The sequence below is a fragment of the Antechinus flavipes genome, chromosome 5, assembly GCF_016432865.1.
Source record: "Antechinus flavipes isolate AdamAnt ecotype Samford, QLD, Australia chromosome 5, AdamAnt_v2, whole genome shotgun sequence".
NCBI classification, from domain to species: Eukaryota; Metazoa; Chordata; class Mammalia; order Dasyuromorphia; family Dasyuridae; genus Antechinus; species Antechinus flavipes.
Window position 1 is genome coordinate 75,091,768 of NC_067402.1, and position 72,089 is coordinate 75,163,856.

Here is a 72,089-nt window from a genome sequence, read left to right on the forward strand (position 1 = left end):
CTGTCAAAAAATGGAATAGAAGATAGTGAACTTCCATTCATAGAAATCCTTTAACTTAGCCTTAGCTAACCACTAAAATAACAACTCACTAGGGAACATTACAGGCAAGATTGATGATTTAGGTAAAGGTTGAATTGTGTAATTTAAAGGTATGGGAGACAGAATCAAAAAGTAAAAAGAACTTAAATTTTTAATTTTACTTTTTATGCTGAATTTAACAGACACCAAATAATATGACCATTTCCATAAGTAAAACAAAGTAGAAAAAGAGAGTTTCTTCTGCAGTAATGAATCAATATCATATAGAGCAAGACTTCTTAAACTTTTCCCACTTGTAACACCTTGTCACCCAAGAATTTTTATATGACTTTGGGTAAATAGATATATAAAATAGATTTACAAGTTAATCATTTACTAGTATTAAATCATAAATTTATTTTAAAACAAATCTTTGGAATGCCTATAATTGTGTCATTTATTAAAGACAAAAGCAAATTTGCATACTAATAGGATGGATATGTTTATTTTTTAACTTAAAGAATTAAATCTGGATGGTACCTTTTGTTGTTTCCAAATTTTTCATAACCCTTACATTCAGTTACACCATCCCATATGGAGTTGCAACCCAGTTTTGATATGCAAGTTACTTCTTCCCAACTTTACAACAATTTAAGTATGTTATTTTTTAATCTAAATAATTTGTATATCCTACTGACCTTTCTGTTCTCTTCTGTTCATTTTATCAAATGCTTCAACGACTCTCTTCTTATTTTTTAAAATTTTGGTAACCCTATTGCTAGTCATTCTACCCATCACAATTTATATCACAATTGGGAGAAAGAAAAATTGAACCCTTGTATCAAATACAAGTGAAGCAAAAGAAATACATATATTAGCCATGATCCAAAATACATGTCTAATTTCATACCTTACATTTATCACCTCAGTTTTTGAAGATAAGTAATATGGTTCATCAACATTCCTTCAGAAATACTGTTCATACATTGCATTCATCAGAATTCTTTTTTAGTTGTTTTTTTCTTACCCAGTTGTCATCAAATAATTTATTTTTTCAATTCCATTCACTTTACTATGCACAAATTCAAATAAGTTGTCTTAAGTTTGTCTTGAAGTCATCCCTTTCATCATTTTGCTTTTACAACACAATAATATTCTTTCTATAACCAAATTATCTTTTTTTATTATTTTTTATTACAGCTTTTTATTTTTCAAAATATATGCATAATTTTGCAACATTAGCCCTTGTAAAACCTTGTGTTCCAGTCCTCCCCCCTTCTCCCGCCTCTTCCTCTAGATGGCAAGTAGTCTAATATATGTTAAACCTGGTAGAAATATATTAAATCCAATATATGTATATACATGTATACATATATAGATACACATACAATTATCTTGCTGTACAAGAAAAATCAAATTAAACCAGAAAAAATGATAAATAAAATAAAATACAAGCAAACAATGACAAAAAGAATGAACATGTAGATGGTTCTTTTCATCATAAGACCATTGGACTCATTGTTGAAGAGAGACACATCCATCAGAATTGATCATCGTATAATATTGCTGTTGTTGTGTACAATGGTGCCTTATTTTCTTTAGAAATAAATGGCCCTGTGTAAGGCTAAATGCCTTTTTTTTTTGAATAGCTGAGTGCAAAAATAATGAAAAACTAACTCCAAAAAGAATGAAAGAAATAAAAGCTTTTAAGTCCAGATACTAAATGGATAGCTAGATATATACATACATATATGCATATGTACATACATAGAAGATCTAGATACAAATGTATCTATGGAAAGTATATTCTTTATGTATTTGAAAATTTAGACTTCCCAAGAAATCTAGGAAAGAACAGGATTTCAAACAAAAAAAAAAATTAGGAAAATATACTAGAATGCTACTATATAAGAAAATCCAATAATTCTCAGACTTCAACCCATTAATCAATAAGTATCTATTGTGTACAAGGTACTATGTTATATCCTGAAGAAATTAAGAAATAATTGAAAAAGTGCCTGCTGTAAAGAAGGTCATGATTTTATTGAGATGGCAAGGAGATTTAGGTAGACCAAATGTACATATTTCAATAAATACAAAATAGATATAAGGTCATTTTGAAAGGAAGCAAGGCACTAGCAGTTGAAGATATAATGAAGAGCTTCATGGAGAGTTATCCTTTGAAGTAAATCTTAAAAAATACTAGGGTTCTAAGTGACAGAAGTCTAGAGGTTATAAAGTTCTGATGTGACATGGGAAATCAACCAATTATAATACCATGCATAAAAAATTATAAGGTGAAGAGTTTGAATGGTTCATAGAAGATGTAAAGAAGAGACATGTATAATAAGGTTGGGGGAAAAGATAGTTGGAGCATGAATTATTAAGAGGTACCAAAGCACTTTATATTTGGAGTTACTGGAGTTAATTGAAGAGGGGAATGATGTGGTCTGTGCATTAAGAAAATCATTTGGGCAGCAATGGAGGATGGACTGAAGAGGGAAAGACTTGAAGTAATAGGATTAATTCTAAGATGATTGTAATAGTTTAAACAAGAGATAATATGGGTATATACTGTACTAGTAGCTTTGTGAATGGCAAGAAAGCAAGAGGTGTGATTTCCTGACTGAATGTGTGGGATGAGAGTGAGGAGTCAAGACTTGTGAACTGAGAGACTAAAAGGATGTTTTTGTATAATTCAGTCATGTCTAATTCTTCATGACCCTATGGACCATCACATGTTAATATTGTCCAGGTGGGGTTTCTTGACAAAGATACTGTAATGGTGCTTCCTTCTCAGGTGAATTAAGGTAAACAGGTTAAGTGACTTAGCCAGAGTGAGGCAACAGGTAAGCATCTAAGGCCAGATTTGAGCTTCCTGTATCGAGGCACAACACTTTATCTAGTGTAGGACAGTAGTATCCTAAACTGAAATAGGGAAGACCAATAAAGGGGGGAAAGAGAGAAAGAGATAATAAACTCTGATTCGAACATATTAAGTGAAAGGATGCCCAATCAGAAATGTTTGTTAACTATTGGTTCCTAGAAGATAAATTCAAGGGAAAAAAATGCATAAGCAGAAATTTGTCATGGAAATTCAAAAAGAATCTTCATTAAATATGGTGGTCTCACCTGGAAATCTACATTGTAGTATCACTTTCCTATTTCCTCAATAGAATATAAGCTCTTTGAAGGAAAGAATCATCATACTTCTCTATTCGTGCCCAATATCTAGCTCAGTGCCTGGCACATAAAAAAAAAAAACACTTACTGTTTGTTGACTCATTCATTCATTCATTCATTCATTCATAGCAGAGATGCATTTAGGATAATTCATAGTAATCAGTGAATTTTCCTGAGCCACAAAAATACCGAAATTGGTGCTGAAAACATTCTCTATTTCATAGCAATTTTTTTAAAAAAGCAAGTATTTGAGAAAAAGGTTATTTATATACTGATAGTTTAAAAACTGTCATTTTCCTGGAAGTATTCTTACATGAAAATATACTTAATTTATTTCCATATGCATACTTACCTATGAATTTTTAATCAATAATTTAATAGATGTTTTATTCACTTCCATTCTGTTGTTTAATCCTTAAAAGTTTTCATGACAAAAACATACAACTGTGCAAATAACATTTCATTAAAGTATTCTTAGGAAACTAGTTAGACTATTTACAATAATAACATGTATTGAGGTAGAAACTGATAGTAGTGTCATTCATATTTTAAAAAATAGAGCTTCTCACCTATCATTGCCTTATATAACATGCCGTTTCCCCCTGATTTTGTAAATTTTCTTGCCTTGCTTCATTTCCTTTTACTCTTGTTTTACCTCTGTCCCTTGTGTTGATAGACAGCTGGACCTGCAATTTAGTTGGGCAGGTGCCATTCGCACCCTACAAAAGATAAATCCATTGACTGAGCCTTTTTCCACAAGGCCACTTCATGAATAATAAGCCAACATTTCAGTTTTCTATTCATGAAATTGTTTGGTGATTAGCAAAATCTGTTTGAGATGTAACAACAAATGAATATACCCCCCAAAATCAATCTGATTTACAATATAATTCATATGCTAGATAGGCTCTGAGGATAAATTGTTTTTCCTACTTTCCTTATTCTGCAAGGTTATTAAGAAATAGCATTTAAAGAAAAAAAATTGCTAGGGAGAGAAAATTCACTCAGTGTAAGTAATATGATGATATTTCAATTGACTAATTCAAATACCTTGAGATGGAATTAAATTAGGGCTCAGTTCACCGAGTGTCAGGCCTGGAGTCAACAAAACTCATCTTCCTAATTTTTAATCTAGTGTCAGACATTTCTTAGCCGGTAGACCATGGACAAGTCACTTAACCCTATTTGCCTCAATGCCTCATCTATAAAATGAATTTGAGGAAATAGCAAAACCAATCTAATTTCTTTGCCAGAAAAACCCTTCACTGAGTCAGACAAACCTACATAGCAACAAGCTAGGCCCCTCTCATTCTTTCCATCCAACAAGCAGATTATATGAGCTCCACAGGTTGGCTTTGGAAACATCATATCTTCAAGTCTATTAAATATAAATAATGTGAAACGGTTGCATTATTTGAACTTGCACTGCATATTTCCATTGGGCTAGAATCAATTGTCACATTATACATAATTATGACTTTCAAATATGAGACCATCCCATGCTATTCATTGCAATAATTGGGACCTGCCTATTAAAGGAGAATATCATGATGGGTTTATATTGAATTGGAGGATTCATCAAAATCCCTTATCTTTCTCTACCCTGCCCAAGAAGTCCTTAAATATTTAAACACAAAGGATCATTTCAAGACATTCTTGAATGCAAAAACATTCTGCAAAAATGTCAATTCTCTAGTTTTATGAAAAATCAGAATGTTTTATTTTTACTTCCACATTAAGTAATCAACCACATTACCCTAGATTGATGGAATAGCAATGATTGCTTATATTTCCAGATAGCATACATTCCTTACTCTCTTACCTGGGCTGTGATTAATCAGCTTTTTCTTGTTGTTTGTTTCTTCTTGTTCTTCTTCTTTAGTCCTTTTAATCATGTGTGACTCTTCATGACCTCATTTGTGGTTTTCTTAGAAAAGATACCGAAGTGGTTTACCATTTCTTTCTCCACTTCATTTTACTGATGAGGAAACTGAGGCAAATGAAGTTAAATGACCTGTCCATGGTCCCACAAAAAAGTTAATTGTCCTTGGCCATATTTTGAATGCTTGATGAGTCTTCCTGATTCCAAGTCCAGTGCTCTATCTTATACTGTGCTTTCTATCTGCTCCATTTAATCAACTAAAAGTAGTTAAAGATGAGATTGAAAGAAAGAATTAAAAGAGAAAGAGAAGACAGATGCTATTCTCTGCAGTCATAATGTAGAACTCCAAAAATATTCCCATGGCTAGGATATTTTAAAAGAACTGTTGATTCTCACCTGATGAAGCTTTATCATTTGGAGAAGACTTCCAACTGTGAGCTTCACAGTCACATAACATGAGGATGCTAAGCAGTGTTCTGTACAATATTTTTAGTATGAAGCATAATGCAAAAATCTAAAGAGAGGTGATATGACTCGTGCCCCACAGAGCCTCATTAAAATGAGATGTTTCTCTACAGAGAGTAAGCCAGTGAGCAATGTTTAAATTACTTAATCAGGCTCCCAAATAGCAGCCCCACCAGAAATAAAAATTTTAAAACAAGTCTTTCCTTTCATAGACCTGTAGTTGGCAGTAAGAAGGTGAAATCTAGGAACAGTACTGGCCCAGGAATAAAGAGAATCTGAGTTCAAATGTGGTCTCAAACACTTTTAGTGGCTTCAAACAGTCAGTGTGTCACACTTAGCAAGTCACTTAACCCTGTTTGAAGAAAGAAAAAGAAAGAAAGAAAGAAAGAAAGAAAGAAAGAAAAGAAAGAAAGAAAGAAAGAAAGAAAGAAAGAAAGAAAGAAAAGAAAGAAGAAAGAAAGAAGGAAGGAAGGAAGAAGGAAGGAAGGAAGGAAGGAAGGAAGGAAGGAAGGAAGGAGGAAGGAAGGAAGGAAGGAAGGAAGGAAGGAAGGAAGGAAGGAAGGAAGGAAGGAAGGGAGGGAAGAAGGGAGGGAGGGAAGGAGGGAGGGAGAGAGGGAAGAAGGAAGAGAGGAAGGAAGGAAGAAGGAAGGAAGAAGGAAGGGAGAAGGAAGGGAGAAGGAAGGGAGGAAGGAAGGGAGGAGGGAAGGGAGGAAGGAAGGGAGAGAGGAAGGGAGGGAGGGAGGAAGGGAGGGAGGAAGGGAGGAGGAAGGGAGGAGGAAGGGAGGAAGGAAGGGAGGGAGGGAGAAAGGGAGAGAGAAAGAAAAAGAGAGTGAGAGGAAGGAAGGAAGAGAGGGAGAGAGGGAAGAAGGGAGGGAGAGATGAGGGAGGGAGGGAGGGAAGAAAGGAGGAAGGGAGAAAGGGAGAGAGGAAGGAAGGGGGAAGACAGGGAAGGCGGGAGGGAGAAAAGGAGGGAGGTATAAAGGGAGGGATAAAGGAAGGGAAAGAGGAAGGGAGGAAAGAAGGAAGAGAGGAAGGAAAGAAGGAAGAAACAAAAAAACAAAGAAAGAATCTAAATGATTTTTAAATGTACCAGGATCAAAGAGAACGGACTTAAAGCTAACCAGATTTGAAATTTGTAGTATTTTAATTCAAGAGCAATCAGGTTTCTATTCAGACAGAGGATAGAGATTGCTTAGAATTATGTACTCTTTTGAACAAACTGATATCAGCTTAATAAGAGCACACTGTATTATGGGGCTTTGAAAATTAATTCTACCTTCCATAGGTCAAATACTATCACTTTGGATAGGAAAAGCCAGAATTCTAAGAATGAGGCTAGTTGGGACTGACAAAAGCATGCTTCAGGAATTGACACACAGGGAAATTTGCAATAAACCAATGTCCATTTCTCATGAAATTTAATATCCTAAAGCAATTTTTCATTGTTAAAAGGCTCTTCTCTGAACATTCTTTGGCCAAGTAAATTGTTAAAACACTAAATAAATAGAAAAAAATACCCAATGATGAATGGCGATGTTCTATTTCCTGTGTTTGAAATATGCAATCTTTGACTAATTGTGGATATGGGTGAGTTATGAACCTCTCACAATTAAGTGTCTTCTTCCTATACAAGGGACAGATTGGGTTACTTATTCCAGATATATAATAGTGGAATGGCAAAGAAATAAGTCATTCAGATATGCTGTGCCAAAGTTTGGGCGATTAAAAAAAAAAAGGAGTGGGGAAGAATAAAAATGAGCCTAACATCAGAGTAAGTCACTCGATATCAATGTGGCGCAATAACTAGAATGCTAGAACTGGAATTAGGAAGGTCACAATTAAAATTCCACCTCTGACATTTGCTGCCTATGTGATCTTAAATAAGTTTGTCCTGGAAAAGGTTCATTGAATTATGATTTCTTAATTTGAAATTCAAAATAATAATAATACCTATTGTAACTACAACAATACATTATGTTGATTTTTCAAAGGAGATGATATGTGTAAAATGCTTTTCAAATTTCAAAGAACTATACATATGAGTTGTTATGATAATATTATTGTGTCCACAAATGGAAAATAACTTACCAAACTGATGAAGTCCAGTTGCCAAAATATACCCTCAAATTCTCTCCCATTTAATTCTACTTTAAAAGACTTCTCACTCTCAGTTTTAAGACCTCAGTCCATCTGCCAACAGTGTCTGCTTTCTTTTTGAATTCTATTCAATTGTTTTTGTTTGTTATTTCCTTTTTAAACTTCTTAGGTAACTGGCAGATAGATACACAACCAATCAGCTGAACTGTGCAGTTGGAAATTTCATATTAATGCAGCACCAGTCCTAGTGGTCTATCTTAGTTACATCTAGCTAGCTAATAAGTGGTTTGCCTCACTACATTGCTAAGGTTGGTTTAATTCTGACCAAATCCCTTGATTTGGGACTGATCCAGTCCTAAGAGGTTTGGCAGTGAAGAAGGTGGAGAGGGTGGGATTCCTGAAGAGGAATGCTGAGATTAATCAGATTCTGAGCAAGTGCTTCTTGATAATTAGAGCTGTTTAGGAGAACTGAAGATACCTCTGACTATTCCCTGCCTGAATCAGATTCCCAGTCACATCAAGAATCAAGCCAAAAATCCTAATAATCATTTAATGAATTAATTTTTTTCAAAACCAGCTAACTCTCCCTAGTGTCGCCCAGCCAAGAATATTTGAAAATTACTTTCAATAAAAGGTGGGAGGGTTTTAAGATTATAGGATTTAGAGCTTTGTGGATGATATAATCCAACCCCTTCATTTTTCAGATAAAGTGAGACAGAGAGTCCAGCCTTCGTCTACAGATATTAGAAGAAAGCCCAAGGGCAGTCTGATCCCTTTTCAATTTGACCTCTGATCATCTGGAATAGTAAGATTAAATCAAGAGTCTATTAACCATGGAGCAAGTTGAGCTAGGTTCTTCCTTCTGGGAACTTTTCTTCTCCTTTCCCAAAGTCTGTGTTCATGCAGCGCACTGCCAACTCTAGGATCATTTCTACATCAAAATCAAATTTTAAATTTTTCAATGCTAAATCTTCTCAAGATGAGAACAGCAGATTCAGCAACTTCAGGATGACATCTACATACCTTTTATGTAATTATTCTATCTTTCTACTTCTTTCACTTCAATTTCCACCATGTTTTATATCCATGACCCTGCTCTCTACTCACATGGTCACTACACTAGTGTAGTGACTCATATCCCATCTAGACTATTGCAAAAGCCTCCTGGTTATCCTCTCAGTTTCTGGTCTCTTCCTCTCTCCAATACATTCTCCACATAAGGCCAAAATAAATTTCCTATAGAAAAAAATTTAATTATGTCACTTCCCTGCTCAAGAATTCCTAGAAGTTTCCTCTTTCCACTAACGCAAAATGCCAACTTAGTTTATCATTTAAGAGTCCTCCATTTTATCGTTTTATTTTTGCCTATTCGTTTTCTTTGTGTACTGTGAATTCTAGTTTAAAATGGCCTCCTATCCTCCTACTTTAGACTTTTATAATTTATATAGAGAGAATATACCCACTTGACCTCCTTAGAATCCCATTTTCTTCAAGGCTCAGATCAAGAGTTTGCTATAAGGCTGCTAGATTGTACAGTGATTATGGACTTGGAGTCAGAAAGATCTGGATTTAAATCTTGCCTGAGGTATTTGCTGGCAATGTGATTCTTGGCAAACCACTTAATTCCTCTGATGTCTCAGTTTCCTCATCTGTAAAAGGGACATTACCATAATAACTACCTTACCAGAGATGTGAAGATCAAAAGAGAGAACATATGTAAAGTATTCTGCAACTCTTCAAATACTCTATAAATCCTAGTTATCATTATTAGTATTATTATAAAGAAGTTAAGCAGCATTGAGACTTGTCCATAGTCACGAAACTCATAGGTATATTTGTGAATTTGAACCCAGATCTTTTTTTTTTTAATTTTAAATTTTTATTTAATAATTACTTTATATTGACAGAATCCATGTCAGGGTAATTTTTTTACAACATTATCCCTTGCACTCATTTCTGTTCCGATTTTTCCCCTCCCTCCCTCCACCCCCTCCCCTAGATGGCAAGCAGTCCTATATATGTTGGATATGTTGCAGTATATCCTAGATACAATATATGTTTGCAGAACCGAACAGTTCTCTTGTTGCACAGGGAGAATTGAATTCAGAAGGTATAAATAACCCAGGAAGAAAAACAAAAATGCAGATAGTTCACATTCGTTTCCCAGTGTTCTTTCTTTGGGTGTAGCTGCTTCTGTCCGTCATTTTATCAATTGAAACTCAGGTCTCTTTGTCAAAGAAATCCACTTCCATCAAAATATGTCCTCATACAATATCGTTGTTGAAGTGTATAATGATCTCCTGGTTCTGCTCATTTCACTTAGCATCAGTTCATGTAAGTCTCGCCAGTCCTCTCTGTATTCATCCTGCTGGTCATTTCTTACAGAACAATAATATTCCATAACATTCATATACCACAATTTACCCAGCCATTCTCCAATTGATGGGCATCCATTCATTTTCCAGTTTCTAGCCACTACAAACAGGGCTGCCACAAACATTTTGGCACATACAGGTCCCTTTCCCTTTTTTAGTATCTCTTTGGGGTATATGCCCAATAGAAACACTGCTGGGTCAAAGGGTATGCACAATTTGATAATTTTTTGGGCATAATTCCAGATTGCTCTCCAAAATGGTTGGATTCGTTCACAACTCCACCAACAATGCATCAGTGTCCCAGTTTTCCCGCATCCCCTCCAACATTCATCATTATTTTTTCCTGTCATCTTAGCCAATCTGACAGGTGTATAGTGATACCTCAGAGTTGTCTTAATTTGCATTTCTCTGATCAAAAGTGATTTGGAACACTCTTTCATATGAGTGGTAATAGTTTCAATTTCATCCTCTGAAAATTGTCTGTTCATATCCTTTGACCATTTATCAATTGGAGAATGGCTTGATCTCTTATAAATTTGAGTCAGTTCTCTATATATTTTGGAAATGAGGCCTTTATCAGAACCTTTAACTGTGAAGATGTTTTCCCAGTTTGTTGCTTCCCTTCTAATCTTGTTTGCATTAGTTTTGTTTGTACAAAGGCTTTTTAATTTGAAGTAATCAAAATTTTCTATTTTGTGATCAGTAATGGTCTCTAGTTCATCTTTGGTCACAAATTTCTTTCTCCTCCACAAGTCTGAGAGATAAACTATTCTATGTTCCTCTAATTTATTTATAATCTCATTCTTTATGCCTAGGTCATGGACCCATTTTGATCTTATCTTGGTATATGGTGTTAAGTGTGGGTCCATGCCTAATTTCTGCCATACTAATTTCCAATTATCCCAGCAGTTTTTATCAAATAATGAATTCTTATCCCAGAAGTTAGGGTCTTTGGGTTTGTCAAACACTAGATTGCTATAGTTGATTATTCTGTCTTGTGAATCTAACCTTTTCCACTGATCAACTAATCTATTTCTTAGCCAATACCAAATGCTTTTGGTGACTGCTTCTTTATAATATAATTTTAGATCAGGTACAGCTAGGCCACCTTTATTTGAGGTTTTTTTTCATTAATTCCCTTGAGATTCTTGACTTTTTATTGTTCCATATGAATTTTGTTGTTATTTTTTCTAGATCATTAAAATATTTTCTTGGAAGTCTGATTGGTATAGCACTAAATAAATAGATTAGTTTAGGGAGTATTGTCATCTTTATTATGTTCATTCGGCCAATCCAAGAGTACTTAATATTTTTCCAATTATTTAAGTCTGACTTTATTTGTGTGGAGACTTTTTTATAATTTTGCTCATATAATTCCTGACTTTCCTTTGGTAGATAGATTCCCAAATATTTTATAGTATCGACAGTTATTCTGAATGGAATTTCTCATTGAACCCAGATCTTCTAATCTTAATTCCAAAATTGCCTTCATTTTATCCTGTTAGGAATCATGTCATATTTGATCATCTGGCTAAGGTACAATGTTATATAGGTGTTTAATAAATAAACATAAAAAGTCCATAACTAACAAGATCTGTTACTTCTATCCTTGAAAATATTGCTTAATAGCCTTTTCTCTGTATATCCTTTTTGATTATTTTCCCAGAAGGGGAAGAGAGGAGAATGGTTCCAAAGCTCTGACTTCATTAATTACTTTAATTAATTAATTACATTAATTACATTCATTAATTACTTCAATTAAAGAAATTCCATCTAGTAAAGCTATTCTGAAATGTATATAGTCAGATGCTTTGGTTAAGTGACTTGTCCAGGATAATACATTTAATATATACTCAAACTAAATTTAAACTAATGTCTTAATAACTATTCAGATTACCTTCATCCCTAATTAGTTTGGGAAATTCAATCCATGTTTCTTCAGCTTGCATTTCTTAGGTGTCTACTATGATAGGAGACAATATGTTAAGCACTAGAAATTCACAATAAAAAAATAAAAATAAAACTGTTTCTGACATCAAGGTACTAACATTCTGATAGGGCTACAAATTGGCTAATTCTATTGCAGTACTTAAATTTGTATTTCCATGGCTCTTTGGGATGCATCCAAGAGCTTAATTAAATCGTAAATTGTCAGGAGAACAACAATTGTCTTTATATAGTAGCAGAACTAGAGACCTTCTCAACACTTGACAAAATTTGGGTTGAATTGAGTTAATAGCCACATACCCTCTCCAAAATGCTTCTTCTGTCTATGCCTCAGTAAATCTGACCCAGAAAGCCAGGAATTTAAAAAGAGAGACATACTAGGATAATGCCTTAATCCTCTGTTGATGAACAGCCCATTCAACAATTCCAACCCCAACTGCTATCTCATTACCTTATAGGCCTGGGATATCTCATGTAAAAATATACATTCCAAAAATCATTCTATTTCCATTATCAAAATTTTAAAACTTATTTTTATTGCTTAGTCTGAGGAAAGAAACTCTTTATTTCTGCTCTCCATTGAGGATGATGGCAGGGAGAGATTAAAAAAAAAAGAGGATAACAAAAAGTTTAATGTGAAAATTTTTTAAAATAAGCATTTATAATACTTATATAGAACAGTAGAAACTTCCAATAAATAAATATCATACATGCAAAATAAGCCAAATAAATCCCTCTTTTTCTGGAATTCTTAGGACTTCATTAATTCTAACCCTCATTTATTAAACCCTGTTTATTAATCCAATGTAACTGAATCTCTTCTGTGTGCATTTTTATCAGCTCTTTATTATTCACAAGATGGGCTTCCCCTCTGAACTATCAAAATTTAAATTATTTATATTTGCCAAGTTCATTCTACATTTTGCAAACCTGTCAACAGAGTATTGACTGAATTTGTGAGGTATTATTGGTGCAGCTTCCAAATGTGATCTTTATTGGTTTATTTGATTGTCCAGGGATTGTGATTCCCACAGTATTGTTTAAGGAAAAGCACACATTTTGCCACAGATACTTGTAACCACTGGGCCCTTAAAAGAGAAAGCTGATGAATTCTCAGCTCAGCTTTTATTTGCCACAGTTTTTGTTTTTGACTCAGTAATAATACATATGAGTAAAATGAGTATTCAAGTAGGGCAACAGTATATGCAAAGTAAATAAGCATGTAATGTCACTCCAGAAAGATTTCTCAGAATATTAGTCAGGGGAACCAAATAAGGAGAAGAGCTTCAAGTTTGGAAACCAACTCATCCTGGGGTCAGGAGATGGTTCCTACCAACTGTGCAGTTCTAAAAATCAATTAAATAAACCTGAGTTCCCAGTGAGCCAGGCATGGCATAATGAGGGGCGCCATCCTAAGTGATGTTTTGGTTTCAAGCAGAGCGTACAAACATTCACACACAGAGACAATGGGATAGTTTCTGAAGTGCCTTAAAAATAGCTCTGGTTATGCTTTTTCAGTTCCTGACTATTTGGGATTTATGGTTATCATCAAGACAAAGAGAAGAAGAACACATCAGAGTGAAAGACAAAAATTAAATTGTTGGGTCAGAAGGTCTGTGCTGAATTGTGTGTGTTTATGTACAAGCTTCAAAAATGAAAAAAAGTTCATAAGAAATGAAGAGAAAATAAAGGAAATAAGAAAATACTTTGCCCACTTGTATGCTAAGGAACTTGAAAATTTAAATTAAATGGGTGAATATTTACAAAAATTACATAATACTAGATTAACATAATAAGAATGGAGAATTTAAATAATTCAGTCTCTGGATAAGAAATTAAGCAATCCATAAATAAATTTATTTCCTTCCCCAAAAGAACAAGGTAGATTATAAGTATATAAGTTAATTCTATTAAATATACATGGGAAAATTGCAAAGAACTTCTTTCTGGAAGAATCTCAGAGAAATTGGGAATCTGTCTGCCAAGGGAAAGTCAGGAACAATATGAGAAAAACTACAAAACACTTTCCACACAAATAAAGTCAGATCTAAACAATTGGAAAAATATTGAGTGCTCTTGGATAGGTCAAACAAATATAATAAAGATTACAATACTACCTAAATTATTTATTTATTTAATCTATTTATTTAATGCTATATAAATCAGACTTCCAAGAAACTATTTTAATGACCTAGAAAAAATAACAACAAAACTCATCTGGAAGAACAAAAGGTCAAGAATTTTAAGGGAACTAATGAAAAAAAAATCAAATGAAGGTGACTTAGCTGTACCTGATCTAAAACTATATTATAAAGCAGCAGTCACCAAAACCATTTGGTATTGGCTAAGAAATAGACTAGTTAATCAGTGGAATAGGTTAGGTTCATAGGACAAAATAGTCAATAACTATAGCAATCTAGTGTTTGACAAACCCCAAGACCCCAACTTTTGGGATAAGAATTCACCATTTGACAAAAACGGCTGAGAAAATTGGAAATTAGTATGGCAAAAAGTAGGCATTGACCCACACTTAACACTGTACACCAAGATAAGGTGAAAATGGGTTCACGATCTAAGCAAAAGAATGAGATTATAGATAAATTAGAAGAACATAGGATAGTTTACCTCTCAGACCTGTGGAAGAGGAAGGAATTTGTGACCAAGAAGAACTAGAGACCATTATTGATCACAAAATAGAAAATTTTGATTATATCAAATTGAAAAGCTTTTGTACAAACAAAATAATGCAGACAAGATTATAAGGGAAATAATAAACTGGGAAAACATTTTACAGTCAAAGGTTCTGATAAAGGCCTCATTTCCAAAATATATAGAGAATTGACTCTAATTTATAAGAAATCAAGCCATTCTCCAATTGATAAATGGTCAAAGGATATGAACAGACAATTTTAAGATGATGAAATTAAAACTATTACCACTCATATGAAAGTGTTCCAAATCATTATTGATCAGAGAAATGCAAATTAAGACAACTCTGAGATTCCACTACACACCTGTCAGATTGGCTAAGATGACAGGAAAAAATAATGATGAATGTTGGAGGGGATGCGGGAAAACTGGGACACTGATGCATTGTTGGTGGAGTTGTGAACGAATCTAACCATTCTGGAGAGTAATCTGGAACTATGCTCAAAAAATTATCAAACTGTGCTTACCCTTTGATCCAGCAGTGCTACTACTGGACTTATACCTCAAAGAGATACTAAAGAAGGAAAAGGGACCTATATGTGCAAAAATGTTTGTGGCAGCCCTTTTCTTAGTGGCTAGAAACTGGAAACTGAAAGGATGCCCATCAATTAGAGAATGGCTTAATAAATTGTGGTATATAAATGTTATAAAATATTATTGTTCTGTAAGAAATGACCAGCAGGATGAATACAGAGAGTCTTGGAGAGACTTACATGAATTGATGCTAAATGAAATGATCATTATACACTTCAAAAACAATACTATAAGAGGATCAATTCTGATGGACATGGACCTCTTCAACAATGAGAGGATCCAAATCAGTTCCAATTGATTCATGATGAACGGAACCAGCTACACCCACCGAAAAAACACTGGGAAATGAGTATGGACCACAACATAACATTTACACTCTTTCTATTATTTTTTGCTTGCATTTTTGTTTTTCTTTCCAGGTTATTTTTTACCTTCTTTCTAAATCCAATTTTTTTTGTGTGCAGCAAGATAACTGTATAAATATCTATACATATATTGTATTTAACATATACTTTACCATATTTAACATGTATGGAACTACCCTGCAAGGATCAATATTGAAAAATTACCCACACATATGTTCTGCCAATAAAGAGCTATAATAATAATAATTAAAAAAAGAATTTCAGAGAAAGTCTAATCTTCCAAGAAAAAAGAAATGTTGTATTGGAAAGATCATTGAACTCAGAATCCTAGGACATACACTTAAATTTGGGCTCTGAAGCTCTAATTTTTGTAAGTCACATGATATCCCCAAACTCAGATTTAACTTTATCCTTTAAAAAAGGATAATGCCCTTGGAATCATGATCTGTGTTTAAGTATTCCTTTGACATATACTACTTGTGTGACCATGGGCTAATTAGTGAAAATTTCTATATCTATTTCTTATATTAATACAGTCATAAGTCCTGACTTGATAACCATAAAAGTAATCATTGTTATGCATATTTTATAAGGAAATATTGGAAACATCATCCCATACCATTGTAGTTGCAATAATGTAGCACTCACCAAAGTGGTCAAAATTATACCCAGAGAATTGGTGGTTCATAGAACAAATCAAAGTAAAAAGAGATAATTTCATGAAGGAAAATGTCAACAGTGAAATTATATGAAAACTGGTATGCAGCCAAAATAGTCCTTAGGGTAAAATTTATTTCTCTTGACATTTTCATCAACAAAAAAGAAAGAACAAATCAATGACTTGGACATACAACTAAAAAAATAAAGAACTAGAAGAGCAATAAATAAATAAAAACTGACTAAATGCCAAAATAGCACTTCTGAAAATCAAAGAAGATATTGGTAAAAATTAAAAGCAGAAAGAACTAGATGAGTGAAGAGTAATAACTAGGAAATGGTGAAAGTATCTAATAACAGGAAGAAACCAATAGCTAATTTGATTTTTTTTTTTTTTTGGAAGAGGAGAAGCAAAAGGAATATTCTGGCAAGATGTAGGAGTAGGTCAGAATTTTCAAGCTCTCCAGGTTTCCCCCACAGAAACCAGAAGATCCAAAGAAAGACCACACGATATGGATTAGTCAATGTGAAGTATAAACATCTCCAGGCTAGTTCTATAGAAACAGCAAGCAGGAAGCCCTGGGTTAGCTGGGTCCTATAGCAGTCCAAACCACAGGCATTTTCACCTCCTGGACAGTATAGATTTTAGTACAGAAAGAGTGAGGGAACCTAGGCCGACAAATCCTGCTGTGCTGCTTAGATGTGCCCCTGATGAGAAGGAACCAGCACACCTGGTGAGTGTAGAAGCAGTAGGACAGGGATGTTGCTGGCTGCAAGAACTTGCCAGTGGCCGGGTGGGGGGGAGGGGGGAACTTTTGATTTGGAGTCCCAGATCAGAAGGGAGAGCTGAAATGAAGGCAACAGCACCCCTCCTCACTCCGGATTAGAGGTACTTAGATTAATAGTTTTCATTTTTAAAAAAGGAAGAAAGGAAGGAAGGAAGGAAGGAAGGAAGGAAGGAAGGAAGGAAGGAAGGAAGGAAGGAAGGAAGGAGGAAGGAAGGAAGGAAGGAAGGAAGGAAGGAAGGAAGGAAGGAAGGAAGGAAGGAAGGAAAGAAGGAAGGAAGGAAGGAAGGAAGGAAGGAGAGAGGGAGGGAGGGAGGGAGGAAGGAAGGAAGGAAGGAAGGAGAGAAGGAAGGAAGGAAAAAGGGAGGGAGAGAGGAAAGGATAACAAGCAACGAAGAAGGAACCCAACCATAGAAATTTATTGTGGAAATAGGGAAGACTGGGGTTCATCTTCAGAGGAGGATAGTGAAATTAAAGAAGGCTTTTCTACCCCAGAAAGCTATGTTAATGTTAATTGATTACCTGCTCAGAAAGAATTTATAGAAGAACTCAAAAAAACTTCAAAAATCAAATGAGACAAATTGAGGGAAAAAAATAAGAATGATCCAACCCCCCTTCCAAAAAAAAAAAAAAAAGATTATGGTGGGGAAAGTTAACTAATTAGAAAAGGAAATACAATTTAAAAGAAAAAAAATAACTCTCTGAAAATTAGAACTGGGTAAGGGGAAGTCATTATAACTATAAGAGACAAAAAATATACATACATATATGTATATATATATAATATGAAAAAGAACAAAATGTGAAACATTAAATAAATAACAGATCTGGAGAACAAATCAAGAAGAGAAAATATAAAAAATAACCAGACTACTTAAAAGCTGTGACAAAAAAAAGAACCTTGACACAATAATACAAAAAAAAAATCAAAGAAAATTTCCTGGGAGGGCAAAGTAGAAAAAGAAAAAAATCCACCAATCACCACTCAAAGAAATCATACATGGAACACACAAAGGAATATTATTGCCAAATTTCAAAATCCTAAGATCAAAGAAAAAAACTACAGGAAATAAAAAATTCAATTATGCTGGAGCTAAAATTAGAATTGTATAGGATTTATCAGTACCTACAATAAAAGAACACAGGTCCTAGAATAGTGTACTTCTATAGAGAACATATGTGTGTGTGTGTGTGTGTGTGTTTATACACACACACACACACACACACACACACACACATATAAGCAATCAAAAGGAGTAGACCTGCAGCCAAAAATATCATATCCAGCAAAATTAATTATAATATTGAATTAAAAAAGGAAATTCAACAAAGTTACAGGTTTTCAGCACTTTGGCTCAACCAAAACTTAACTTAAGAGAAAATATAACATAAAAGAGCCAAATTCAAGGATTAATTTCAGGGGACTTTTAAACATGGACAAATTGTTTATTTTTTTTAACATGGAAATGTATACCCAATGCTTAAGACTGATATCAATAATTGGGTAGTTCAAAAGAAAGATTGGGGGAGATTTAAGTATGCATGAGTCTAAAAAACAAAACTGTCCAGGAAAAGCTTAAAAATAATAATTATGTTCGAAGAATGAAATACAGAGGAAGAACTGATGCAGAGACATTAGAGAGGGGAAGAGGGCTGATAATTCTGAAAATCTATTCAAATCAGCAATGAATTAAATAGGGAATAATGCACACACACATGCACACATACATGTATACACATGCCATGAAAGGCATAGCACCCTCCAAAATTTTTTTAAAAATAAGGGGAGAGAGATAGGATAAAGTAGAATATAGAAAGGTGTGTAGATTTATGGCAATGGGACTAGATGTGTAGATTAATGGGAAAGGGATAAAAAGAAAACAAAAGAGTAGGAGAGAAAATAAGGGAATAACAAGGTAAATTAAGGAGTAGAATAGAAGTAGAAGAGTTAGCAAGGTTAGGAAGTAACAAACACTACAACAAGAATCACGAGTAGAATTTATTAGGGAAAAAAGTAGGGCTAATGAAAAAAAGAAGACAAAACTTCCAATATCAAAAATGAAAAAAAGAGTTCATAAAAATAGAGAATAAAGGCAATTATTAGAAGAGACTTTGCCCAATTGTATGTTGACAAACCTGACGATTTAAATGAAATGGATGAATATTTACAAAAATATAATACAAGATTAACAGAAAAAGAAATAGAAAATTTAAATAATCAAATCTAAGGAAAAGAAATTAAACATTCCATAAATGAACTTCTCCCCCTCTCCAAAAGTGATAAGATGATGGATTTTTAAGTGAATTCTATCTATCCAAAGAACAAGTAATTCCATTATTATACAAACTACTCCAAAAATAAAGGTTATAAACAAACTACTTCTATAATACAAACATAATCTTTTTAACATCTTATTGAAGTCAGTTATTTGTATATCCTTATGTAAGGGAACAGGGACAGAAACTTTCTCTTTCTTCTTCCCAGAAAACCATCCCATGTAAGAAGGGGTATTTTTAAGACAAAAAAAGGAAAGAATCAGTACAACCAACAATATATTGGGAAAGTTTGAAAACACATTCAGTGTACATCACCTATGAATATCCCACTGCTGGAAAGGAATGGATTGGGAATGTTTTCTCATATTTCTTTTTTTCAAGTCATGCATATTCTTTATAATTTTGCATTCATTTTTAATTTTGTATGATTGTTTTGTGTCTTTAAATTGTTGTAGACATTGAGGATATTTTTTTGGCCATGATTAAATCATTCTACATCAATTCATGGACTCTGTTACATAACATATTTTGCATAAATACTCTCTACTTAATTTTTTTTGCAAGGCAATTGGGGTGAAGTGGCTTGTCCAGGGTCATATAGTTAGGAAATGTTAAAGTGTTTGAGGCTGAATTTGAACTCAGGTTCTCCTGATTCTAGGACCACTCTGTCATCCAGCTGTCCCAATACTCTATATTTATTACAAACATCATTTCTTATAGCACAGTTATATTCCATTACATTCAGGTATCACAGTTTATTTAGTGATTTCCCATCCATTTTGAGCATCTGATTCCAATCCTTTGGTATCATGAGAAATGATGTGATTTAAAAAAAATGGTTTTTAGGGAAGATTTTCCTCTTTTTAATGACCTCTACGGACTATGAGCATAGTAATGGAATCTCTGGATAAAATAGAGATAATAATAGTACCTGCCTTCTCTTTATTTAAGAGAAGAGTCATTTCTTGATGCATGCTCAAAAGCAAACCCTTTGGAAGTTTCCACTTCTTGCCTGAAATGTTGACTGAACATGAAAGTGTTAAGAGGACATAAAGAGCAAAAGTTGGGAAGGAACTAGATAAAACTATTGTTCACAATTACAAGGACCAAACACTGACACACTAAAATTTAAGTAATAAGTTTTTAATTGATAGCATCATTGAATTACATGGAACAAAAAAAATGAACATATAAAATTAGTTGGAAATGAAAAGACTATGAGAATAGATGAAACCATGTATATTTTCTATCATTCTCCCTAGTAATAGAGTGGTCCCAAAGTCAGTCAGTCAGTCACCCAATAAGCAGTTATTAAACACCAATTGTGATGCTGTGCTTAGCATTGGGTAAACAGAAAGATGTAAAGCACAGTCCTTGCCCTCAAGGAGCTCAACACACTTTCAGTGAGCTTATAAAAGGTGAATTCATATCCATATTTGAGCATTATTCACTTTTTATCCATGTGTATAATAATTCACTAAATATTAAGCAAAAAAGATAATAATCATCCCTGGAACATTTCTAAGTGTTCTCCATTGTACACATGAAAAAATGAAATAATAACAATGATAATAATGATAGTAATATTTATACTGCTCACTTCATGGAGTAGTAAAGAAATTGCTTTGTAGAACTTAAAGTGCATATGATCAATGACAACTAAACTATTATTCTTTCTCATTAACAATAATAATAGCTAGCAATTTTGTAGTGTTTTGAGATTTGCAAAGCACTTTGCCATTATTAGCTAATTTTATCTTCATAATAATTCTGGAAGGTAGATTCTATTATTTTCCTTTTACAAATGAAGAAACTGAGACAGACAGCAGCTAAGTAACTTCCTCAGGATCACACAGCTTAGAAGTGTCTGAGGTCATATTTGAAGTCAGTTCTTTCCCTCTCCAGATCTAGCACTCCATTCACTGCACCACTTGGTTGTCTCTTTTCCTTGCATATTGCCTCTAATTCTTCAGGGAATCCTTTCCCAAAATGCAAATAATAATATTAATAAACTGGAGCAGCTAAGTGACAAAGTAGATAGAATACCAGACCTGGAGTCAGGAAAATCTGAGTTCAAATCTGTCCTGAGACACTGTCTAGCTGGTTGCTTTTCCTCTTCCCCCCCACCAAAAAAAATAAGTAAATTTAAAAACTATTTTTTTCAATTCCTGCCCTTTTTATTCAATAAAGGGAATGGTTTTTAATTTCCATAAGGCTGAGAAGGAACCGCCCCCCCAAAAAAGTTGAAGGCAGTAAGGCATCATGCAAATATTCCTTGACTAGCAGCTGTGAAGACCCAGCTTCAAATTATACTTTTGATACTTACTGACATTGTGATCCTGAGCAAGTTACTTAAATTCTCTTATCCTCATGTACAAAATGAAGGGCTTAGGCTACATGCTCTCTGAAGTTTTGTCCTGCACTCAATTTATGATCTTCTCTGAGTGTATTATGTTGGGAATGTTTGTTTCTTCTTTTCAAAAGGAAACAAGAAAGGTCTAAGAGGAATTTTATCTAATTATTAAGGGATTGTAGAACTCTAGAAATATTTTGAAAGAAGAAAATCATTGACCACGCCAGCACTTATCCTGTCCCTTCTGTTTCATTCAATGGAAAAAAAAATAGCTTTATTTCTTAAATACTTGTTCTAGAAGTAGACTAGATAGATATCCACAAAAAGTAAAATGTTTATTTTTGTATTTGTGTGTGTGTGTGTGTGTATTTCTTCCTAAGATTGCCATAATCAAGTACAAGATGCCTATTCCAAAACTGGGAATTTTCATTGGCTAATTCAATGACATTAATGCTGGAAGGCATCCTAGTCAATACTTCCAGGAGTGCTGTCACAGCTGGGCAGTTTGGCAGTTTCCATATAGAAGAGAATTTTTAGAAAATTCAAAAGTGATAAAGTGACTATCCAGCTCTACCTCCCTTGAATTCTCATCAGTTATATTTAAGAGGTTCTTTGGGTCATTCCTCATTAGAACAGCTGATGTTCATAATTTCATCAAGAAATTAGCAAAACAACTTTATGAACAGATTTAAAATTTCTTTAAGTTAGATCCTGAAGCTATTTTCCTATAAGCCTCACATGGAAACACAGAGTCAAAGAATTTCAGTTAGCAGGGGATAATTCCTACTGGGGTCAGTAGTAGTTGCTCCCAATTACTCAGACAGAATTTGAACTTCCAGATTTTTTGTCACAAAATAGGAGATACATCAAATACCTAAATAAAAAAAATTACAATCCCCTAGATATCTGATTTGCACCACTAGGGCATCATTACTGATTTCAGCAATAAGTAAACTGGGGAATGGAGCCAAATGCTTTTCTCTCACTTCCTTTGTACCATTAAAAATGCATGAATCCTGATTCAGATAATACATATTGAAAACTACTTCTTTCAGGGATGGGGAAATGTTTCCCTTAACAAATGTACCTTTTATTGAGGCTGCCAACTTCATCACTTGTGGGTTACCTTCCAAAGAACTCTCAATGAGGGTGAGTACTATATTGCCCATGGACTCTGGGTGCCTCTCTCAGGTCAATCCTATTCTTTGGGTTTGTTTGGCATTTCTTGAGTGTGCTGGACTGTCTTTAGTATCCTTTCTGATAGCAGTGCCTAGATCATCATTTCTGGATTCAGTCACTGAGATCTATAGAGGAGATTCACAGAAGGCTTAATACTGGCATGAGCTGGACATGTAAGCATGCAGAATCTCTGATATTGGAGCTGTTACAATGGTTCCTAATGTGTTTGTTTTTTCAACTTTACTTATGTATTTTGTTTTTATACCAAATTAATTTTCCACTCTATTCCATTTCTTCACCACTGTTCCCAAACCTCCTTTAAGACAAATAGGTCAGCAAAATCAACCCACATAGTGTTCTCATCTGATAGTCTATCTGATATTACATATTCCTTGTCCCCAAATTTTATGAAATCATAGATTGAAAATAAAAGAGTTTTCAGTTTCAATTGATCAATGATGGACAGAAGCAGCTACACCCAAAGAAAGAACACTGAAAGTAAACTGTTTGCATTTTTGTTTTTCTTCCCGGGTTATTTATACCTTCTGAATCCAATTCTTCCTGCGCAACAAGAAAACTATTCGGTTCTGCACACATATATTGTATCCAGGATATACTGCAACATATCTAACATATATAGGACTGCTTGCCATCTGGGGGAGGGGGTGGAGGGAGGGAGGGGAAAAATCGGAACAGAAGTGAGTGCAAGGGATAATGCTGTAAAAAATTACCCAGGCATGGGTTTTTTCAATAAAAAGTTATAATTATTTAAAAAAAGAAAGAAAAAAGAGATTCATTTTCCTCCTGATGGTTCACATTATTCACATGAATAAAAATGTTTATAAGAAAAAAAAGAAAATAAAAGAGTTTAAATAATTTAGTCCAACCCCAACAGAGAAAACTAAGGCTTAGAAAGGTATAGTGTTTGCCAAGGCAATACAAAAGGTGGTAGTAGTGGAATTTGAAATCAGGTCTTCCAGTTCTTCAGCTGGCATTCTTTCTGTTATTCTCAACAAAAAAAGAAAGTAAGTTTCATCATCTGTTCTCTGAGACCAAGACTGGCTATTGTATTTAATCTGAGGCCAGCTACCTTTTAAAATAGATTTTGTTTACATCATAGTCATTGTTGATGGTTTTTTTCTGATTAAACTTTATTCTCTCTGAAATATCTCAGACAAGCTTTTCTATATTTCTTTGAATTTTTCGTTTTTTAATTTCTCATGGAGTAATAAAATATTGTTATCTAGATCTTGTCTTCCTTTCCACCATTGTACTCATAGGATTTCTGCACCAGTTCATCTCTTTCAACTGAACCCTCACCATCTATGTCATCTTTTCCATTAACAATATAAGCTCCTTGAGAGTAAGGATTACCTTGCTTTTTAAAAATTCATGTGCTTAATTATTGGTGGAGTGGGTGAAATGATCCAGACATTCTGGAGAACAATTTGGAACTATACCCAAATGGCTAATAAACTGTACATAGTCTTTTATCAGGCAGTGAAACTACTGATACCAAATCCCAAAGAGATCATAAAAGAGGAAAAAGGGTCCCATGTGCAAAAATGTTTGTAAAAGCCCCCTTTTTTAGCAGCAAGGAATTAGAAATTGCACATATATTAGGGGATGATTGAATAAATTATGGTATATAAATTTAATGGAATATTATTGTTATATCAGAAATAATGAGCAGAAATAACCAGAAAAGTTTGGAAAGACTTACATGAACTGGTGCTGAGTGAAGAGCAGAATCAGGAGAAAATTTTACACAGCAACAGCAAGATTATGTGATGATTAATTATGATGGACTTGGCTCTTCTCAGCAATGCAGTCATCCAAGACAATTACAGTAACTTGAGTGGAAAATGACATCCACATCCTGAATGTAGGTTGAAATACAGTATTTTAGCAATTTTTGTTTGTTTGTATTTTCTTTCTCATGATTTTTCCCTGTTGGTCTGATTTTTCTTATATAACACAACAAATATAGAAATATGTTTAAGAGGATTGCATATGTTTAACCTATTTCAGATTGCTTGTTGTCTTGGGGATGGAGGAGGTAAGGGAGAGAAGGAGAAAATTTAGAACATAAAGTTTAAAAAAAATGAATGCTGAAAACCGTTTTGCATGTATTTAGAAAAATAAACTATGATTGGGGGAATATGTATATATACACATGCTTAGTTCTTAGGCCAGTGCTTGATAAAGAGCACTTTCTACATGTTTCTGATTTTTTGAATTTCAATATTTTTCCAATTACATGTAAAAATAATTTTAACCTTTGTTTTTCCATAATTTTGAGTTCCAAATTCTTTCTACCTTCCCTCCTCACCTCCTTCATTGAGAAGCAATTTGATAAACGCTATTACATGTGCAGTCATACGAAATATATTTCTATATTAGTCATGTTATAAAAGAAAACACAGGCAAGAAAATAAAGCTAAAATATGTTTTGATCTGCATTCAGATTCCATCAATTTTTTCTCTGAAAGTGAATGGCATTTTTCATCATGGGTCCTTCAGAATTACCTAAGATCTTTGTATTACTGAAAAATAACTAAATCAATTATACAACAGTATATATATATATACATACTTAAATCATTGTACAATATTGCTATTACTGGGTACAATGTTCTCCTGGTTCTGCTCACTTTACTTTGCATCAGTTCATGTTAAATTTTTCCAAGGTTTTCTGAAAGCATCCTGCTTGTCATTTCTTATAACACAATAGCAATCATATACCACAACTTGTTCAGCCATTCCTCAATTGATGGGTATCACTTGAATGTCTAACTCTGTGCTATCATGAAAAGAGCTGCTATAAATATTCTTGTATAAATAGAGCCTTTCCCTTTTTCTTTGAAATAGAGACGTAATAGTGGTATGCTTTATCAAAGGGTATGTATAGTTTTTAGTCCTTTGGGCAAAGTTCCAAAATGCTGTCCAGAAATATTGGATCAGTTCACAACTCAACAGTGAATTCATGTACCAATTTTTCACACCTACTTGCACATATCCTTTGACTCTTTATCAATTGAGAAATGACTAATTTTCTTATGAACTTCATTCAATTCACTATATTTTTGCGAAATGAGTCCTTTATCAGAGAATCTTGCCACAAAATCCTCCCCTCGGTTTTTTTTTTTTATTAGAAGAATTGTTCTTCTAAACTGAATTGTTTTTGTTTGTGTGAAAACTTTTCAATTTAACATAATCAAAATTATCTATTTTACATCCACTAATGCTCTTTATTTCTTGTTTGCTGACAAATTGTTCCCTTATCCAAACATTTGACCAGTAAATTATTCCAAACTTATGGAACCATGGTATTACTCTACAAATCTAAATCATGTACCTATTTTTCATCTAATCTCGGTATATCGTATAAAGTGTTGGTATAAAGTGTTGGTTTATACCTAGCTTCTGCCAAAGAGTTTTCCAGTTTTCCAAAAAGTTTTTGTCAAATAGTGAGTTCTTGTCCCCAAAGTTTGGATCTTTGTGTTTATCAAACACATGATTATTATGTTATGGTTATATTTTCTACTTAATCTATTCCAATGATCCATATTCTATTTCTTAGTCAGTATTAAATTATTTTGATGATTATTACTTTGCAATACAGTTTGAGATATGATTCTACTAGGCTAATTTCCTTTATTTTTTAAAATTAATTCCCTTGATGTTCTTGACCTTTGTTCTTCCAAATGAAATTTGTTATTTTTTTTCTTACTTTATAAAACAAATTTTTGGTAACTTGATCAGTAGGGTAATTAATTTCAGGTGGAATTGTCATTTTTATTATGATGGCTCAATTTACCCATGAACAATTGATATTTTTCTAATTGTATTCATATAGTTGCTGGTCTAGACAAGTATAGATCCAAATATTTGATGTTGTCTACAGTTATTTTAACTAGAAATAGATGTTTGTTTGTTTGTTTAATTCAATAAATAGCACAATTTATTTAGTCATATCCCTGAATTTATGGGCAGATACTCTGTTCCCAGTTTTTTTGCCACCACAAAGAGTGCTGTTTGAAATTTTTGTTCTAAAGGCATTTAATGATATTGCTATTAAAGATGTCACATATTAATGGATTTTTTTCCCTATGTAAAGAGTTTAAAGCTTTTAAGAAATACTTATTTTCAATTTGCTATAATACATTGTTGGAATCCTTACTAACTGCTAAGTAATTAGAGTTGATCTAATCTTACAAGAAGTTGTTTTGGCCAGAACCTGAAACAAGGTACTAAGTAGAACTAATCAAGACAAGGCTTGTGTTCCCACCTTTACTCATTGGACTCCACAAGTATGCTAGCTTCACAAAGTACACTTTCTAACTTCAAGAGAGTTCACACCTCCCTTAAAGTCATTGGGCCAGAGAGCACTATGGGAGAAAACCCATAATCCCATTCTCTCAGAAGAGGCAGATAAAAAGCCAGCGATGAAGGATCTATGGCAGAACACTTTTTTCCTCTTGGCTGGCTGATCGCGCTAGACTCGAGAGAAACAACTCTGCTGCAGAGAACACTTTTGGGATTTCAGTGGAGCTACGCCAGAAGCCCTCTCTCTGCGGCAAGTTGGTGCTGGGCTCCCCAGAAGGAGATAAGAGAGATCTTCCATCTCTGTTGGAGGCAGAAGAAAGCAGAGGCAGAGGCTGAAGGGCAGAACCTTTGGATTTGGAGACATCCGAAGGGCTCTAAGCCTCTAAACTGGCTGTGCCCTGAGAAGAACAAACTCCAACATTTGAACTCTTAACATTTGGCGCCCAACGTGGGGCTGTTCTTCATACCCTGTGGCAAAACCGTCCATTCATATCTTTTATAAGGCTCAGCTAAATTGACACTGGGCATCGAAAAGGCAAATCTCTTCATATCCTCCTTATCCAGAGGAATGGAATAGAAACAATCCTTGATGTCTATAACCCAAAGAGGCCATTCTCTAGGAAGCTGAGTAGGAGATGGAAGTCCAGGCTGAAGAGTTCCCATAGTTTCCATCTGTTCGTTCACTTTTCTTAAATCAGTGAGCATCCTCCATTTTCCTGATTTCTTTTTTACAACGAACACTGGTGAATTCCAAGGACTTAGAGAAGGTTGTAAATGCCCTTGTTCAAGCTGCTCCTGTACTATATCTAATAAGGCCTGAATTTTATCGCTACTTAAGGGCCACTGTTCTATCCACACTGGTGTATCAGTTTTCCATTGGATAGGAATAGGTGAAAGTATTGGCAGGCCTTCAACAGCAGCCCTGCTTAAAAAACCGAAGTACTCATTTTTAACCCCAATTGTTGTAAAACGTCTCTTCCCCACAGATTGATGGGGATTTTTTCAACTATAAAAGGAGTAAAAACTCCTGTTTTGCCTTCAAAAGTCCATCTCATAGGGGCAGCACTAACTTCAGCTGCTTAGTTTATAGATATGTCTATCTCAGAAAAATTATTTTCATTATGGGTGTATTGGGATTTTTCCAAGGCACAGCCTTCTTTCCCTAGGAATTCAACAGAACAAAATGTAAATCACAAGGTCCCTAACAGAAAATAACTTTGTAGAAAGTAACAATACTTCCACATATAGAGGAAGCTTCTTCAGTGGTGTTCTTATGTAGGAACTCTTGTACCTCTGAGAATTTCAGAGTTTAGCATCTCATCTTCTAAATGTATTCTACAATATGTTTGCAAGAAAAACTTATTGTCTTCATTCTCCCAGAGCTAAACTTACTGTGGGGAAATCTAAGGTTATTCCTAGCATTTCTAGTCTTTGAGCAGCTTAGAAATTTAGCAACCATGCTAAGTTTCCATGATGGAACCCCACATGACTTTTCCACAAACTGGTTCTGTTATTCCAAACCATGTTCCCTAAACTGGTCCTGTTATTCCAAACCATGTTTCACTGGGAGTAGCCTTCCCACTAAAGTCAACATAATGTCCTGGAATCTCTATGGTCTCTGCTTAGGAGTGTTTTGACCTTATATCAAATGAGATTACAAATATGAAGTAATTCTCAAGCCTTAAAGCACTACATAAATTCCAGTTGTTATTGTCATCTGGTCTCCAGTAGGATGATGGTTGTATTCCCTAAATTTTCTACTACAATGCTACTAAGCTCTACACAATGCTTAGTGATAAAGTTTTCTGACAAACGTTTAACAATTAGACTCTCTGGAAGGAAAAAAAAAAGAATGCACACTTTTATATTTTATCTATATTATTAACGCTTCCGTAACTCTCCAGACAATCGATAAACAATAAGTCGACTCTGATTTGTAGATGTAAATAGTCACACTGAAAATTTAACAACCAACTCTCTCAAGTCTATTAAGAGTTGGCTCTAACACATACTAATAGCCCTCACCTCATCTTATCAAGAATTTATGTTAAAGTTAGATTTGAAAATATTTATGTGTTACTTATTGGAACAAAACTTTCTAGTAGAAGTCTGTCTGAGCTCTACGGAATCCTCCTCCATCATCATTCAACTAGGAGTTAAGAGGCATTTTTAACTCTCAATCTACACAAAAATTTGGAAAGTAGTACTTAACATTATCTTGGTGGTAATAGAAAATGGAACAGTGTAGTAGCAAGAACATCACGATTGCCATCAAAAAGTCTAATTTCAAGACCAGCTCTACTTCTTTCTATCTGTGTGACTTTGGGCAAGAAACTTCATTTCTCTGACCTTCATCTCTAAAATGAAGAGACTACTAGCTCTCTAAGGTCTCTTTTAGCTTTAAATTATACGGTCTTGTTTACAAACCTTTATCCTAAGGTTTACAAACCTTAATCCTGTTAATTAACAAATTAACAGATGTTTCTGTAAATAAACTGCTGTGTAACTCTCTAGGAAAGTCTATATAATTGGGAGTGGCAAGTGTCCTGGCTTATGGAGGCCAGTGTTCTATTTTTTCATATATTCCAGTTATCTCTCACTCTTCATGACCACAATTGGGATTTTCTTGGCAAAGATACTAAAGAAGTTTGTTGTTTCCTTCTTCAACTCATTTTACAGATGAGGAAACTGAGGCAAACTATATTAAATGACTTGTCCGGGGTCACACAGCTAGTAAGACCTGACCCTCCTCTATTCACTATACCATCTAGTTGCTTCTATGGTCACTTCTAATCCAACCTTGTGGGAACTTCTGATGAGCCTACATCTAGCCATGAATGACTGAGTGGTTGGGGCTTCCTGGGTGATGATAAAAAATCTTTTAACTGCCTTTGGAGCCCAAAAGAACTAGTGACTTTGGATTTCTCTGGAACTGATCATGTGTATGTATGGTGTGACTTGCCCATTTCTCAATCTCTTGGAGACATTGAGTGAGAAGGACTAATTTTGGCAGCAAGTAGGGAAAAACCAACTTAAGTTCTAATAGTCAAAGACAACACTCATCTGGCTACCCTGGTTCCATAAACATATGGTACCTCTATTTCTTTTGAAATCTTCTATTTTAATATTTAAGTTAAGAATTCCTGATAATCTATTTCAATAAACCACTTAATTGGTCTCTCCATTTCCAGTGTTATCCCTCTCCAATTTAGCCTTTACACAATTTTCAAAGGCTCAAAATTCTTCAAAAATCTTCAGCAGATTCCTATTGACCCCAGGATAAAAATAACAATTTCCCAGTCTGGCATGGTAAGAAATAATTCATTTGGACCACTGCTGTATTCCAATCAGTATTATTCAGTTTGATATTTTACACGAATCATATGGGGATACTCATACTATATACTATTATTTTATACTAGGCCTTTATAATTGACCTCAAACATAAATATGATGTTCACTACTTGTTTGCCAAGTTTGAGGATCACTTGCACAACCACAAGAATTCTGATAGAGGTATCTGCATTCAGTTTTGCTCAAATTCCATTTCCAAACCCAGCATGGGTGGGAAGTCTTGATTTTTTGTAAAATCCCCCAACTTATTTTTGTACCTCTGGGCTACACTCTCTTGTCAAACATGAGCAGGGGCAATCTTATGACCGCTTAGTGGAGATGTCCCAGGCTTTGCCCAACCCTGTAATGTCTTTCCTTCCCCCTGCTGGTAAGTCATTTTTGGTCCTCAAAAACAAGGTCTATCAACTAATGAAATTTTATTTTTTACCATGTCTCTTTGAATATTTTGATATCAGATCCTTTAAAAAACAAGGTCCTGGGGACTACATATATCTCAGCTCCTTAATAAGAGTTCCACTTTATTAGGGGGAACTATGAGCCCTTTAATAAAGCTCTATTGACTCAGAGGTTTGCCTCAAAGACTTTTCTTATAGATTGGAAAATTATAATCTCCACAGTATTTAAATTCTTACCCAGTTTGGCCCCTTTCTCTCTTTCCATAATATCATTCTTTTTAAATTTTTAAAAATACTTTTTTTATTTTACCAAATACATACAAAGATAGATTTCAACATTCACCTTTGCAAAATCTTGTGTTCCAAAATTTTCTCCTTTTCTCCCCCGAAGCCTCTCTCATAGATAGAAAGCAATTCAATAGAGGTTAAACATATGCAATTCTTCTAAACATATTTCATATTCATTATTTGCTCAAAAAAATCAGATCAAAATGTAAAAATGCAAGGAAAAAAAAACAAGCAAAGAAATAGCATTAACAAAAAAGGTGAAATATTTGATCTATATTCAGGTTCCACAGTTCTCTCTCTGGATGTGGATGGCTCTTTCCATCACAATTCTATTAGAATTTCCTTGAATCATCTCATTGTTGAAAAGAGCCATCAGTCAAAGAGTTGATCATCACATAATTTTGTTGTTGCTATGTACAATGTTCTCTTGGTTCTATTCATTTTACTTAGCATCAATTCATGTAAGTCTTTCTGAAATCAGCCTGATCATCATTCCTTATAGAACAATAATATTTCATAACACTTATATGCCATAACTTATTCAGCCATTCTTCAACTGATGGGCATTCAGTTTCCAGTTCCTAGCCACTACAAAAAGGGCTACATATCACATCATTCTCATTTGCACACTTTAAGTCCCAGTAAAACTGGTCTGCTAGCTACTCTCCAGTACAGCATCTCTTGTCACTGTATTCTTGGGTGGGCTGTCCCATCTGTCAAAGATTCCTTCCTAGAATTTCCAGCTACTTTTAGATACCAATTCAAGAGCCTCTTCTTGCAAGATTTTCTTGATTTCCTCCCACTCACCATCTACTCTATAAATGTTTTCTCCCTCTTAAAATTATCTTGTATGGGTATATATCTTGTATAGTTATCCACATCTGTATGTGGATAAAATCAGGACAATATGAAGTCCTTGACTGAAAAAAAGGGATTACTTTTATTTTTTAGTAATGTCATAAATAACACGTATTTAGTAAGTTTGTTGAATGAATACTAATAACTATAATTCATGTTACAATGTGCTATGCCCTTTAAAATTATCATCTCATTTGATCCTTACAATAATCCTGGAAGAAAGATGCCGTTATTATTCTTGTTTTACAAATGAGGAAACTGAGGCAAATAGAGATTTTTTTTTAAGTGATTTGCCCAAAGTTGCACTACTTTGCAATATGGTGTCATCCAGGGATTCATATCAGAAAGTAGAAGGAACATTTAAAGAAACATATATAGAGATTTTCTCACAAAATAATTCGTAAATCTACAAAATAAGATCTGAGGATAGAATAGACTGAGTTAAAAAAAATGTGTGTGTTGGGGCAGGAGAAATTCATAGAAATACCTGAAGACAATGTATTTTATGTTAACTATACTTCCTAAAGCAGGAATTTATGATAAAACATTTTTAAATAAAAATTTTAAAAAGAAAGAAAAGAAAAAAATTAACAAGTATATGAATAACCTGGAATTTTAATTGGTCAGTATATCACATCCTCTAAGTATTCTGTACCAAATGATTGATCCAAAGATATAATAACATAGCATCCTTGAGTTACAGTTGGAAAAAGGCCCAAAGAGAACAGCTAGTCCAACCTCCTCATTTTATAGGTGAGGAAACTAAAATTGAGGCGCTTAAGTGGCGTGCTCAAGGTCCCTTTTTTTTTCTTTTATATCCCGAGTCAGGTTGATAGTACAGTGGGCTTGACACTGAGTGGAAAGTCATTCAAATCAGACACAGTTCAAGAGAAGAGAGTTCAAATATTCAAGGGAGTATTATATTTTTTATATTATATATTTTTTCTGGACTTTCCTCCAGCAAAAGATTCATATCAGAAAGTAGAAGGAACATTTGAAGAAACATATATAGAAATTTTCTCACAAAATAATTCTCAAACTACAAAGTATGATCTGAGGGTAGAATAGACTGAGTTAAAAAAAAATGTGTATGTGCTAGGGCAGGAGAAATTCATAGAAATACCTGAAGACAATGTATTTTATGTTAACTATACTTCCTAAAGCAGGAATTTATGATAAAATATTTTTAAATAAAAATTTTAAAAAGAAAGAAAAGAAAAAAAATTAACAAGTATATGAATAATTTGGAATTTTAATTGGAATTTTTTTTTCTTTTATACCCCGAGTCAGGTTGATAGTACAGTGGGCTTGGCACTGAGTGGAAAGTCATTCAAATCAGACACAGTTCAAGAGAAGAGAGTTCAAATATTCAAGGGAGTATTATATTTTTTACATTATATATTATATATTTTTTCTGGACTTTCCTCCAGCAAAATTGTGTTCTAGGAAAACTATGTTTTCAGGGTCTTTCTACCTCTTTCCAGTTCAGTCACTGAATGATTTACCTAATGCTGCTCCCAAAATGCTATGGTATTGTTTCCTATACACCCCTTTCTCTCACCTCTCCCCAAAGGTGACTTTCTGTTGTCCTATTGCTTCAAAATCTTCTAGGTTACCGATTTACTAATCTCAGTTGAATTACTTTTTCTTCATTTCACTAGCCATGTGGTGAATCAATGGGCTTTTGATCAGAGACTGAGTAGGAACTGGATATGCATTCAAAAATTCACTAATTGCTCAAAAATAACTTCTTTCTTGCATATGGGTACAAATACTGAATAGAATAGGCTATGACCTTGTGAGCTTTGAAAGATTAGGAGAGCAAGTTGCCAGAAATCTAGTGGTGGAAATCTATTCTAGAGTTTTTAAATAGCTAAGGGGAAGCAATTGTCTCTTGTTCTTGTGGAATCCTTTCATCATGTGTGACCCTTTGTGACCCCATTTCGGAGTTTTAGCAATGATATTGGAGGGGTTTGCCATTTCCTTTTCCAGCTTATTTTACAAACAAGAAAACTGAGACAAAGGGTTATGATTTGCCCAGGATCATACAGTTACGAGGTATCTGAAGCCAAATTTGGACAGGTTTCCTGATTTGAAGTTCAGTGCTCTATTTACTGTGCCTCCTGGCTGCCCAAGTTATCTATTAGTTATGCTGAACCTGGAAGTGAACTTGGTGAGATGAATGCTTCATCACAACCATTTAAGTTTGAGCTCAAGGCTCAATATGCAATATGGTGTCATCCAGGGATTCATATCAGAAAGTAGAAAGAACATTTGAGGACCAGCCCAGTTCAGTTCAGAGGTGTTCATCACCAAGTTGGCCACAAGATGATGACTTTGGCCAAGAACTATATTGACCATCTACTAAGTTACAAAAGAGCTGGGATCTGTGTCAGCAGAGACAGAACTCACATTGATGAAATAACAGATCCTTGTGGTATTGAAGTTAGAGGTTATCTTCACATAAATGTAATGTTGATCACAGTTAGTTGATTGGCTAGTTGTTGTCCTTTGTTCTCTAAGAGGACCAAAATGATATTACTATGTTAGAACTGAGTTACAGTATGTCCGACTGGCTGATCAGACCAATATAAGCTCGGAATATAATATTATATCATATTATTTTATTATATAATAATAATATTATAAATAAGCTCTGCCACAGATCAGACACACATAGTCTTCATGAACATTTGTGGAGCACTCTCTAATTTTGTGCATCTTCATTTCTTTTGGGCTAATTCAACTCTGCTTTGCTCAGAGAGCACAGCACCTTCTCTGATGAGAGTTCAACGTAAAATAATTTTTTTGGGCAAGCATGTATTTGGCATTTGAACAATGTGACTAGTCTCATGGATCTGAAAGCACAGTACTATGCCTTAAACTAAACACTGAAACAACCAGAGAAGGCTAGAGAAAAAAAGAAACTTGGATTCCTGTGCCCAGATTCATCCCAACAGCCCATAAAACACTTGTCCTTCCAATTTCTTTTAAGGAACCCATTGATTGAAGGAAAGTTTATTTATCCAGTTATTGAGTTCCTATTCTCTAATGATCTGGCTATAAGACCCAGGAGATAACGCACTAGATACACAGTCAGACCATAGATATTCACTAGCTGTGAGACCATGGACAAGTCACTTACACTCTCTGTAGTTATTGTTTCTTCATTCATAAAATGGACAGCAGTAACTTACCTCCCAGAGTGCTTTAGGATAAAAGCAAATAACATTTACAAGGCCTTTAGAAAACTTAAAGTGTTATATAAATGCCGTCATAATTGGTGGTAGTGGTATTTTAATTGTTCTTATTAATCATGACAGATGTCCTGGTAGAAAGGTAGAAAGCAGCATCAGAACATAAGGTCAGTGTTTGTAACATAGAGTCTAGGAAATAGAAAAGTATATGATCAAATTTGAAAAATGGGTTCAAACAAGGATATATAGGACCTTGAATATCCAGACCAGACTTCTATACTGTCTTTACAAGGTTTTTGAGAAGAGTAATATGACCAGAGCAGTTCAATTTTAATATGAGTTTTGTAGAAGTGGGAAGGATAGATGAAGAGATAGTCTAGAAACAAGATCAGCAAAAGGGCAATTATAATAATCAAGGCAAAAAGAGATAAAAAGCTTTAACTAGTGGTAGTTATGGTAGAGGGATATTGTGGACAAAAAGACTTGAAAGTGGAAAGATATGGCAAGTGAGGGAGAAAACCCAAGATGACTTGGAAGCCATGAACCATAATGACTGGGAGGATGGTGAGGTCATTGAGAAGTTGGCAGAAGGAGCAGTCTTGAGAGAAAAGTTCCCATAAAACATGGGAAAGGAACACAGATATTGAATTGGAAGAATGCTCAGAGTTTATATAATCAAACTTCTTACTTTTAAAACTTAGGAAAACTATGACCTAGAGATGTTCTTTGTCTAAGAGTACAGTTAATAAGTGGCAAACTCAAAATTTGAACTTAGGTTTTCTGACTACAAATTTATCATGCTTCTCACTATGCCATCCTGAGTATAATTAGTGCATTCACCTATAATAGAGCTAGTTCATATAATTAGAACCATTGGATACAAATATTTTGGCAGTGACTAGAAGCATATTAAAAGTATCTAAAAGTTTAGCTTAGGTGCATATAAGTACTATTTGTTTATGTAAATGTTGATAGAAGCAGTATAACATGGTTATTTCCATCCTGGACATGAAGTCAGAAAGACCAAGTCTCATGCTTACTATGAGTGTGATTCTAGGGAAGTCATTTCACCTCTAAGCACCTCAATTAACTCTCTAGGGTTTATCTATAGGGTCATAGATGGGTTGTGAACTATTTTAGTGGAGGAAATGTCATAATTATACTGATGAAATAAAATCTTTTAGTTATTATTTCAAATAAAGGAAAATTTTCAAAATGTTTCAAATATTTCTTTCTTATTTCTTAGATTAAATAAATATCTTTATTGTTGTCAGTACCAAAGTCCCATTGGGATTAATATGGAAAAATAGTAATTATTATTATATATGTGGCAGTTTAAGATTTTCAAAGCAGTTTACAAATATTATTTCATTTGACCTCCATATTAAACCTGGGGGATTAGGTGCTAGTACTTTTCCCATTTTATAGATGAGGTCACTGAGGCTTAGGGAGAATATATGACTTTCCCAATGAGTATGTTGCTGAGACAGGATTTGAACTCAAGACTTCCTGACTCAAAATTCAGTGTTCTACCCATTATATCACTTTACTGTCAGATACAAATGAACCATTCCATCAAGAACAATAAATTCAAGGAATGGCAAATAGGCTTCTGATATTACCAGGTCTTCATGGACATAGACATATACTCTGAGACACTAACACCTGTGGAGTTCTTGCCTTTACCTAGAAAATATATGGGATAAGGTATTCCAATGTTTTATTATACAGTTTTATAATTGCAAAAATAAATACATATTGGGATTAAATGACTTGCCCAATGGTAAATATTTAGGACAAGGCAGATCTTCCACTCCCAATCACAGCTTCTGATTCCAGAATCATTGCACCATGAAGCCTCTAAGACCTAGATTCCATTCCCTCTTCAACAATTGAGTTCTTTTGGGATTATCTGCTTCCTCATTTGTAAATGGGGATAAACAATAAATAGCTATCTTGTGTCTATTAATGAGGATTAACTGATATGTGAAATAAGCCAATGTGCTTTGGAAACTCTAAGATGCTACATAAATGCAAGATAAGGGATGAAGCCATGATTTCATTTGCAATGCCTTCTATCAAAGCTGGTCAGCATATTCTCTGCCATTTGTTGTCTTAGAGATTCCCCTCCCTACCCACTAGAGAGAGTATTGAATAGTGAAATAAATTTGGTCAAGTCTCAAAAGCACTGTGTCTGGAGCTGAATATAAATCCAGGTCTACCTCTCTTCAAACTTAGTTCTCCATCCTCTATATCATGCTGCCTCCACATACAAATATATACTTTTCACACAAATAAAGTCAGATCTAAATAACTGGAAGAATATCAAAGGCTTAGAGGTAGGCTAAGCTAATATAATAAAAATTATACTTGTAATTAAAATAATCTTACTTATTCAGTGACATACCAAACTGCCAAGAAATTACTTTTTAGAACTAGAAAAATTCATTTATCTAGAACAAAAGGTCAAGAATTTCAAGGGAATTAAGGAAAAAATGCAAAGAAAGTGTCCTACTGTACCAGACCTAAAACTATATTATAAAGCAGTGGTCATCAAAATCATTTGGTACTAGTTCAAAAATAGAGAAGGGGATCAGTGAAATACATTAGATTCATGAGACACAATAATCAATAACAAACCCAAAGACTATAGTTACTGGAATAAGAACTCACTATTTGATAAAAATTGCTGGGGAAACTGGAAAATAATATGGCAGAAACTAGGCATTGGTCAATATTTAATACCCTATACCAAGATAAGGTTGAAATTGATTCATTATTTTGACATAAAGGGAGATAATATATGCAAATTAGGAGAACAAGGGATGGTCTGCCTCTCAGATCTATGGACAAGTAAGGAATTTATAGCCAAAGAAGAACTAGAAAATATTATAAAATGAAAAATGAATAACTTTGATTACATTAAATTAAAAAGAGTTTATATAAACAAAGCCAATGCAGTCAAGATTAAAAGGGAAGCAGAAAACTGGGAGAAAAAATTACATTGTTTCTGATAAAGGTCTCATTTCTAAAAAATATAGATAAATGATTCCAATTTACAAGAATACAGATCATTCCTCATTTAATAAGTGGTCAAAGGATATGAACAAACAATTTTCAGGAAAAGAAATTAAAGCCATTTTTAAATATAAAAAAAAATGCTCTAAATCACAATTGATTAGAGAAATGCAAATTAAGACAACTCTGAGGTTCCACTTCACTCTTCTATGATTGGTTAAGATGATAGGAAAAGAGAATGATAAATGTTGGAGGGGATGTAGGAAAACTAGGACACTAATACATTGTTGATGGAGTTGTAAACTGAACCAACCATTCTAGAGAGCATTTTGGAACAGTTCTCAAAGGATTACCCTTTGATCCATCAGTGTCTCTACTAAGTACATATCCCAAAGAGATCAAAAAAAGGAAAAGGACCCACATGTACGAAAATGTTTGTAGCAGCATTTTTTGTAGTGACAAAAAATTAGAAATTGAGTGGATGCCTATAAGTTGAGGAATAGCTGAATAAGTTATGATATATGACATATATAATGAAATAATATTCTTTTCTAAGAAATAACAAGCAGGCTATTTTCAGAAAAGCCTGTAATGTCTTACATGAACTGATGCTAAGTGAAGTGAGTAAAATCAAGAGACTATTGTATACAACAAAAAGAAAAATATGTGATGATCAATTGTGATGGATTTGTTTCTTTTCAACAATGAGGTGATTCAAGGCAATTTCAATAGACTTGGGCTGGAAAGAGCTATCTATAACCAGAGAGAGAACTATGGAGACTGAATGTGGATCAAAATATATAATTTTCCCTTTTTTTTTTAATTTTGTTAGTTTGCTTGTTTGTTTTTTTTGTCTCACTTTTTGATTCGATTTTTCTTACATAGTATGATGAATATGGAAATATGTTTTTAAAAATTGCACATTTAACCTATATCTGATTGCTTGCTGTCTATGGGAGGAGGTGGGGTAGAGAGAAGAGAAAAATTTGGAACAAAAGGTTTTGCAAAGGTGAATATTGAAAGTTATCTTTGCATGTATTTGAAAAAATAAAAAGCTATTAAGGGGAAAAATTATTATTAATATTGTGATTCGATGTTATTACATAAAGCTTTGAGATCACTGCAGGGATGGAAAATAAGTGCTTAGAATGAAATCCCTTAGCTGGAGTCATAGAAGATAGGGAAGAAAGCTGATAATGTCTCTTTATGGATTCCAGGAGGGATTTTATAGATGGCTGCAATTTCCTCCCAATTGGAATTCCAAGCAAACTACATTCTGCAGCCAATGTACCTGATAAGATTTTGACCCCAACTCATAGTTCCTGATTAACTGTTTTGGGATGTCTGTTTTAGGCTTCCAGAGGCATTTAGCAAATGCTCATTGACTAGCTAACTGCTGGATTTATAAGCAAAGATATAGCACTACTGACACCTTGGAAATAATATTAGTAACAGCATCACAGGGTCAGAATCATGTTGCCAGCAGCTAAGGCAGGTTGCTTGGGTTGGCAAGGAACAGCTGCCAATCTTAATGAGGTGTGAAAGGTACGTATCCTCTATATCTTAGTGTGGAACAGATTTATTTTGTTTACACTCCATCTGGAAAGCTGGTTTGGCTTTATTGTGGGGAACCTTGTTTATGGGCCTTATGGAAGAAGACAGGCCCCAGGGAGGGGAAAGGCTAAGTGGTGATTAACTATGGAACAAAAGAAAAAGAGTTTCTGAGGTAGAATCCTACCTTTATAGTTTTAACATGTCCAGTCACTGCCAAGGAAAGAGAAACCTCATTATAAAGAACCTAGAGGGTGCCTATAATGTATGTCAGTAATAAAAATAATTACTGAAGGAAGCAATCTAGGGTAGTGGGTCAGGGAAGTTTGTAGGAGGAAGTCAACAAGCTACAAACTGAAAAACAAAACAAAATTCTGGAGAATGACCATACTAAACCTGGAGTATCAATTGCAATGTAACCTAAAAAGCAATACAATTAATAGTCATTGGAACCTAAAAGCTTCCATTTTTCAGAAGAATTGATTTTAGAAAATCTTGGCAAGTTGGGAAGTTGAAGGGTGGGGGGATTCAGTAAATGATGGGGGATTTACTAGAAGTGGGAGTTCAAAAAACATGCCATGCCCTATTTTTGCTAGAATTGATGTATGTAAATTTAGCCCTCTGATGGCCTGGTAATCTGAAAGCCATCTTCATATTGACATCTTAAAAGACTAAGGATTGAAAGGTGCCTCCGACCTATCAGCCAGTTGCTACCATTTTGTGTCTTGGGTTAATAGTGTTGATAGAACTAATAGTCCATCCATCCCACATAGAACTGACAGACTCAATTGTTGACTTTCCCTAGGTTTGCCAGAGCCTTTCCCTTTTTAGCTATTTGAATAGTTGGATCTTACAAAATTCACAAAGGGGTTGTTTTTTTTTTTTTCCTTTCCTTTTTCCAGGGACACACTATGGGAGTGTCTATTACAATAGAAGGAAGAGGGAAGTGTATTTTAATGGTTGCAGTCATTTACAGGAACATAGCCAGGGAAGATGATCTATTATGTGAGTTCCACAAATCATTGTAGAGTAGAAGCAATATTTACAGTGGGCCCTTCCCACAGTCCCTTGCTTTCCTGATGTGGCACATCTCTGGAGTTTTTTCCCATGATGTGAACTGAAGGTCTCTGTTCTTCAAAACACATCCCTTAGTGTCAGCTTTTGTTTTCTGAGGATCTGGGGTTGTTTTGATGATGGTGTTGTTCATCCACTCTCACACTGTTCCCCATCCTTACCCACAACCCCAGTCAGATAAAGAGGTAGCTGCTTTTGTTTTGTTGTTTTTCTTTTTGTTTTGAAAGAGTTTAGCTTTGATCATTGCCTGTATTCAGTATCAGAGAAAACATCTCCTTTGTGTTGTCACAGTTGGGTAGGAACTATAGGGTACAATAACTTTTAGAGGAAAATAATAGAATATTAAAATTGGAAAGGACCTCAACATGCATCACAATACAATGGAAAAAGGAATGGATTGGGATTCAGAGAGAGAGATAGAGAGACAGAGAAACAGAAAGAGAAGCAGAGAGAGAGCAAGAGCAAACATATTCTTTTTGAAATAATAGGAGCATATAAAAAGAGTCCAGGCAAAATATGGGAGGTAGCTTAGAAAAGCAAGATTTTTTTTTTATTTCATAGCTTTTTATTTAGTTATATGTATGGGTAATTTTACAACATTGACGATTGCCAAACCTTTTCCCCTCCTTCCCCCCACCCCCTCCCCTAGATGGCAGGATGACCAGTAAATGTTAAATATATTAGAGTATAAATTAGATACACAATAAGTATACATGACCAAACTGTTATTTTGCTGTACAAAAAGAATTGGACTCTGAAATAGTGTACAATTAGCCTGTGAAGGAAATCCAAAATGCAGGCAGGCAAAAATATAGGGATTAGGAATTCAATGTAATGCTTCTTAGTTATCTCCCAGAGTTCTTTCGCTGGGCATAGCTGGTTCAGTTCATTACTGTGAGGACAAGATTTTTAAGGAAATAAATGGACATGAATTTCAGGGATAAACAGAGTGCCTCCAACATAGCAGATGCCTAATATATGCTAGCTGACTGATTCGATATAGAAGATAAATAAATAATTACTTTTAAAGAAAATGATATTGGGAAACATCATTAAAGCTGTATTCTATAACTCATAACAACTATTAATATTGCTGTTAGTAGTATTAATTTGACATCTATTTACTTCTAATATAGCCAATCACCACCACTGAACAGTCAAGGTGTCCACATGGGGAATTCGCTTATAACCCTTTGATAATATATAAGGGTAGCCTAATTTCTGTTTTGTTAAATCAATCAGAATCTTATATCCAAGGCCAAGTGGAGACAATCATGTAGCCTACTTGAAAGAAATAAACTATAAAGGAATTTAATGATTTAAAAATGCTTCTCCTTAAACTATTTTAATAATTTATAATCTTGACTCATCCATTTATACTTTATGTATCTTAGATATACAGAGTTTTTTGTATGCTATCTTTCCCATTACATTTTGCTCTCTTTAGGGGCAGGGACTATTTTTTTTTTTGGAAATTTTTTATATTTTTATATCTCTGGTACAGTGCCTAGCACATAGAAGATGTTTAATATACACTTGTTGACTGATTAATTGTGGAGACTGATTCTCATCTGGCCATCTTGGTATGAAGAATGATGTGGATAGCCACACTAGATACTGGGCACAAACAAAAAGATTATCAGGGTCAATCCTTTCAGTGAATGAGAAGAAGACCAAAGAGATGATATCCAATTCTAATGTATAATTAGAATGAAAGCTCAAGGCAAGTAGAAATTATTTCATACCTTGTCTCTCTTCTATCTGGTATAAAGTAAACATTTAGTAAATCTTTGTTGATCAATTGTGAGACTCTGGACTCAGTTCAGTCTACTTTTTACTAAACCATGTTGCCTCCCAAGCTCTCTCACGCACAATTTTTCTTTGGGATTCTTTGGATCTGTTGACTATCATCCACATTCATCAATCTAGAAGGATTATTAACCTAAGGTCTATAAATTTGATTTGTTTTGAGAAAAAAATTACACACACACACAAACATGCATTTGTGTATGTATGAACGTGTGTGAAATGTATACACACACATATAAGTATTTCAATGTAATTGGCTTCTTTTAGCTATATTTTATGTCTATTTTATTTTGTTTTGTCTATGTTATATTTTATTTAATGCATTTAAAAACATGATTCTGAGGATGGGTCCATAGGTTTCTCCAAATAGCTCAAGAAATACTTGACATTACAAAAGAGGTTAAAAACCTCAAACTAGAAAATTTTAGTGTTTTATAAGTAGGTAGAAAAAATCATTACAGAAATGCCTGTTATATCCCAAAGAATCTATATTTTATGCCAATCTTCTGTCATTTCTGACTCTTTATGACTCCATTTGGGGTTTTCTTGGCAAAGATACTAGAGTGGTTTGCCATTTCCTTCTTCGGCTCCTTTTATAGAAGAGGAAACTGAGGCAAACAGGGTTAAGAGATCTGCCCAGCTTCATGCATCTAAGTTTCTGAGCAGATTTGAGCTCAGGAATAGAAGTCTTCTTGCCTCCAGGTCTGGCACAGTATCCACACTATGCTACTGAGCTGTTCCACACTATGCTACTGAGCTGTTCCACTGCCAATCTTAGCCAAGTACTTTAAAGAAGAAGAAGAAAAAAATAATCTCCATTCTTCACTGTAGACATACTTGAAAGAAAACCTCGTTAAGGAAAAAAAAAATCACCAACACAGCAAAACTTATTGTTTTTTCTAATTACTAGGAGAAATCTTTTTTTAAAAAAATATTTATAAGATAGTTCTGGCTTCCCCCTGAGCAGTCTCTACAAATTTTGGAAGCTTAAAGACTGGAAGGGCCACAAGAATTAGAAATTCGCAGAGAAGTAAGATTTGCAAGAGTTAATTTGCAGCCCAGCTTGTAGAGCTATATCACCTACTGAATATAGCGGGGTGCTTAAACCACCTCTCCTCTGTGCTAGCGATTAGTGTCTCTGAACTTAACCTGTTTCTGCCTGAGAATGTGAGTAATGCTTCCTCCTTTGCTCCTAACTTAGGCCTCCATTTAGCTACAGGGACTGTCCTTCTACCCCTTGCCTTGACTTACATCCTGCTTCTTATTCTGTGTCTCTGAACTCTACTTCCTTTGTCTGGTTCACCCCAACTTTAGTAACTAAATCCTGAACTTTACAGAGATCTAATTAATTCTTTTATAGCAGCTCAGCAAGCAAATCCTTACTTAGCTCTTTACCCTGACAAGACCAACTTGAAAAATCACAGTACAGAGATTGCAGAAAATACTTCTTAATTACCCACCAGGGCAACCCAAAGATGCAGTATAATGGAGAAACTGCTAGGTTTTAGTTATAGAATCATGAAATCTCAAGGTTGGAAGGAATCTCAGAGGCAGTCTAGTTCAACCCATTCCTCATACTAGAATGCTTTCTACAATATACCAATTTAGTAGCCATCCTTGTCTGTCCTTTGTTCTCAAAGAGCACCATGACATCAGGGAGGGGATGCCATGACATGCAAGCAAATTAAATCTGAGTGAGAGTCATTATTCTTCTCTGGAATCATCTGGATTCAGTGGTAAAACATAGATCATGAAGCCTGGAAATGGCTCTGATTGCAGCTTTTGCACAAAGACTTCAAGGATAAACAAAGTTCATTACTTTATAAGATAGTCCACCCAATTTCATATAGCTTCAATTATTAGAAAGTTGATTCTTTAAGTTTAAATTAGCCTCTCTGCAATTTTTACATAATGATTTTAGTTCTGCTCTTTGGAGACAAACAAAATAAATCTGAGGCAGCGAAGTAGTTCAGTGAATAGAGGGCTGAGTCTGGAGTCAGGAAGACTTGAATTCAAATCTATCCTCAGTCACTTACTGTGTGACTTTGGGCAAGTCATTTAATTCTTTTTGCCTCAGTTTTCTCATCTGTAACATGAGCCTGAGAAGAAAATGGCAAAACTACTCCAGTATCTTTATAAAAACAAAACAAAAAAAATACAAAAAACCCCCGCCCTCCAAACAGAATGATGAACAATCAGAGATCATTAAAAAGACTGAGCAATGACAACAATGAGAAAATCTAATGTTTTTTTCTTGTCATAGTTCTTCAAATACTTGCTGGGAGTTTACAGGTCTCTCCAGTATGATCATTATTAGAAAATTGTATTTTGAATAATCATGGTTATCATTTTAGGCTACTTACAGTTTCTGGTTGTATGGAGGAATAAACTTTCAAATGTGCTTATATATTTATAATTAGCTTTGCTTTGAGTATTTTTAAAGGCAAAATTTATATTAATTTTTTTGAAACCAAATCTATGCTGTCTTTCTCATTATATTATCCACTATAGTTTCATTTTCCACCAACTTCAAAAAGTTTAGAAATAATTGAGTTCAGATTCTACCTCTTGACACTGAATATCTCTGACCAAAGCAAGTCATTTAAATTCTTTGATTATCAGACTATTTTTCTAAAACTTATCTGTTTTAGATTATAGATTGTCATATAAGAGATTTTTAAGTCTCTACAAGGCATTGAATTTATAGTAAAATCTTGAATGGAATGTCAAGGAAATAGAATATCCTGCTTAACTGAATATTCAGTTTAATCAGAAAATCTATCTCGTGTTAGCACTTGAAAATCTTTTTAAAATTTTTTTTCTGTTTTCCTCCCTTGAAATGTGTGTGTAGCTTGATCTATTTTTGGCAATTGATATGATGGAAGAAAAAAAATCAAAAGACTAATTCAAGATACCAGGTTCTGAGTCCTGACCTCACCAATTCCTATGTAATCTTAATTCCTTAACTAGAGGGAGTTGGTCTAAATGAGCTCTAAAACTCTGATTAAGTATTTAAAGCTTTTTGTAATCAGTGATTACAATTTAAACTCCCAGATCTTGCTCCAGCCTCTCTCTCTAGACATTTCATATTACTGTCTTCTTATATTCTAAGTCAGGGTGAAGATTGGGTCCCCAAAGAACAATAACTACTACTTTCACCCTTCCAAGGGAATTCTAGAGCTAACCTTAAGGCACTTGGTTTTCTGGTACTATTGCTCATGGGCCCCCATGGATTATCAACCAGACTTGATTAGCTTTTAGAATAGATACTTATTAAATGGGTCTAACAAGTACAGTTCTTGGTTTTTTTAAATCCCTCAGTACCATGATAACATTCTCCCCCTGCTCACACTAGTTTTCTAACAAAGTAGAATCAAATTTATAACAAAATGGTAGTGAGGTACTTGTGTGGCAAAAAGATAATGCATAATATTAGTTATTGGAAGTCTTTTTCACCCTTTGCAAACCATTGTGATGATCTCTTTTAGAACAGCTCTCTCTGGGATCTCCTGCTTATAAGAGATGGCATTAGTCTCTCTATGTCTCTTCATTCCTGATGCTCATTATGCAATCAACAATTGCTGCTCTGTGGACTTTGATTTGTGCTTCCAGGAAATTGCTACCAAGAGCACCTACTGGTATCCTGATTTAGCAGAGTTTACAAGATCAGGTCCAACTTTTATCACTCCTTTAACTTTTCCTTGGAGATTTCTGTTTTCCCTTTCTTTTTACTCCTGGTTGTATTCATTTTCTCATACTAAAAATGAATCTCTCTCGGATTCTCTCGGATCACTAATCAGTGAAGAAAGGGGCTGACAGAGAGAAAGAGACACTTTCTTCTCTTCCAAGGAAACAATTCCTTTTCAGATATTTGACATCTTCAACTCCAGAATTGGAGTCTTTTCCCTCTTAACTGACTGGTTTCAAAGTAGCTTGTTGTTTGTAAGTGTAGTCAAAGACTGGATACTGATTACTTTTAACCAATCATTCATTGTTTTACATAATAATTGCATAACCTTAAAATCCCTATGATCAATTAAAATTAATTAGATGTTTGTGACTGCCCTTTTTGTAGTGGCAAGAAACTGCAAACTGAGTGGATGCTCATCATTTGGAGAATGGCTGAATAAATTGTGGTATATGAATGTTATGGAATATTATTGTTCTGAAAGAAATGATCAGCAGGATGATTTCAGAAAGGCCTGGAGAGACTTACATGAACTGATGCTAAGTGAAACGAACAGAACCAGGAGATTATTCTTGGCAACAAAAAGATTATATGATGATGAGGTCTGATATATGTGACTCTTTTCAACAGAGAGATGATTCAGGACAGTTTCAATGGTCTTGTGATGGAAAGAGCCATCTATACCCAAAGAGAGGACTGTGGGGATTAAATGTGGATCACAACATAGTATTTTTGCTCTTTTAGTTGTTGTTTGCTTGTATTTTGTTTTCTTTCTCATTTTCATTCTTTTTGAACTTATATTTCTTGTGCAGCAAGAAATATATATAAAAGAATTGTACATGTTTAACAAATATTGGATTACTTGCTATTTAGGGGAGTGGGTGTGGGGAATGGAGGGAAAAATAATTTGGAATACAAGGTTTTACAAGGGTGAATGTTGAAAATTATCTATGCAAATGTTTTGGAAATAAGAAGCTTTAATAATAATAGTAAAAAACTGCAAAAATAAAATTAATTAGAACTTGTTTGTACCTAATTTACTTTAATTAATTCAGTCAAAATGTCTGAATGTTCTTTGATGACTTTGAGTGGGATTGGACTTTTATATTCTCCCCCAGTAAAAATTTTACTTCCTCCAGCAAATTATCTAGAGTTCTTTTTGGCAAAGTTCTTAGTCCCAAATTCTTAACAACTCTCTAGAGGATAGGTTCCACATTAGCTTTTTCCAATGCCTTCCCTACTTCCTTATACTAAAATGTCTTGAGAAAAAAATGTGTAGTACACTTCATGTACAAACCAAGAAACCAACCATATATACTTCCAAATACCTGATGAGGCAATGTAACATATCGTTTTAAAATCATATCTTCACTTGAGAAGCATTTTTTAAATTCCCAAACTTGGGGAAAAAATTAAAAACCTTAAAATAAATATGCAGAGTCAAGCAAAGTTTGATATTTGGCCATGTTGAAAATGAATGTTTCATTGATCAATTTAAATACATCCATCACCTCTCTGTCAGAATAAGAGTAGAATACTTATCTTTAGACCTTTGAAAATGTGGTTTGTTGTTACATTAATCAGAGTTCTAAATTCTTTTAAAGTTTTTTTTCTTTCTTCATAATGTTGTTGTTATTGTATAAATTGTATAAATATGAATATTTCTACCTTTACTCTGTACAAGTTCATACTCGTCTTCCTAATTTTTTGTCATTTTTGTAAAACTATTTTATCATTTTCTGTAGCATAACAATATTCTAATATGTTGATATATCACAATTTGTTTAGTCATTCACCATTAAGTAGATACACTTTTAGTTTTCAATTTTTTTTGCTATAAAATAGCATTTCATAAGTTTACTTCTTATTTGCAAAAATAATTTTAACAATAAACTAAAAAATAATAAAGAAAAGGAAAGGAAGAAGAAACCAAGCTTCCCATCTCATAGGGAAAGCTTTATCTCTACAGAGGTTTCAGAACAGGAGAGAATCTTCCCACAGAATTAGAGATTTGAATTGACAAAGAAACCCTTATCGCTTGTTAAAAATAAATAAATAAATAAACATGACCATTTTCCTAGGACCAGGAAACCAAGTTGAAGTCCTGGGTGAAATTTCTCTAATTCTCATCAGTACATTAGAGGGATTCAAATGGAGATCTGGACAAAATTTTTATAGGTAAACCTCTTCATAATAGAAAGATGAAATTTCCTCTAGGAATTTCTTTCACATGCAAGGCCACCTCTCGGGAGGTCCAAACAAAATTTCCTCTTCACATATTGTTCCTTAACTATTTCTTGTGAGGACAAAAAGGTTAACTTAGAAAAGCTTCAAGAAGGTGTGAGATTTTCAAAAAAAGGATCAAATATTTGAGGGTGAATAAGGTCAGCAAAGAAACCCCACTCTGTCCATAAGCAGTTCATACAAACTCTCTAGACTCATGTTACAGATAAGTCAAACAATATAAGGTCAGCTTAAAAGTAAAAAGATGGGGAAGCAAACATTCATGAACTATTATCTTGTGCTCTAAATTGCTAAGCGCTAGTATTTTAAAATTTCATAAAAACATATAACCAACAGATTCCATATATTCTAAGAATACAGTACAACAGTAGATATGAGTAATAATTTAAGCAAAGGTTATAACAAAGAAATTGGTTTGACTTGTATGGAAACACACTAGAAAATAGACTGCTCAATTATGGTCTAAAGCAAAAATAGTAAGAAAATGCTAATTTCTCTCCAGTAGATACCTGAAGACAAAAGCAAACTATGCAAAAATGAAAGCCCTAGTTGAAAAATATCTCTAGAGTGTCCTTGCAAAAACAAAGGGCTCTAAAATTATCCTAGATGAGACTTGATTATGGAGTTCCCCCTCCAGTCCTACTTTCCCAACTCCTGTTCTCACTGGGAGGCTCAATCCCCAGAGGGCAAGTTATTATTAATTCTCAGGACTCCAGGAGTAACCCTGAGAGACCAGAGTTTTCAAAAACTGTTTTTTATGAGTCCCTACTGGGATACTCTCCCTTGATTATCAGTTGAAGAGCTAACTTTTAGGAATGGTGTTTACTAAGCGGATGTATCAAGGACAATGTTATAAAAACTGACCTTCCTCCAAATGACAGGTGAGATCTTTGAGAAGAATGAATAAAAATGTTCTAGTGCAAATCAAATTATTTATCTGCATAAAAAAATCATCTGTGAAAAGAGCTGATTCACGGCTTCTGATTATGGAAAATCCCTTTGTTCCTTTGTGTTATGATTCTTACAAGGTACTAAGACAGTGGAATGGATAGAGATAATAATTATCTAATTTAGCATGGTTCAGTATGATTGATCTGATCCTACAAGGAGATATTATGGGTCAGAAGGTGAAACAAGATACTAAGTGGAATTGAGGAGACAATGGTTAAATCTAGTTTAGCACTGATTTAATCCTACAACAAATAATGGTTTCCTAGTGATATAATGATTGGAGTATATTCAGTGCGCAGTATATAAGCAAGAAGCTCTCAGGGCCAGACATAGAAGCCCACAAGCCCACTCTCTGGAGGCAGAGGCAGATTCATTCCAACTTCCACCTTTGTGCTGGCTGGAGATTCGGAGGAAGAGAAGCTGAAGCAGGAAGAGACAAAGGACTAGCGGCAAGAGCTCTCTGAACCAAAAACAGAGCTAGGCCTCTAAGAAAGCTAATCAGGCTATTTTGAAGGAGACAATAAAGGATCTGAACTTTTAACTCCTGGCTGTATTTGAGGTGATTATTACTTTAAATGAAATGAAGGCTGCCTCCAGAAGCCCCCTTCTGAAGAAACCTGCTCCCAGAGAACATTACATTTTAGAAGAGAACATTATACCTTTGTAGCTTCTTCAGGGCCCAGGAAGCCTCATTTTCTTAATTTGGAGCCCTCTCTCATCAACTGATTGAATCTAAAGTAACTTACTGTTTTAATATGTAGCCCAAAATGTATTTTATCTTCTTCAACTAATCACAAGGTACTTTGATACTGTCTTTATGAAATTTATGTCTTTACCTTTCTAATGGTCCAGAGTTCCTATGATCACTTCGAATAGATTAAGGACTTAGTTATACTTAGTTTATTTCTGATTGAGCAATTCAATTAAAATGTTAAACCTTTTGTGATTAATTGGGGTAGAGCTAGAAACATCCCCCACCCTTTTTTTTTTCCCCCTTTGGAAAGGCTGTTCTTAATGCCTGAAATGTGTTTGTTTCCTCCTAACCTCTGCCTCTTAGATTCCTCATCTCAGAAAATATATAAACTTCTTCTTTAGGAAGATACATTCCTCATGCTGCTGATATGTAAAATGCTTTGCAAACTATATAAATGTGTGTTATTATTGTTGCTTCTTTAGTGTATTCTCATTCCCTGAAATTACAATATTCATATTCCGTGTCAATGTTTTATCTCCTAGTAGAATATAAACTTCTTGAAGTCAGGGATAATCTTCATGATCTCAAAGCTTTGAACAGAATAGGTGTTTTAATAATGCTTATTGAACTAAATTAAGTTGAGGATAGTGGAATTCCTCAGACACATAATTTGAGTTAGGAGCTCTTTGAGAAACTCAGAGTAGATGTAGAGGCAGGAAATTGTACCAAATGTCCTCTGAGCCTTGTTATATCGTAACTTAGTTTGAGGCTTTTTTTTTTTTGTTTGTTTGTTTGTTTGGAAGGTTGCAGTGGTCTTTTGGGATAGGGAACAAAGAGACAAAACCCTTCAGAGAAGCATTTGTTATTTTTTATTTCTTCTAAACTTTCCTTCTATTTTGTATATATAACATTATTGCATATCTACCCACTTATTTGCATTCTCTCTTCCTCATTAGAAAGCTCTTGGAAGTCAGAGACTGGTTTTGTGGGGGGCAGGATTTCTTTTCTTTATACCTTTAGTGTTTAACACAGCTCCTGGCACATGATAAGTACTTAATATACTCTTGTAGATTCGTTCATTCTAAATATGGAGTGAAAGGGGGAGGAGCTGGTTCTCTAATTACCTGAATTATGTTTAACCAGGGTTTTATTGAATATATAATGTCCGCTTCAGCTAAAGCATGGAAAATTACAAGAGCTAACCTATCCACTTACAAAGACTGGTTATTCAGTTTCTTAAGGATTAACTTGTTTGGTTCTCATCCACATAGAGAAAGGACACAATGAAATGGAAGATAAGCTAAACTCAGTACAAGTCCCTTTATTGCAAAAGGTTAGAAATCTAGTTTGCTATTTTTTAAAGTGGCCAAGGGGCACTTGTGAAGACTTCGACTTGAGGATTCACAATTTCTAGCTCTGTCACACATCCCCAGGGATGCATCCACAGCTGAATGAATGGACCCAATATCAGGTCTGAGGTTAGCACTGTGGGCCTTATAAGTCAGCGGCAAATAACTGACACTTACAGAAACAATGAGAGATCCCCCGAGCAGACATTTAATGATTGCTATGATAAGGCCCTAGACCTTCCTGCCCTCTTTGTTGGCAGGGATGTTTGCCAAAGGATCAACTCAAACACAGGGTCTGTCCCCAATCCCTCTGTTAAATCATATTTCACTTAGTACAGTTAAACAAATATTGGCCTGGCTGTAGTTTTTAACCTTTTTGAATGTGTGCTGGGAGTTTATCTATCTTTTGTTTAAAATAGCAGCATTTTTGAATTCAAGGCCATTGTTTCTCTGTGGGGATTGGACTTCCCTGCCAATCCCCACAAGGTCCTTGTGAGATAACTTGGCATCTCCAAGGATTCCTATTGTACAGATGTGGAAAACAAGACAAAAGGGAAGCTTTTCTTGCCTGAAAGGTATTCCACAATGTTTAAATTACCACCCACAAAGAGAGTCGTCTTTAAAGCTCTTTTCACACTGGAATAAAATTAGAATTTCTCAGAGCTAAAAGGGACCTAAGAGATCAGATCTTTTCTGATCATCCCAGCTCTTAGCCTCCTGATCCTCCTTCAAATTCCATTGCATTTGTATTATTTTCCCCTGTATAATATGTTTCTTGGGGGACTTTTGGAACCCCAATGCCTAGCACAATAAGTAACATTTTGGGGAGGCAGATGTGACATTAAGGAACTCACTCCCACTAAAGAAACTCCCCCTGCCAGTGTCAGTTGATACCGACTCTAAAACTTCGAATTTGAACAATTAGCTAAGACATTTTGAGGTTAAGTGATTTAGCAAAGTTCCCAAACCCAATATGTGTCAGAGGCAAGATTCAAACCAGGTCCTCCTAATTGGGAGGCCAGATCTTTATTTACTAAACCACAGATGTCTCTCCCATAGTAGGCACTAAATAAATTGTTTGATTTAATCTCTCATCTTTTCCAGTAGAAAATTGGGGCTGAAGAGGTTAATTAAAGTGACTGAAGGAAAGTTACACAAATATTTGCCACCAGAGGCAGGACTAGAACCCAGATTTCCTGACTTTAAGTGGCAGACTATCTTTTTCTATGTAAGACATTCCTCTGAATGATACTCAAAGCACTGAAACAAAGAAAGGATTTCCTGGTATTCCTGGAAGTTTTGGAAGTGGTTACCAACTTTAGCCTCTCCTTAAAGTCCAACACATCACCCCCATCACACCAAGAAGGCTGAAAACTCCTATAGACTTTCTAAATTTAATTTTTGTCAACAGATCTCAAGAATTCTCCCCCACTAAGTGGTCAGACAGACTAGACAGGCTCTGACCTAGAGTCCTATACATAATAAATGCTCCATAGCTTAGTGGAAAGAGTATACAACTTGGAGTCACATAATCTGACTCTGATTTTTACTAGCTACATAATGAATTGAATGCTAGACTGAAGTCAGAACTGTTTGGCTTCAAAGCCCATTTCTTACACACCAGGTGTAAGATCATTTGTAAAAAGGGGGCAAGGAAAAAGGGAGTCATACTTTTAGTAGCTATCTCACTGGATTATTTTGACATATAATGATGTCATGTGCATAAAATGCCTTAAAAAATTTTAAATCCTATGTATACATCACCTATTGACAATATCGATACTACTTATTTCATGAGTTTGTTATGAAGATAGGATTTTAAAAACCTTAAAGCACTATAAAAATGAGTTATGATTATACTAGTTGAATCCCCTAGTCAGGTATACAATTCAATTTTTTTTTCAAAGTATGATTGCACTTTGCTGTTCACAGAAAAACAAATTGATTTTTTCTTCTTCGTATAAGCATAGGTCTGATCCCTGGCACATATTGCTTAGCAAGATCATAGCCCTAGAAATGATTCTTACTAGCACAGGACAGAAAAAGACAGTGTTGGTTAATGCAAACTTCCAGTGATTTCATTATAGTTCTAGCCAGATCTTCCTTGGAGGACATGTTTGTAGAGAGAGAGACAGAAAGAGAGAGATACAGAGACAGAGAGAGACACACAGAGATAGAGTCAAAGGCAGAGACAAAAAGACAGAGACAAAGAAAGAGTGAATGAGACAGACAGAGACACGCACACAGATATATGGACAGACAGGAAAGGAGAAAGAGATAAAAAGACAGAGAGATAGAGATTAGGGAAAGAGACAGACAGAATGAGAGAGAAGAAGGAGGAAGAGGAGGAGAAAGAGAAGCAACATTAGAAGAAGGATAAGGAGAGAAAGAAAAGTAATCATATAGATACCTTTTTGGTGAGAGAAGTAGGGTCAGACCAACCTATTATTTCACCAATGGGGAGACTTTTATTTGTGGAAGTTTCCTCTACTAATAGGTAATTCATAATATTAGGGAGTTGTTTAGGAGCACTGAGACCTGAAATGACTTGAACACGGTCATATCACACACAATATATGTTGGAGTAAGACTTTCTAACTGTAGGGCTGGTCATCCATTCACTGAGTTTAGAGGATAGAACATGTTTTAGAAATAAGCACATCTGCAGCATGATGATTATGGAAATATGTATAGAAGAATTATGGATGTTTAACATGATTTGGATTACTTGCCATCTAGGGAAGGGGGTGGGTGGAAGGGAGGAAGAAAAAAAAATTCAGAACATAAGGTTTTGCAAGGGTGAATGTTGAAAACTATCTATGCTTATGTTTTGAAAATAAAAAGCTTTATAAAAATAAAAAAATAAAAATGAATACATCCATTCCCTTATCCCAACATCCTGAAAACCCCTGTTACTTCCAGTATTTACCCCTTCTTGTCTGGTATAGTTCAGATCCAGGGAAGGAGAAAATGGTGGAGAGGAGCTTCAATAGCTAATCTTCAGCTCTCTGAGCTTTAAGAAAAAGGAGGACAATAAAGTATTTGGAGCTGAGGAGGCATTGTAATACTCAAAGAATATTTAAGCTTTTCCCATTTTGGTTATTGGAAATTATATCACTATGCAGGTAACTCAGCTGAGACTATGCAATTTGAGACACATTATTCTGGATCATATTGGTTCATTTTGTCATGGCCAAAAACATAAGCATTCAGTGAGTATTGAATACAATGAGAATCTTTTAGGAATACATGAAAATCCCAGGATATCTCACAAGCATAAAAAGCACCAATGCTTTTGTCATTTTTTCATTTTCTAGGAAGACGGCTTTAGTTTGACTCTTAAAAATACAAATGCTCAGGGCAAACTTGGCAAGAGGAACTAGTGGAAATACCAATTAATTATTGAATTGGAGTCAGTAGTTCAGAAGAATTAGTGGAGCATGACCTAAAATGGAATCTAGGAAGTTCCAGATGAGGCAAAGAAAAAAGAGAGAGAGAATGTTTAACTGATTTTCAGTTAGTGAGCATTTATCTCAAGAAAATCCCATTAGATATTTTTGATGGAATGTTCAATGGAGGTAAGGGAAAGGTGTCTCTCAAATAAAGATGCGCTAAAAGTGTCAGTTTAAATTCTTGAATCACTGAATCAATGAAAAAGCATTTATTAAGCACTCATAAAGGATCCTTCTAAGGACTGAGAAAACAAAAATAAAATAGGACAGGGACTGCTTTCCAGGAGCTTTCATTCTACAAAGGGTAGGTAATACTTGAGGAATTTTTTTTTCCAACTTGCAGTATTTATTCTCTCTCTCTCTCTTTTTTAAAATAGCCTTTTATTTACAAGTTATATGTATGGATAATTTTACAGCATTGACAATTGCCAAACCTTTTGTTCCAATTTTTCCTCACCTTCCCTCCACCCCCTCCCCTATATGACAGGATGACCAGAAGATGTTAAATATATTAAAGTATAAATTAGCTACACAATAGATATATATGATCAAACTGTTATTTTGCTGTACAAAAAGAATCGGACTCTGAAATATTATACACTTAACCTGTGAAGGAAATCCAAAATGCAGGCAGGCAAAAATATAGGGATTGGGAATTCAATGTAATGGTTCTTAGTCATCTCCCAGAGTTCTTTCACTGGGCGTAGCTGGTTCAGTTCATTACTGCTCCATTGGAACTGGTTTGGTTCATCTCATTGCTGAGGATGGCCAAGTCCATCAGAATTGGTCATCATATAGTATTGTTGTTGAAGTATATAATGATCTCCTGGCCCTGCTCATTTCACTCAGCATCAGTTCATGTAAGTCTCTCCAGCCTTTCTGAAATCATCCTGTTGGTCATTTCTTACTGAACAATAATATTCCATAATATTCATATACCACAATTTATTCATCCACTCTCCAATTGATGGGCATCCACTCAGTTTCCAGTTTCTAGCCACTACAAAGAGAGCTGCCACAAACATTTGTGCACATAGAGATCCCTTTCCTTTCTTTAGTATCTCTTTGGGGTATAAGCCCAGTAGAAACACTGCTGGATCAAAGGATATGCACAGTTTGATAACTTTTTGAGCATAAATCCAGATTGCTCACTTGAGGAAATTTTAGCTCAAGTCATATGGAAATGATGATGTCCTAAGTGTAGCTTTGGGTGGCAGAGAAGGATGGGAGTATTGATGGAATTGTTCCCTGGGGCAAGCAAAGAAGGGTACTGATGGGGATCAGTTTAGGGTCATAGTCCCACCCTATGTGAAGGTCATGGGCAACCCACTCTTCCTATGTCAGGTCAGAAATCCAAGTTATGTCAAACCTCTGAAGTTAAATTTCTTCTATAAATCTATCTATGGCTCATATCATCTTTGCTGAATCCTTGGAATTATAGTCCAACGTGGCACTCTGCCTTATGGTATCTTTCCCTTTATTCCTCCCTAATAACATATGGTGTCTCTCCTTTTATCCCCTACCATTCTTCTCTTCTTTCTTCTTCTCTAAGCTAACTCCAGGCTTTTAAACTCTCCTATGGATTTAGCCTATAAACAAAGGACATATTCCAACCTCATCTGGTGTTTCCTTTCTCCTGGTTAATTGTGAGGTTTTACTAGTTGCATTACCTATATGTCCTCCCAATTCTTTTTCCCATGTATCATTCCTGGTGTCTGTTGTATCTCTTCATTTTGTCTGTAACCTCTTCTCCGAAATAAATCTACTTTTTGTCCAAGAGAATGGCCATTGTGAATTCTTCACTTGACAGAACCCCACCATTTGGTGCCTACATCAATTTCCTCATTTGGTACTGAACCCCAAATACATCATTTGGAATTAAAATTGCTCTCCTAAACCACAGCAGAAAGACCCCAGAATTCTTAGGGCACAATAGCATAGCAGATAACACATCTTTATAAGTGTTCCTCCTGATAAAAACCATTTCCATTAACCATGTTCTTTGCAGTGGCAAGGACTTTGGTAGAAAGAGCTTTTTTAATTATTATTTCTTTTTCCCAATGGCTCAGAAGTCAACAAGCACTTAAGTATTTAACCATGTGTTGGAATTGTGTTAAAAGGATCCATAAAAAGTTTGCATTCTACTGACAGAGGACCATAGTAAAAGGAGAAGTGAGGAGCATGCTGAAGCATGATAAAGTCCAAACGGAAATAAATGTCTGAGAAGAACTGAAAGCATTGCAACCTGGGTTCTTTCCTTAAAATGGAGATCTTACGAGGAACTAGAGATTAGAGGAAAGGACTAAAGGAGAAAAATATACTTCCAGTGTAAAAAGTCCAAAGTCATATTGAACTTTCAGGATGAGAAGGTGTCTGTGTCTTTTTTAAGCTATTGTAGCTTTTTCTATCCTATCATTGTAGACTATATGAGAAAATTTAACCATATCTGTGTCTTATAGAAACATTGACTAAAAAAGAAAAAAAACTCATTACAGATATATGGACATGAATGAAATGTTTAAGGCAAAAAAGCTCTATTACATAGGAAAAAGAACTTTTCCCCACAATTCCCCACAATTTGAAATGTTATTAATTGTTCCAACACGATTGGCTTTTTGATTGAGCTTTCTGGTCTCTGTTTTGCAGTACCAGTACTTGGCCCAAAAAGTATTCTCTTTGGAAAATCTGATATGAAAATACAGAGTCAAATAAACATGAAGAATGAATTTGCACCAAAGTAAGGAACTTGGAATTTCAGAAAGCTAGCTTTGATTTTAGTTCACTTTGAGAATGTAGGGTTTCAAAAGTTGTTTAGTTCTCTCAGCCTTCTCCCCCACACACCCTCCCAACCCCTGCCACTGGGACCAGAGATTAAGTTGAGAAAGAAATGCCTGCAGATGGCAAAATGTCTCTCCTTTAAGCAGCCTGCCCATGAGGAGAGGATGAATTCCAGTAAATAAGAATGAAAGTCTCATCCACCACAGCTCAGCTCAGGTTCTTGCCAAAAGTCTGCAGCTGGTGTGCCATATCCAGTCTGGGGCCAGTGATTCATTCTTATATTGAAAGGTACACTTTTACATTTAAAAAAAAATCAGGGAGGGAACAGCTGACAAAGTAAGCCAAGACATTTTATAATTTGGTTAATGTCAACCTATTACTATATACTTTCATACTTAAAATTCCTTATTTTTAACACTCTTCTGGCAAAAGCCATGTAACAGATAGATTTTATCCCCCTCATGAGGAGGATATAATTAAGAAGGACATATTTCAAAGCAGTTTGGCAGTCATGTGGCAATGTGTTAAGTCTCTATGCAGAATTTCACATTTGGATACAGAGCATTTGATGCCAAGTAGAGTTGGTGGAAAGAATGGGGAGATTGCCCTCCATTCCCTCAAGCCCTTTGCTTACCCCTAATCTTGCAATAATAAATGTAAAGAAACTGTTCTGGGGTTCCTAGGAAATAAAAAAAAATCTACTCCCATCCTCAACATTGCTCTCCAAGAATGGAGTAACTATGTTACCTGGGCATCTAGAAAAATAGAGAGAAAACAATATGTGAGGAATACTGGGTAGACAGATAGATGCCTAGGTCCATTATTCATATAAATATCTTTCTTTTGGTATTCTAAAAGACTAGTCCTGCCCCTCCAAATTCACTTCAAAATTTCAAATCAGATTCACTTTAATCATTGGAACAGAGAGGAGTCGAATTCTAGTCTATCTGTGAATATTATTAAAAGGGAGAGGGTCACCAAGGAGGGTATACAATAAGAGAGAAACAAATAATTCTAAAGGACTTTGTAAATACAGTTCTAAATCAAAATATATTAATGGACAATTTTTATGATACAAAGAACTAGAAACAAAGTAGATGCCCATGGATTGAGGATGGTTAATTATATTATAGTATATGAATAAAAAGAGTACTATGGTACTGTACAAAAATAATAAGTACAATGAATGCAGAGAAACATGGGAAGACTTACATGAAGTGATGCAAAATGAAATAAATGGAGTCAAGAAAATAACATATTCAGTGATGTAAATAGAAAGAACCACCACAAAACAACTGAAAATCAACACAAAAATCATAAAGAACAAGTTTGACCCCAAAAAAGATCTAAGAGAAGATACCTCTACTTTTTTTTTTATCAAAGTGGGAAGACTGTGGATATGAAATATTGCCTTCATTCCCATTGTCAGATTTTTTCAGGGTATTGATTAGTTTCACCATGATTTTTCCTCTTCTTCCTTTAAAAAAAAAGCCTATTACAAGAAAAAGCTTTCTGAGAGAAAGGACAGGGAAGGGCACAGGGGAAAATATAGGCAATGTAAAGACAAAATTTATCAATAAAATCCAGTTTAAAGCAGACAGAAGACCTCAGAGTCAGGAAGACTTGTGTTCAAGTATCATCCTGAACACAACCTACTTGTGTTTGAAAAGATACAGGCATAATGTGGGTTGTACAGCGCACGTTCAGATATCTTCTCCCTGCTTCTGATCAACCACATCTGTAATTTGGCTTTTGAGTTCAATGAAGATGATAAATTTCCTGGATGTTTCTGGCCATGTGGTGGCTCAGCACTGAAGGATTTGTTATTTTGACATGACATAGAAAAAAACCCTTAACAGACCCTTGATCCTACACTACCTTTTGCAAATAACAAGGGGTAGGGTGTTGTGTCAGTTAAAAAGAAGGGCAGTTTCTGATTCAATTTTCCTTTGATCTTGGAGGTAACATCAAGTAATTAAGATATCTAGTACAAGTTGAGGAAGGACTGGTCTGTTATCACTAAAGTATCATGGCAACCATGTTCACAAGAACAACAATTAAATGAATTTAAACCTGGGCTCTGGATATTTTTTTCTCCTTTCTTAAAAAATAGAGTATTAGCTTTATTTTTTTATTTAAATTTTATTTTATTTAATAATAACTTTGTATTGACAGAATCCATGCCAGGGTAATTTTTTACAACATTATCCCTTGCACTCACTTATGTTTCGATTTTTTCCCCTTCCTCCCTCCACACCCCCCCAAGATGGCAAGCAGTCCTATATTTGTTTTGTTAGATATGTTGCAGTATATCCTAGATATAATACATATTTGCAGAACCGAACAGTTCTCCTGTTGCATAGGGAGAATTGGATTCAGAAGGTAAAAATAACTCAGGAAGAAAATCAAAAATGCAAATAGTTCACATTTGTTTCCCAGTGTTCCTTCTTTGGGTGTAGCTGTTTCTGTCCATCATTTATCCATTGAAACTCAGTTAAGTCTCTTTGTCATAGAAATCAACTTCCATCAGAATACATCCTCATACAGTATCATTGTCGAAATGTATAATGATCTCCTCGTTCTACTCATCTCACTTAGCATCAGTCCATGTAGGTCTCTCCAAGCCTCTCTGTATTCATCCTGCTGGTCATTCCTTACAGAGCAATAATATTCCATAACATTCATATATACCACAATTTACCCAGCCATTCTCCAATTGATGGGCATCCATTCATTTTCCAGTTTCTAGCCACTACAAACAGGGCTGCTACAAACATTTTGGCGCATACAGGTCCCTTTCCCTTTTTTAGTATCTCTTTGGGGTATAAGCCCAATAGAAACACTGCTAGATCAAAGGGTATGCACATTTTGATAACTTTTGGGGCATAATTCCAGATTGCTCTCCAGAATGGTTGGGTTCGTTCACAACTCCACCAACAATGCATCAGTGTCCCAGTTTTCCCGCATCCCCTCCAACATTCATCATTATTTTTTCCTGTCATCTTAGCCAATCTGACAGGTGTATAGTGATATCTCAGAGTTGTCTTAATTTGCATTTCTCTGATCAATAGTGATTTGGAACACTCTTTCATGTGAGTGGTAATAGTTTCAATTTCATCATCTGAAAATTGTCTATTCATATCCTTTGACCATTTATCAGTTGGAGAATGGCTTGATTTCTTATAAATTTGAGTCAGTTCTCTATATATTTTGGAAATGAGGCCTTTATCAGAACCTTTAACTGTAAAGATGTTTTCCCAGTTTGTTGCTTCCCTACTAATCTTGTTTGCATTCGTTCTGTTTGTACAAAGGCTTTTTAATTTGATATAATCAAAATTTTCTTTTTTGTGATCAGTAATGGTCTCTAGTTCATCTTTGGTCACAAATTTCTTTCTCCTCCACAAGTCTGAGAGATAAACTATCCTATGTTCCTCTAATTTATTTATAATCTCGTTCTTTTTGCGTAGGTCATGGACCCATTTTGATCTTATCTTGGTATATGGTGTTAAGTGTGGGTCCTTGCCTAATTTCTGCCATACTAATTTCCAGTTATCCCAGCAGTTTTTATCAAATAATGAATTCTTATCCCAAAAGTTAGAATCTTTGGGTTTGTCAAACACTAGATTGCTATAGTTGACTATTCTGTTTTGTGAACCTAACCTTTTCCACTGATCAACTAATCTATTTCTTAGCCAATACCAAATGGTTTTGGTGACTGCTTCTTTATAATATAATTTTAGATCAGGTACAGCTAGACCACCTTCATTTGATTTTTTTTTCATTAATTCCCTTGAGATTCTCGACTTTTTATTGTTCCATATGAATTTTGTTGTTATTTTTTCTAGATCATTAAAATATTTTCTTGGAAGTCTGATTGGTATAGCACTAAATAAATAGATTAGTTTAGGGAGTATTGTCATCTTTATTATATTCATTCGGCCTATCCAAGAGCATAGAGTATTAGCTTTAAAAGAGACATGTCCAGCTTTGGAGGTGATTTTGTGATTTGAGAGTTTAAGCAATCCACTGGATCCATGAATAGATCACAATCAGAAAGACAATGATATTGAGTTATTTGGATAATGGTTGAAGTAAAAAAATGACTATACTAAATAGGCAGTTCCACAAAATATTTTATATTCTAATGAACATTATTATCTGCTTCTCAATAGATTTTAATGGTAGTAATGTTAGCTTAATGAATTCTGTTTTAAATCATTCTGTCATTTCATAATATGAGTCTGTTGTGTTCTTTAGCACTTTTTTTGCGTATAGGAAATAAATAAATATCCCATACTTGAATATACAGTATATTTAGTACCTTTCTCCTCTCTTCTTTTTGAGGAAACCTAGACATGAGTTAAAATCTAAGCTTTAATATTGGTCTCCAGGGAACTGGGAAAGGAAAAAGAAACCTAGATTCCCTATTTTATTAGAGGCTAGCATTTCCCCTGGCCTAAATATGGTCTGAACTTTAAGCATGAATCCAGAGAGGAAACCCTTAGGGAAATACAAAACCTAAAGTCCTAAGTCCTGGGTTAAACGAGCTGTTCTATATTATTAAGCAAGAACAAAGGAGAAAATTAAGAGGGTGAAGAAGGAAGTATAATTCCAGAATTCATATTCTCATTTAATCATGTCAGAATATCCCTTTGTAAATCATTTACAAAGAAGAAATGATATAAAAGACATATTGAACATGAAAAGAAGACAAGCCAGTTATGCATTGAGAAAGAAGAATAAGAGATGGACAAAACAAGTGCTGCCATTGCCCACTGAATGTTAAAAGAATCAGTGTGAAGTAAAAAATGTTTTGATCATAAAATAAAAAAAATTGAGCATACACCTCCGACATATCATTTTTATTTATAAATATGTGTTTATATTATTGAACTAGAGGTCTTGAAGTCAGAAAAACATGTTTTCAAGTATCATCTTGAATATGAACTCTTTTTGATTGGAAAAAAGAAAGTTAGAAAAACCTAGAATATCTCATCAGAACTGTTAAAGAGAATTTGAAAATGTGTATTTTTTTTTATTAAAAAGTTGTCATCTTGACAACTGCTATAATTAATGAACTGCTTTTTTTAGCTGATGCTTTTTTTCCTATGACAGTAGTTATACACTGTGTTATTGCATCTTGTTTTAAGTCATTCTGTTACCTTTGGCAAGTCACCTAACTTCTCAAAGTCTCAGGCCTCTCAAACAAAAACATTGGAAATTCATATTGGTAGGTAGAATTTCCTCACCAGGAATTTCTTTTATGAAGGAAATTGCAGATCCATTTCTGTCCTTGCTACTGTAGAAATGAGTATGTACGTTATTAAAACACACACAAAATGAAAAATATGACATGATGATATATCTTGAAAATAATATTTTAATGATTCAAAACCTCTTTGCCTTTACTAAAAATATTATAATTAAGAATGTTATTTTTAGTGAGAACAATGTGATTGAATATGGATCATTATTTTCTAAAGTCTTAGTGTAAGACTTTGCAATACTGTGATGCAAAGGTCTAGTTCTAAGCTAACTTATTCAAATAGTTGGTTTTAATGGTTGTCATAGCTAAAAAAAAAAAAAAGAAGAAGAAGAAAAAGAAAAGATTCCTAATAAAGACACATGAATCCAAGTGAAATAAATGTATCATAGGCTGCACTTACTAAATCATGACACTCATTTTTCAATTCTATCCAATAATTATGTAAATTTGTGGTGGAAATTCAAACAATATATTTCCATCTTCCTTGATGCTATTGATTTGTTTTTATTAACTAATTGGACAAGAGTTATTTCCAACAGATGAATGACCTAAGGATAAGAGCACACAATTTTCAAAGAAAGAAACCAAAGCAATCAACTAGCATAGGAAAAAAAATGCTTCAAATCACTAGTAATTAGAGAAATCAATATAGAAACAACTTTAAAGTTGCATTCAGTTCCAGAGGAATCCTCATTTTGGACTATCACTCTGCCAACCCAGTCTTTTTTGCATTGGTAAATCAGCCAGACTTCCATTCCTCTCTCAAGTCTGCTCCTAACTTCAAAATCAGGTCCCTGTACTATGTACCTGCTTTTCAGCTTTCTTTCAAATGTTGCCTTTCTCTGATAGAAAATAAATTCCTTGAGTGCAGAGACTATCTATTTTGATTATATACGGATCCTTAGCACGATGCCTGTGACATAATAAACTTAAATGCTTATTTCCTTACTTTCTTATGCCTCACACTCATAATATGGGCTAAGATGACAAAATAAGAAAATGAAAAATGGCAGAGAGGTTTCAAGAAAACAAACACATTACTATACTGTTGGTAGAGTAGTGAATTTCATTTGATCCAGTAATTCTAGAAAACAGTTGGAAACTATGAAATTTACTGATATGTGCATACCCTCTGACATACATATAATATACTACTAGGCCAGTACCCCAAGGAGATGAAGGAAAAAGGGAAAAAATCCATATGTACAAAAATATTTATAATATAAATAATATTATCTCCTTTTGTAGGAGCAAAGAACTGGAAACTAAGGAAGTACAAATCTATTGGGGAAATTATGGCATAAGAAAATAATTGAACATCATTGCCCCATAAGGACAGCTTCAGAGAAACCTGGAAATATTTTGTGAACTGATAAAAAAGTGAGGTGAGCAGTACCAGGAGAACAATCTATTCAAAAGCAACATTATAAAGAAAACCAGCTTTTAATGACTTAAGAATTCTGATAAATTCAGTGACTGTTATTCTAGACACAAATAATGAGAGTCTACTCAACTCTTGACAGAGAAATCATAAATTCAACATATAAAATGGGACATTTTTACACACAGTCAAAAGAGCAACTTGTTTTACTTTAAATATATATTTTTCTTTTTTCTCCACTTTGATAGTCAATGGAGATTAAGAGACAGGAAATAGGGATAGAATAACAAAAAAAAGTCAAAAAAAGTTGGATTTTTTTAAGCAAAAGGAAGGCCAAAAAAAAAAGCACAAATTAGCCAGATATCACAGAAAGCTTCAGGTTGAATTTATATTTCAAAAGAAAAGCAAACTATAGATATCAGATGAAGGTTCATGTATAATCCTACTTTTTAGTCCTATTACATATTTGGAAATTAATCTTTTATTTGGTTCTATTCTTTTGCACAATTTTCAAAGAAAAACTAATTGGAAGGTGTTTTTAATTGTTATATTTTTAACAAATAGGTTCAAAATTCCTTTTTTCATCTAGAAGATTTTAAGTGGATTAGAAAATTTCATTTTCAAGTTTTTTAACTAAACATATAATATAGGTGATATGGGGTAATCAACAGTATCAAATGCTAGAGTGGTTCAGAAGGATGAGGACTGAGAAAAGGCTTTCAAATGTGACAATTAAGTAGTTACAAATAACTTTGAAGAGAGGTCAAGGATAAAGTGGATATTGAGAACTTCAATAATTTTTTTTTAAATAATAGCTTTTTATTTTCAAAATATATGCAGAGAGTTTTCAACATTTATCCTTACAAAACATTGTGTTCCAAATTTCTTCTTCCTCCATTCCTCCCACACCCTTCCCTAGACAGAGAATAATCCAATATGTGTTAAACACATGCAATTCTTCTATACATATTTCCACAGTTATTATACTACATAAGAAAAATCACATCAGAAAGGAAAAAATGAGAAAGAAGATAAAAAGTAAGCAAACACCAAAAAAAATAAATAAAAATAAAAATACTGTGTATGAGCCACTTTCAGTCCCCACAGTTCCTTCTCTGGGTGCAGATACCTCTCTCTATCACAAGTCTATTAGAATTGGCTTGAATCACCTCATTGATGAAAAAAGTCATGTCCTTTAGAATTGATCATTGCATAATCTTGCTATTACTGTGTACAATGTTCTATTGGTTCTACTCATTTCACTTAACATTGATTCATGTAAGTCTCTCTGGGCCTTTCTGAAATCATCCTGCTGATCATTTCTTATAGAACAATAATATTTCATAACATCCGTATATCATAACTTATTCAGCCATTCTCCACTGATGGGCATCCACTCAGTTTCCAGTTCCTTGCTACTACAAAGATTTTTGTATATGTGGGTTCTTTTCCCTTATTTATTATCTCTTTTTCAATATGCTATTCAGGATATTGGGAAACTAAAAAGGTAGTGCTTTCATCAAGAGATATAGGGGGAAAATGAAAGATGGCTATAGGGACAAAAATAATGCAATGAAATCTTCCTAGTGAACTCATCCAAGTCTTCTCATTATATGTTACTCCCTCTGACTGAAGAAAACAAAAAGTCGCAAGCTTTTACTCATGTCTCTGCCTGTGAACACAATAACCATCTGCTGGGGCATCTGTGAGGTAACCTAGGCAGTAGAGCATAGAATTGGTGGGGATAGGGCAAGAAGTTCTGTCTGCACAACTGCTACCAGTGCCTGAGTTTTACCTTTAGAGATCAATGCCTCAGCACAAGGAAATTCAGAAAAAGAAAAGAGGAAGAATAGGGAAATATTGAACTATAATGCATGAAAGGGACACAGTGGTTGTATCGAAGACAAGTCCATACATTGTATATCACAGGAAAGATAGGATGTGATTCATTTCCTCACTTTCTTTTTGGTTGTTTATAGATACCTTGGAATTAGATCACAGACTCCACTTTGGAGACCACAAAGGTTGACAGTCTTTTCAAGAATTTCCCAAAATGAGAAGGCATTGATTAGTTGAAATCTATGACAATAAAAGTACCCATATTGACAAGGTCAAAAATTGAAATTTTGAAAGTCTCTTGCTGATTTCTTCACATGTTTTCAACTGCCCAAATTATTCTGTATTCATATTATATGTATAGTAATTTTCTGGGGATTTATCACCCAATTCACATTCCCCTAAGCAGGTTAGGTTCCCCATTAAGTAATAACTACTTCCATCAAGTTTCCGATTATGCTGAAGGGTTGTGGTTGCTAATATTGTAATGCCTCAATCATTAGGCAATGTGTTCCCTATTATCAATTAGGATCAATTAAACTCCATGAACTTTGGAGAATGGGATTCACTAAATAATAATAGTGAGAATAGAAGTTACAAACATCACTCCAAACTGGGCATACACTGTCTCATTCTACATATAAGATTCCTAAAAAAGGAAGATTAAATTTATGGGACAATGGCAGTAACTGGCTACATATAAATGCCAGGTACCTCCCCACTCTTGGCCCTGGCAGAACTCTTTTCCTTATGGATATCTCATAGAATTCCCTTTGGTGTATTTTTATGTTAGATTCTGACAAGTGGTAAATTTTCAAAATTCATAACTGGCTCTTCTATCATAGGGGTTATGGTTTCTGAATTTGCCACCACTTTTATATGACTGTTTTTTCACATCCTTCTATAAATTCTTCTTCTATCGTCATATTACTACTCCATTGGTCACTGTAATTGCCTCTGATAGCCAATGAAATTCTAATAAGACCTCTACATCGTGTAAACTTCCGAAGAGTTGCCTGAGAATTCCTTCTCTGACCTAAACTCAGGAAATCATAAATACAAAAGAAATCTTAGACATATAGCAGCTGTTCAGACAGATCACAGTAGTCCATTCTTTACTCACTGCCAGGAAAGAAAAGAAACTAGGAGACTGGTGAGTTATCCCCTTGGTATGTATGCCCAATTCAAGTCCCATTCAGTTCTATGAGATGTAGTCCCAAAAAAATTAATGTTAACACAATCGAAGTGGCTGGGGGTAGGCCTAGGAAGAGCAGTATATCTACAAAAAAGCATGTCATATCATGGAACAGAATGATCATGTCATTATCCTCAATGAATTATTTGATTGCCTATGGAACCTTGTAGGCAGATTGATAGTCTATTTTAGATTAGAACTGAGCTAATTAAATGTCATTTTACCCAAACGCCACTTTTTTTGCCCATAGGCATCTTTTGATCATCCATTGGACAATCTTCTCTGATCCAGAGAACTCCTAAGAATTATAATTCATCTCAAGAATCCCAGCACTAGTTTCAGGACTGACCTGGAATTTCAAGTGTGTATCCCTGCTGTCTCTTCCTCTGACTGGCTAATTCTTCTCAGTATTTCCATTTTAGAAAGGAGGCCCAGCTCAATTATGTCTTCTCCATGGACTTTTTCTACCATTTCCTTTTATAGATTGCTTTTCCCCATTAGAATATAAGTTCCTTATGGGTAGGGATTGTCTTTCTTTCTCATTTGTATTTCCAGGGTTTGGCGCAGTGCTTGACACAAAGTAAGTAATTATAAAATGTTTATTGACTTGAAAAAAAGCAAAACTTTATTCTAGGATATATCTTAACCCAGTAGGTTCACTGGACCTAATTCAGTCTCCCTGTTATTTATCAGAGATAGAAATGACTTAGGTTTTGGGGAGTGAGAAAAAGTTAACCAGGTGTAAACACGTAATCAAATTTCAGTTCTCAAAGACTTGATTCAAATGGAAGCCTTTTAGATTGTGACATGGAACAGTTTCATTCTTATTTTCTTGATTGTTTGACTGTTTTAAATGACATGTAGAGGAGTGAAACTATGTCAACCCTTAATGACTTCTGCAAGTGAGAAGTGAGATCAGAGAAGTACTAAAGCATTGGGAAACAGAATCTGGTTTATATTTCAAAGTAAAATGATTTGAGTGACACATTTCAGTTCAATAAACAGAACCATATAAAAATTAGTGGATGGAAAACTTGTATACTTTATCTAAAGAGAACAAAAATGATGCCCAACTCTTTTTTGGCTTTTATAATAGAATAATATAAATGGTCTAGGTATTTAAAAATTAAAATGCAATGGGTTCAGCTAATCAAGAACAGTAAATGACATGAGTAATTGATAAACAATCATACATTAGACAATAAAAGATGATGCTCTTGAAGATACTTCCTTGTACAGCTGGATCCCAATTAGTGCAAATTATGAAGGCTTTCTCTAGTGCGAATATGAATCCTGTAAAGTGATCACATATATTTGAATTTGTATCATTTGTAATTATAATTTTGTAAAATATGTTCATGGGTTCCAGCCCAATGGAAAGGTGGAATACAGATCCAAATAATGAAAACATTTTGTGGGATTCATTATTTATAGTTATCAGGACTACCTTGTTTCAACAGGATCACCACCACATTGAAAGTCAGTTCCTTTTATCCATAGTTATACAAGGCCTCATCGGTTGTTTTATTTTTTTTAAAGAATTAAATCAATATTTTCTTGAAGCTTTTTTAAAAATATCATTGACACTTCCTAAAGATTCCCCCCATTTTCTTTCTTTAGAGCAAGCCCATATAGTTTTCTAAAATTAAGATGCTCATGAGTGTTTTTATTAGCAATTCCCACATACTTCTTTGGAAGCCAAAATTCAATGCTGTAAGGAAATTACAGGTTGAATAAAAAGGGGATGAAATTATTTCTTAGGTTTGTGGGAATACCGTGTTTCCCTGATAATAAGACCTATCCCAAAAATAAGCCCTCCCCTTGCTGTGTTAGAATCCTCTAAAATAAGCCCTCCCCTGAAAATAAGCCCTATTGAGATTGCTACTGTAGTGAAAGTGATCCCCTGCACTACACACTACATTATGGTACCCTCTGTATGCACCGTCCTCCCCTCCCCGCCCCAGGTGAAATGCACACTGCGCTCCGAGCTGCATCCAATCAGAGGTGCAGCAGCGAGCGCATCATCCTGTTCTTTTGCTTGCTGGCGCCATTGAGAGCAGTGCCGCGGAGGAGAGCTGAGGCAGGACAACATAAAAACCTAGTATGTAAGTGGGAGGGAGGGGGCATGATGGAGGATAAAAGGGGCATGATGGAGGATAAAAGAAGAACTCAGCCAGCACTCTCCGCGCTAAAGAAATGAAGAACTTCCTTGCAGAGAGAAGAATAGATCAAGTAATGATTCCTGCGGGAATGACTGCCTATCTCCAGACCCTTGATATTGCAATAAACAAGCCATTCAAGGACCATTTGCGCATGGAAGTCAATGACTACATTGAAAATAGAATGGAAAGAAATCAGCGTGGAAACTTTGTGAAGCCCTGTCTGCAAGAAGTCGTGACTTGGGTGAAGAAGTCATGGGATAAAATTACTGACAGCTGTGTCGCCAAGGCACTACAAGCAGGTTACCTGGACAAGACATGTTCATTTAAAGAGAGCTATATTGCTGGACATGACAGATTGGGTCCACTTCTTCTGAAGGAAATAGAGGTGCAAGACATCCAGGATGGAATTTAGGGTATGGACACTTATGATGATGTTGTTGAAGAAGATGACATGATCATTATTGAATAAAAGTACTTTTTTTTGTTCACATTTACCTGTTTATTAAAATTGCTGTCAATGTTCATTAAAATAAGCCCTCCCCTGAAAATAAGCCTTCTGGTGTTTTTTTGTCCAAAAAAATAATGACAGTGTCTTATTATTGGGGAAACACAGTACAGTATAGTGAATAGTGTAGATGAGACTAGATTGGACTGGAAATTAGGGTATCTGGGAAAATGGTGGAGTTAGTCTAAGTAATTTATGAGGCTCCTTCCACTTCTGAGGTTATTTCATTATAAAAAAATCTCTAGGAAACTTCCAAATTAAAAATCTAATGGCTATGAAAAGATACTCGAGAAATGAAAATTAATACAACTCTGAGGTACCCACTACACACCTCTCAGATTGGCCAAGATGACAGGAAAAGATAATGATGAATGATGGAGGGTATATGGGAAAACTGATACATTGTTGGTGGAATTGTGAATGGATCCAACCATGCTAGAGAGCAATTTGGAACTATGCCCAATGAGTTATTAAATTGTTCATACCCTTTGATCACCAGTATTTCTACTGGGCTTATATCCCAAAGAGATATAAAAGAAGGGAAAGGGACCTGTATGTGCAAAAATGTTTGTGGCAGCCCTGTTTGTAGTGGCCAGAAATTGGAAACTGAGTGGATGCCCATCAATTGGAAAATGGCTGAATAAATTGTGGTATATGAATATTATGGAATACTATTGTTCTATAAGAAATGACCAGCAGGATGATTTTAGAGAGGCCTGGAGAGACTTACCTGAACTGATGATAAGTGAAATGAGTAGAACCAGGAGATCATTGTACATGACAACAGCAAAATGATACAAAGATCATTTCTGACAAAGATCGCTCTTTTCAACAATGAGATGATTCAGGCCAATTCCAATGGTCTTGTGTTGAAGAGAGCCATCTATACCCAGAGAGAGGACTATGGGAACTGAGGTGGATCACAACATAGCATTTTCACTCTTTATGTCGTTATTTGCTTGCATTTTATTTTCTTTCTCATTTTTCCAGTTTTATTTGATTTTTCTTGTGCAGAAAGATAATTGAATAAATATGTGTGCATGTATTGGATTTAACATATATTTCTATTGTGTTTAACATATATTGGACTACTTGCCATCTAGGGGAGGAGGTGGAGGAAAAAGGAGAAAATTTGAAGCATAAGGTTTTGCAAGGGTTAATGTCGAAGAATTAGCCATGCATATGTTTTGAAAAATAAAATGCTTTAAGAAAACAAAAAAGAAATCTAGTGGCTCTATGGATCTCTAGTTAAAGATACCAGCCAATATCCAGGTGAAGATAAGTAATATAAAAAAGTTACAGTTATTATTTCTAATGCTAGTATAAACTTAAAAATTAATTAAAAACAATTTATCACTATTATCATTACAAATTATCACTCCTGGATTACTAGGGTAAAAGGAAAAGAACATATATGTTCTCAAATATCTATAGTATCTGTCTTCTGTCTAGAAGTTTAGATTATGGGGATACTTCCCAATTAATGTGGTGTATTATTGTGATTCAATGCTAGTCAACTAAAAGAAACAATGAATTTAATGATTCTGGAAAAATGTATACTTAAATAAAATAATGAAGAGAAAAATGAGCAGAACCAAGAGAAAACATTGTATACAATAACAAATATTGTTTTAAAAACAATTTTGAGCAAATAAGTTATTTTACTATGAGAAATACCCAAATTAATTACAGTGACATATGAATGAAAATGCTATATGCCTCCAGAGAAAGAACTGATAAATAAAAACATATATAGGATAATTTTACATATATGTACATACACATATATGTTTAATAATAGTCATCTCTAGGGCATTTGTAAGGGGGAGTAAACATAAATTTACATAATAACTTTATTATATATAAAAAGAATAGCAAGTTGTACAAAA